Raw genomic sequence first — 72,089 nt, 5'->3', positions numbered from 1 at the left:
ACTGATGACATTCCACCACAAAAGAAGTGAAAATGGCCTGTTCCTGCCTTAACTGATGATGTTACCTTGTGAAATTCCTTTTCCTGGCTCCTGGCTCATTCTGGCTCAAAAGCTCTCCCACTGAGCACCTTGTGACCCCCCACCCCTGCTCACCAGAGAACAACCCCCTTTGAGTGTAATTTTCTTTTACCTACCTAAATCCTATAAAATGGCCCCACCCCTATCTCCCTTCGCTGACTCTCTTTTTGGACTCAGCCCATGTGCACCCAGGTGATTAAAAAGCTTTATTGCTCGCACAAAACCTGTTTGGTGGTTTCTTCACACGGACATGCATGACAGTTACCATAGTGGGCAATATCAACATAATCATGTTAATTCAAAGAAGCCTTCAGCTTCACACCCCAATGTACCTCTTCCTCAGTCATTTTGCCCTTGTTCAGTCGAGTTGATTTGCCTTGCCGATGTTCAATCAGGTTTTCCACGTCAGTCATGCATATCATGATTGTGAGTTCCTTAAGAGAGAGAACTACTATCCCTGTTGCTGGCCTCACAGTCAGCTTATCTCTGATGTTACCTTTGGGACAGTCAAGTGCTTCCTGCTGTCTCCCATGGCCTATGATCGCTATGTGGCCATCTGCTCCCACTTCTCTATTCCACATACATATTTCCCAGGGTCTGCATCATCTTAGTGGTTGCTTCCTATCTGGGTGTGTGTGTGAATGCGTTATCATTTACCAGTTGTTTATTGAGCGTGACTTTCTGCAGACCAAATCAAATCAACCATTTCTTCTGTGACCTCTGACCAGCTGTGAAGCTTTCTTGTCCCCACATTTACATTGCTGAAATATTTCCTGCCATCTCATCTGGGTCAATCATTATAATCCCACCGTTCATTATGGTTGTCTCATATCGATACATCCTGCATTTGATCATGAAGATGTACTCCACTGAAGGGAGGCACAAGGCTTTCTCTAACTTGCACCTCCCATCTCACTGCAGTCGCTTTTTTTATGGAGCAGTTACATTCTATTATGTTTTACTGCAGTCAAACCACTCAGCTGACCATATTAAAGTAATGTCTGTGTTCTACACAGTAGTAAATCCCATGCTGAACCCCCTCATCTACAGTCTGAAGAACAAGATGGTGAAAGAGGCCATGAGAATAAATTTCTAATTTTGAAAGAAATCCAATGTGAATCCAGAAACTGCATAAATAATAGTTTTGGGAACATATGTGATAGATATTTATATTGTCCATTAGCTTTATTTTATGTGAAGAACTATCTTAAATACACAATGCCAGTATGCTATTAATGTCCACTTTAAGTTATAATTTTCTAGAGTCACAAAAACAGTACATCATTTCCATGAAAGTATAATTGGTTCAAATCAAATGTGTCTATTTCAGAGTTAGGATACCTCGAGAATATAGTTTTACTTCTCTTTTTACTTCTCTTTTTTTACTTCTCTTTTTTTTCCATTATTTAAAGAGTCTATGATTAAAGGGTGTGTGTTTTTCTTCAATTAAGTAATATATATTTTTAATGTCATCTTATAAATTAGAATTCTGGAAAGCATCATGCACTCAGTGGAAATGCAATTGATATTAGTGTTGGCATCCCAGGTCACTTTCTCTGAAAGACTTGGCTTCTGTTTTATGTTATTATCATAATCTTTGGAAATAGAGATGCTGAAGTCTTGGGAATGTTTTATTCCCTTCTAATCTAATTGAGACAAAAATAATTTGTTTCAGTTTTGCCACCATGAGACTCATTCCAGATAACACAGAAGGAACTCTGAAGGCTTACCAGGCAAGCCTTTGAGCTGTAGGAAAAATTACTGGGTAACTGTGGTGAAGAGGGGCCTAGGGCACAGTGGAACTTTCCTTCAGCAAGCCAGTTGGTGTTTCCAGGGTATAACATTATTGACTGAAACACCCAGGTTGATGCAGGCCTGGAATACAACTGTCATTCTTCTTCGTAGTATGTGTTAAGAAGGTGTTCATGGTCACTACTTCTGTCACTGGTTTACTTTAGCTGTTTATGATTGAGTCTGGATACCAGTTTTTAGCCTCCTGAATGGCCTCCCCACCTCCAGAACCTCCTCTGTAATAATTTCTGATTAATCATTCTTAAAAATTAAAATGTGGTTTTCCAATTATTACAAAAGTGATGTGTGTCACATGAGTCCTAGAGCAAGAATGGATGATAATTTACCCTCAATTCAATGTTTATGGCATGTAAGTTGGTGGAAGCATAATGCTTTGCAAACAGTCGGGGATCTGAAGACAACCTATGGAAGGGACAAGTTTAAAGAAGTCCTGGTCACTCAGCACTCTGGACGATGAAATTATTTACCTATGGTTTTTGAAAAGGGTAACACCATTGAATCCAGGAACTGACACCAGTTTTTACAATGAAATAATCAGGCAGTGTTGACATTAATCACTTTGGACCTCTTATGTTGGACATTTAAATAAATATATTTATCAGCCATTTTTATATCCTCTTTTGTGTAGTGTCTTTTCAGGTCTTTTGCCAATTTTATTCTCACTTTTCTTTTTGATTTGTTCTTACACTCTATCATGAATCCTGTGTCAGATTTGTATATTTTCAAGGTATATTCCCATTGTGAAGTTTGCCATGTTGCTCTTATTTATATTTTTTGATGAAAAAAGTTTTTAATTTTAATGAAGTCTAATTTAATGATCTTTTCTTTAATGTTTAATGCTTTGGTGACAAGTTTGAGACATCTTTCCCTAATCTAAGGTCACAAAGATGTTCTCTCATGTTATCTTCTAGATGCTTTATACCTTTGAAATTCAGAGTTGGGCTATAATTTTATGGTTCTTTTTTATTTCATCTATAAATTCAACACAGGCAAGGCCCACAGATTCATTCACTGTGAAAATGTATGGAACTATGGGATTGCTCTCTTGTTACCAGCTCCTCCTCCACTGCTGCTTTCTAGGTAAATTTAAGGGTATTAGTGGGTGAAATGATTTATTTTTGCATTTGGATTTCTTCTAAATTTCTCTCTGTCCAGGAAGTCCACACTGTCACCCGAGGACTGACTGATTCCTTCTCGTCCCTTTAGTCTCAGTGTGTGGCGGGCCAGACTATGCACCTGCCTCAGGTATGCAACCTGCTACAGTTCTCCGCTCACCTGTGTGGAAATGTGTCCATTAGGCTTTCACGAATCCTTTATTCTTGGTTCATTGCATATACACATGTGATTTCCATGTTGTCTAGGTTTTTCTTGTTACCACGTGATCAAAGGTTTTTCACATCCTTCTACATCCTAATTCAGAGATGCAAGTTCCACTTTGATTATTTTATAAATGTTAAATCAATCTAGATTTCCTGGAAAAAGAAAATCCAACTTGAGTTGCTTTTTTATCCATTTTGTTATTACTGGAGTTGATTTGATATTTTATTTAGCATATTTTCACCTATGTTCATGAGAGAGTTTTGCCTGTGGTTTTTCACTCTTGAAATGAAATTTTCAGGTTGGGGTATCAAAATATAAGCATGATTTGGAAAAAGTTTCTTTGATGCCTTTTCTCAGAAGAATTTTTTACAGGATTGATGCTATTTATGTCCTAAATATTTGAAGGGAATCAACATTGCAGCCATCTGGGCCTTCCACTTTTGTGGAAAAGTTTTTCCCCACAAGGCTCATTTTCCTTAACAAATACTTAGTTTTTCAATTGCTTTCTAATGTCATTTTTGGTAAGGTGTTCTTCATAATAGTTTACCTGTTCATTTATGCTTTAAAGTTATATCTTTTTACTTCTTATGTTCTTTAAGATCAGCAATGTCACCTTTTCATTCCCAATGTTTGTAATTCCTATATTTTTATTAATGTCTTATTAGATGTTTATCAATACTATTAGCATTTTCAAGTAATGAAGTTTTTTACTTGTGTTTTTCTGTATTGTACATGAATTTTCTATTTCATACATTTTTATATGTCTTTATTATCTTCATCTTTATTTCTTTGGGTTTAATTTAGTGTTTGTTATCTAAACTCTTGAGAAAAAGACTTAGATCATTGTTTTCAGCCTCTATTTTGCAATATATCATGTAAAAGATGGCTATAAATTTCCTTCTCATCATTACCTTAGCTGATTTAATGTGCTATATTTTAGTTATTTAATTGGACATATCTGATTTTTATCATGATTTCTTGTTTAACTTTTGTATCATTAACAAATGTGTTGCTTATTTCCCAAAATGTTGGGACTGTTTAAGTTACACTTTTGCCAGAGAACGTGTTCTAAAAGATTTAAAGGCCTAAAAAAACCTGAAACTCGATTTGTGGCTCCATATACAATCAGTTTTTTAAAAATGTTTCATGTGTAATTATAACAAATGTATTATGCTGGTATTTGATGTAGTATTACATACATTCCAATGGGATTAAATTTAACTGCAGATTTCAAATCTTCTACATTCTTACTGAGTTTTGTCAGTTTCTGTCAGTTATGAGCTTTGTGAAAAGCCTACAATTATGTTTTTAAACAAAATGTTCCTTTAATTCCATCAGTTTTTATGATTTCTATATTTTGAAGCTTTGTTGCTTTGTACAAATAAATCTACATATGTTTCTCTGGATGATTAAATATTTTATCAATATAAATGCTCCCCTTCATCTCTATAACTATATATTGCCTTATAGGCCATTGGTATAACTACTCCAGCTTTTGGGGATTACAATTTACATTGCATATATTTTCTATCATTTTTATTTTTAATTTCCATATATTTTGTAAATATATATAAGCCAGATGACTTTAATGTTTATTTCTTACAAATAATTACCTAGAAATCGCATTCATATATATAATTCCACAAGAACTTTTATATACTTATACATTTAGATTTATTTTTTCAACTAGTCTTCATTCATTATTGTTTTTACATGTTTTCTATAGAAATAATTTCCTTCTGCCTGAATAACTTTCTTAAGTATTTTCTTTTAGTACAGTTATCCTGTCCACAAATTCTCCAAGGTTTGTCTGTCTCACAATGTTTTATTTTGGCATAATTTTAAAGGATATTTTTGCTGGGTATAGAATTCTAAGTTGGAAGGCTTTTTACTTTTAGCAACCTAACTATGTAATTATATTGTTTTCTGGTTTCTATGGATTCTATTCAGAAATCATTTGTTTTATTATTACTCTTTTGAAAGTGATATGTTTTTTCTCCTTGCTTTAAAGATTAAATTATTCTTTATCTTTCATTTTTAATAGTTTGACTGAAATGTAAATTTGGTTTTCTTTGTGTTCATCTTAACTGGTTTTAGTGGTGTTTTGTGAATCTATGAGTTGATTTATTTTAATGCCCCCAAATTTGTTTATTTCAAAATTCTAAATTTATATATTTTTCCCATTATTTCCTTTCCTTTCCTTTTGGAACTCTAATTCTATGTATATTAGAGTTTTGTACAAATTTTAACATACTGGCCAGGTGCGGTGACTCATGCCTGTAATCCCAGCACTTTAGGAGGCCAAGGTGGGTGGATCACAAGGTCAGGAGATCAAGACCATCCTGGCTAATGGTGAAACCTGGTCTCTACTAAAAATACAAAAAAAAAAAAACAATTAGCTGGGTGTGGTGGCAGGTGCCTGTAGTCCCAGCTACTCGGGAGGCTGAGGCAGGAGAATGGCGTGAACCTGGGAGGCAGAGCTTGCAGTGAACTGAGATTGTACCACTGCACTCCAGCCTGGGTGACAGAGCAAGACTCCATCTCAAAAAACAAGTTAATTAATTAATTAATTTTTAAAAACATGTCTTATGCTCTTTCCCTCACATTCTGTTTTCTCTTTACATTTCTAACTATATATTTTCCACTGACCTTTATTACAGTTCACTAATCCTCCCTTTATTGTGTGTCATCTGCTGTTCAATTCATTTACTGAGTCCTCAATTTCAGTTATTGCTTATTTCGTATTTTTTTTTATAGATTTAGCTTCTCTGCTGAACTGAGATTCTTTGAGGAATCCCAATGGAATGCTTGATGTTTTTACAAGGGTGTCTCTTTGACAGGCTCTGAAATTTAACTTTTATATTCTCAGCTACATAAGATTGCTTAAATCTCTAATTATCTATTTAGTTTCATACATGCTTTTTAAAATTTTCTTAAGCTTTCCCTTTGTGTAGCTTCAGAATCTGCAACTGCCTTCAGAACATAAAGGCTTACCTCGCTTTGATATTCATTTCTCTAGGGTATTAGTTTCTCCTCTTCTTCTAGCCATAGTATTATTAAACTAATTTTTATCTACTTTCTCCCATGAGCCTGCCAACTCAGAATCACTACTTTCTGCTTTGTCTCTCAGTCTCAGGCTGTGAGGAAATGTGACAGAGAATCTCAAGTTCACTGCAATCTGTTTTTCTCTTTTTCTAAGACTTTGGCTTCTCCAAAGCCTTGTTGCGTTGGTTGCTTTCTAATGCCTTAAAACAGTTTTTTATCTTTAGTTTTAGCAAGCACATATGTATTCTTGGCAGGAGTATCATTCTGATAAAAGCTACTCCATTATAGCATGTTTTGACAAATAGAAAAAGCTTGGCCAACATGATTAAAAAGAATGAGAGAAAACAAACTATGCAAATGACTTACATGACATAGAAGTAGATTAATTTTTATTTAATCTTATGCACAACTTTACAACAGTACATTTTTAAAACTATAGGAAATGTTTTATGTTTTACAGTAATGTAAATTAACAAACTTTATTTTAAAATAAATTAAAAATCTAAGACCTTGACAAATTTTTGGATGTGCATGTTTATTCTACACAGAGATTTATAAAGTAGAAATATATTGTCTCTGCATTTCTAACTAACCAATTGTAAATCTTGTGGAAGGAAAATAGTATTATAAATTTATTTCTCTTTCAGTGTTTTTCCTTTATAATTATGTAAATATTTTAAAATATACATCAGTTTTTGAAAGACTTCAGGTTTAAGAGGAAAGAGCACATGCAATAACCTTCAACACTACAACAAACCTAAGAATTTATATATAGTGTTGGAACATTATATAATCTTCTTATTTTGTGTATCAACATACACAAACTTAGAGCAAACTTAATTATAGAAACACATATATGTACATATACTATGCATATATATTTTAAAAATAGATATGTTTTAAATGATAAATAAGTGAGTTATATTCCCAGATCAATGAGAAATAAAACTCAGAGAAGTACAATCAGAAGAAAGAAAAATATATTCAGAATGTGTATGTGTGTCTATAAAAGAATAATGTCAAAAACCAGTGGGCCTAACACCAGGAAAGTTCACTAACCCTTCAGAAGCTGAAAGGACATCAGGGCAACCAACAAATGGTTTAGCTGTGGTGCTTCAGAGGGAGCAGCTAGACTGCTTTACCAAGCTCTGCCTTTATTTATTATTATTATATTTATTGTAGAAATGTGGTCTTGCTATGTTGCCCAGGCTGATCTTGAACTGCTGGCTTCAAGCTATCCTTCCTGTTTGTCCTCCCAAAGTGCTTACCAAGCTCTTATATCACATCTCCTCCTAATCACCAAGTATCAGTGACAGGATTATGTTACCCAAGCCTCATCAGCACTCTGGAGAAAAGGAGTCAAGCACAGAAGACCAGACAATAGCACACTTCCTGACTGTACGTCCTGCTTTTTTCCAACTTTAGCTAAAATCTATAAGAAAATTGATGCTTCTACATTTTCCCCTATAAGCAGAGGTTGTGGGCAATAAAGTAGAAAATATCAAGCAGCAAAGATGAGCTCAAAATTGATAGTTACACAACAGTTGAAAGACAGCAATTCATAAAAGGGAAACAAAATAGAACTTATACTCAAAGAAAAATTTATTCATAATATAAATTATAATTAAATTTTTAAAGAGATAATGAAGATTATTATGTTCATAAAAACAAATTTCATAAGACAAGAAAAGGCAGGCATTAAAGGGAAATAGTTAATGATTATGGAAGTTAAAATAAAAATTTTGAAATTATAGCAATTCACATATTTTACTATTGTTTAAAATAAAAATACATATTTTGCTGTTAAAAACAGCAGCCACGTTGTCCCTTAACAAAAATATTTATTAAACACATCATTTATACTTTCTGTAACTTGCTTTTTGTCTTAATATTTTGTGGAATACATGCAAATCAATTTCTTTTTTTTTAATAGTTTCATAGCATTACATACTTTGAAGGTAACATATTAAATTTAATGGACATTCAGGCACTTTCAAATGTTCACAGTAGTAAGATATGTAAAGAACATTCTTGCATAACTTTTTCACATACTTAGATATTTTAAAATAATTTTTTGTCATTTAAAAATATATACAAAAATATATAAAATCTATACCTCCACAAGTTCCTTTACTTAGCATTTGATTTCTTTGAGCAAACTTCAGACATATTATTTCTTCTATAAAATCTTAAAGATAAAAGCTTCCTTAAAAACAAATAATTTAAGGAAGATTTTAAAATATTATAGGACTTGTTCAAGTAATATGAATAAAATGCTACTGTGGGAAATGTTAGGAGCAATTTATTCTCCCTGATGGAATTTGGGCAATTTTTACTCATTAAAGTCTTTCTCTTGGATCATTCATTAGTCACAGTGAGGTTCTCAACAAGGTATATATAGATCTAAAATAATTTTTTAAGAACTGAAATGACAGCCAAAAGCAACAATTCCTTTTTGGAATAATGAAATGAAAGGATAAATGGAACCCCTGATAATTTAGAAAATACTTTAGACACACACTTTTACATAATTATGTATACATGCAATTTTCAGTTGCTATGAATTGTCAGTGTAATTTCCCCAGACAGATAATATACTTAAGGTGATATATCCCAAGTGTATCAAACTTTGCATAAGCATAATTTTATTGCACAGTGAAAATTGCCTAGATTCCATACCTACTGTTGAAGTATGCATCAATGGACAATATTTGTCCTGGGTCACAGATACAGAAATACTTGTCAGTTTCACCAAGGAAATTTTCAGTAGTTAAGCAACTGGGATTTAAGTCAGTTACATCAAATAAATTTTCAATTGCTAAGCAAAAACAGGGCTTGGTGTTTTTATATATAAGACAAAATTTAAAACAAGACAATTGTGAAGTGTATAGTAATATTCTCTTTGTAAAGTAATGGAACTAAAGATCCAAGATTGTATTTAAATTGCTTAAGGTTCTGCACCACAAGGGGCAGAGCTGGAAACTGACAAAAGTCCATATTTCCACATATCACTCTTCTTGACATGCTATGTGAGCACTTACGTACCTACTCTAATTTTATTTCTATCTTTCATGCATCTATGTTTTTTGAAATAGAAAGTTCATTTCTGATTTGGGTCTATGTCTAAGCAATAATCTTATTCATGTCCTATGCCTAGTTAAGATGTCAGAACTTGAGAATTCATACTCAATTCTAGTAAAATTTCATATGACAGTCCATTGAGATAATTCACATGTGGCATCAATGATGTATCTAAGGCTAAAATGTAATAGTGTGGTTGACTAAGAATATGGTTTTGATTATTGTATGTTCAACTCCTTACAGATTAACTATCTTGAAGAAGAAAAAATAAATTATTCTGAGAAATTACTTTATCCTCAAATTAAAGTAACTGCAAATGCTGATATGTCTAGGATATCTTCCCCTATCCTTGTATCATGTATTTCATTCATAGCCAGGGAACATTTTTTATAATGCTGATCCATTATTTAAATCTAATTTCCTAATTCACTCTACATGTTAGTCACTAAAATTTGTATCCCTAACTCTTCGGTTCATATCTAATTAATACCTACTCCCTAAAAATAATACCTGGTTTCTTATCGTTTCGAGCAGTCCTTTAGTATTGAAATGTGTGTGTGTGTGTGTGTGTGTGTGTGTGTAGAATATGTGTATTGGAGGGATCTGCAAAATATGCAAGATATTTATTCCACAAAAATAGCCACTTTTCCAGTTGCCTACTCCCATTATATATTTAGTCACCCTGGAACCCTCCATTTCAATTATTTTAAATAGGATGGGATCCTTTACCCCAGGAAAAGGAGCAAGTGTGAAAAAAAGGTATCAAGGATTATTCTGCATTTTATGGCCTGATTGAGTGAATAGAGATCTCATTTACTAAGAATGGAAACAAAGGGGCAGAAGTAGATATAACACAGTTGGACAAGAGAGAGTAAAAATCAAGAGATGTCTTCTGATGAGATATCTTTCAGTGCCATTATAAACATCCTTGTACTTATCTCCTTGAGTACATTGGAGAATAGCTTATTTTTAATTATTTAATTTTGGGGGTATATAGTAAGTGCATATATATTTATAGGCTACATGAGATGTTTTGATTCAGGCATGCAATGTGAAGTAATCATATCATGGAGAATGGGGTATCCATTCCCTCAAGCATTTATCTTTTGTGTTACAAATAATCCAGTTACACTTTGAGTTATCACTGACTATAGTCATCCTTTTGTGCTGTCAAATAGTATGTCTTATTCATTCTTTCTATTTTTTTTTTTTGTATGCATTAACCATCACCACCTCACCACCAGGCCTCCACCACTCCCCCAGCCTCTGGTAACCATCCTTCTACTCTCTATGTCCATGAGTTCAATTGTTTTGATTTTTAACTCCCACGTATAAGTGAGAACATGAAATGTTTCTCTTTCTGTGCCTGGATAATCTCACTTAACATGATGATCTCCAGCCCCATTCGTGTTGTTGCAAATGACAAGATCTCATTCTTTTTTATGGCTGAATAGTACTCCATTGTGTATGTGTACCTCATTTTCTTTTTTTGCCTTTTATGTAATTCAGTGGTACTTAGTTTATTCACACTTGTTCAATCATTGCCACTATGTAATTTAAGAACATTTGTATCACTCCAAAAAGCCCTGTATCTATTAACAGTCACTTCCCATCTTTCAACTCCAACCTCCTGCCAGCCCCTGGCAAACACAAATCTTCCCATGCCTATGAATTTTCCTATTCTAGCATTTTATATGAATGGGATCTTATAACATGTGGTCTTTTGTGACTGGCTTCTTTCACTTAACATAATGTTTTTAAGGTTCATCCATGTTGTAGCATGCATCAGAATTTCATTCTTTTAAAGGTTGAATAATATTCCATTGTATGGAATACACATTTTGTTAGTCAGATGTGGTGGTGCATACCTGTTGTCCCAGCTACTTGTGAAGCTGAAGCAGGAAGATCACTTGGACCCAGGAGGTCAAAGCTGCAGTGAGCTATGACCATACCACTGCACTCCAGCCTGGGTGACAGAGTGAGACTTTGCACCTATTAAAGCAAACATTGGGAGTCCACGGCAGGCAGATTGCTCGAGACCAGGAGTTTGAGACCTGTCTGGGCAACATGGTAAAACCTCATCTCTACAAAAAATTTAAAAATCATCCCAGTCTGGTAGTGCATACCTGTAGTCCCACCTACTCAGGAGACTGACATAGGAGGATCACTGGAAGTCAGGAGGTAGAGGCTGTAGTTAACTTTTCAGAAAACAAATTTTTCATTTCATTGATCTTTTGTATTGTTTTCTTCATTTCAATTTCATTTATTTCTGCTTTAATTATTATTATTTCTTTTCTTCTACTTTGCCATTTGGCTTTTGCTTTTGTAGTTCTTTAAGATTCATCACTACATTGTTTATTTGAAGCTTTTTCTCTTTTTTGATGTAGGCAGTTATAGCTATAAACTTCCCTCTTAGTAGTGCTTTTGCTATATCTCATAAATTTTGGTGGGTTGTGTTTCCATTATCATTTGTTTCAAGAAATTTCGGAATTTCTTAATTTCTTCATTGACCCACTGGTCATTCAGGAGCGTATTGTTTAATTTCTACGTATTTGGATCATTTCCAAAATTCCTCTTGCAATTAATTTCTAGTTTTATTCCACTGACCACAGTGGAATAAGTCTTCTCTGACCACAGTGGTCTACCCATTTCCACCTTGACATAGCACAAAGAGGCTGACCTATGTGGACTATACCAACAGACTCCCTTGCCTGTGGCTTCTGGGAGACACTGGCAGAGGAGACTGAGGCTTGGGTACTTCTCTGGCTCTTCCCCTTTTGGGTCACCTGAGTTGGCCGTGACCCTCCACCAAATGCCATATCTCCTGACAGGTGGTCCTCTCATCACAGCTCTCCAGGTTCTAGTAACTGCCCACATCTTTTGCCCCTCCAGGTTTTCAGCAGATCACTATCCCTGGAATATGGCATTACCTTTGAAGCTTTTCCTAAGTTCTGCTCACAATTTTATAGTCTCTTTATTACATTCCCTTTGATTATCCAGACTATTCAGCTATAACATGGTTTTTTTTTTTTTTTTTTTTTTTTTTTTTCTGGAAAGGGAAGGATAATTCAGAGGATAGAACCAAAAGCCCAGAGGGCAGAGCCAAGAGAGAAAGAACCTATTTAACAGGGACCAATGACTGGCCCCTGATCAAGAAAATGGCAATTTGTATCCAGCTGATTTTTGTAAATGTTATGGGACAGTGATTGCTCTGTGACTCCTGTATTCCCCATTTATAAACAAAAGTGTTTACTAAAGTTATCCTACCCCTGTATCAACAGTATCTGTTAGGTGTGTAGCAAGCAGATGACTTGTCTCTTTAGTTCATATGTCTTCAAGTCTAATTACAGCAGATAACTTCTTTCAAAAATTCTAACTTAAAAAGAATTTTCAGTAGATTGTGTATTTTTAAAATATAAACACATTTGACTTTTTTAAATTATAAATTTAACTTAATTTTGTAGAGGTAATTTACTCTGTGCCTCTGATTTACTATTTGATAGCTGAAAATCCACCCACTACTAACAAAAGCTCAATGCTGGTAATGATGTATGGCCAGCTATATTTCAGACATTCAATTTCTTTTCATTACTTTATTTATGGAATATTACTTTGTCAATCATTATAAAAAAGAACAGATATCACTAGAAAATATTTTTAAGCTCTCTCTTCAGAGCCCCTATAATCTCCTTGTTCCTGAGGCTGTAGATCAGGGGGTTCAACATGGGAATCACCACCACGTAGAACACAGACACCACCTTGTTCTGGTCAGTTGAGTAGCTGGACTTGGGCATCACATAAATGAATGTAATGGTCCCATAGAACAGAGCGACTGCAGTGAGGTGGGAGGTGCAGGAGGAGAAGGCCTTGTGGCGCCCCTCAGTGAAGCGCATCTTCAGGATGGTGATGAGGATGTAGATGTAGGAGAGGGCTATGACACACACAGTGACCACAATGATGGAGCCAGTAGAAAATGAGGGAATGACTGCAGGGATACTCGTATCGGAACAGGAGAGTTCAAGTAAAGGAGTAAAATCACAGAAAAAATGATTGACTTGATTTGGTCCACAAAAGAATAAAGACAGGAAGGAAAAGGTAGAGAAGGAAGAGTTAAGAAAACCACCTATATAAGCCACTAGGAGTAGCTGAACACAGACTTGTGTGGACATTTTGGTTGAATAAAGCAGTGGGCTGCAAATTGCCACAAAGCGATCATAGGCCATGGCAGCCAGAAGGAAGCATTCGACTGTGCCAAAGAAAAACACTGAACTAAGCTGGATGGCACATCCAAGGTAAGAGATTGTATTTCTCTCCATGAGGAAGTTCATAAGCATGTTGGGTGTGACAGAAGATGAATAGGCCATGTCAACAAAAGCCAAGTGACTCAGAAAAATATACATAAGATGATGAAGCTGAGAAGAGATTCTGATAAGAATGATTGTGCTGAGATTGCCAGATATGGTCACCAGGTAGATGCATAGGATAATCATGAAGAGGATGACTCCAAGGATTGGACTATCTGTTAAGCCCAGTAAGATGCACTCCATCACAGCAGTGTGATTCCCGTCTTCCAGGGAATCCATGAGACGAAGTGGCTGCTGACTAAATGAACCCATGATGAGAACAGCACATTAAAGCAGTAAAAACTTGTTGGTTTCATTTTCACTAGAAGTCATTTTGAAGACATTCAACATCAGTACATTTTTCACATCAAATGATGAGTTTATGTTTCTCTTTTTTTTTTTTTTGAGAGGGAGTCTTGCTCTGTCGTCCAGGCTGGAGTGCAGTGGCAAGATCTCCACTCACTGCAAACTCCGCCTTCCAGGTTCACACCATTCTCCTGCCTCAGCCTCCCGAGTAGCTGGAACTACAGGCACCCACCACCATGCCCGGCTAATCTTTTTGTATTTTTAGTAGAGATGGGGTTTCACCATGTTAGCCAGGATGGTCTCGATCTCCCAACCTTGTGATCGGCCTGCCTCGGCCTCCCAAAGTGCTGGGATTACAGGTGTGAGCCACCACACCCGGCCAAGTCTATGTTTTTAAAAAAGTTTTTTTTTTTTTTCAAATATTTTATTGAATATAATTCAATAAAGGATATATACTAATTATAATTTAAATCAGAAATTAACAATTTGTATTTCTTTTTGAGAAGCCCCAAATTACTTGTTTAATATTTGATATAGACATTTATATAGCAACAAGGTTATTGTGAAATAAAATGTCTTAAGATGAAGAGTCATGTTGAGGTTAACCATACTTGATAAGCATTTATTTTTTTAAAATTATTTTATTATACTTTAAGTTCTAGGGTACATGTGCACAACGTGCAGGTTTGTTACATATGTATACTTGTGCCATGTTGGTGTGCTGCATCCATCAACTCGTCAGCACCCATCAACTCATCATTTACATCAGGTATAACTCTCAATGCCATCCCTCCCCCCTCTCCCCTCGCCATAATAGGCCCTGGTGTGTGATGTTCCACTTCCAGAGTCCAAGTGATCTCATTGTTCAATTCCCACCTATGAGTGAGAACGTGCGGTGTTTGGTTTTCTGTTCTTGCAATAGTTTGCTGAGAATGATGGTTTCCAGCTGTATCCATGTCCCTACAAAGGACACAAACTCATCCTTTTTTGTGGCTGCATACTATTCCATGGTGTATATGTGCCACATTTTCTTCATCCAGTCTGTCACTGATGGACATTTGGGTTGATTCCAAGTCTTTGCTATTGTGAATAGTGCCGTAATAAACATACGTGTACATGTGTCTTTATAGCAGCATGATTTATAATCCTTTGGGTATATACCCAGTAATGGGATGACTGGGTCATATGGTATTTCTAGTTCTAGATCCTTGAGGAATTGCCATACTGTTTTCCACAATGGTTGAACCAATTTACAATCCCACCAACAGTGTAAAAGTGTTCCTATTTCTCCACATCCTCTCCAGCACCTGTTGTTTCCTGACTTTTTAATGATTGCCATTCTAACTGGTGTGAGATGGTATCTCATTGTGGTTTTGATTTGCATTTCTCTGACGGCCAGTGATGATGAGCATTTTTTCATGTGTCTGTTGGCTGTATGAATGTCTTCTTTTGAGAAATGTCTGTTCATATCCTTTGCCCATTTTTTGATGGGGTTATTTGTTTTTTTCTGGTAAATTTATTTGAGTTCTTTGTAGGTTCTGGATATTAGCCCTTTGTCTGATGAGTAGATTGCAAAAATTTTCTCCCATTCTGTAGGTTGCCTGTTCACTCTGATGGTAGTTTCTTTTGCTGTGCAGAAGCTCTTTAGTTTAATGAGATCCCATTTGTCAATTTTGGCTTTTGTTGCCATTGCTTTTGGTGTTTTAGACATGAAGTCCTTGCCCATGCCTATGTCCTGAATGGTATTACCTAGGTTTTCTTCTAGGGTTTTTATGGTTTCAGGTCTAACATTTAAGTCTCTAATCCATCTTGAATTAATTTTCGTATAAGGAGTAAGGAAAAGATCCAGTTTCAGCTGTCTATTTATGGCTAGCCAATTTTCCCAGCACCATTTATTAAATAGAGAATCCTTTCCCTATTTCTTGTTTTTCTCAGGTTTATCAAAGATCAGATGGCTGTAGATGTGTGGTATTATTTCTGAGGGCTCTGTTCTGTTCCATTGGTCTACATCTCTGTTTTGGTACCAGTACCATGCTGTTTTGGCTACTGTAGCCTTGTAGTATATTTTGAAGTCAGGTAGTGTGATGCCTCCAGCTTTGTTCTTTTGACTTAGGATTGTCTTGGCAATGCGGGCTCTTTTTTGGTTCCATATGAACTTTAAAGCAGTTTTTTCCAATTCTGTGAAGAAACTCATTGGTAGCTTGATGGGGATGGCATTGAATCTATAAATTACCTTGGGCAGTATGGCCATTTTCACGATGTTGATTCTTCCTATCCATGAGCATGGTATGTTCCTCCATTTGTTTGTGTCCTCTTTTCTTTCACTGAGCAGTGGTTTGTAGTTCTCCTTGAAGAGGTCCTTTACATCCCTTGTAAGTTGGATTCCTAGGTATTTTATTCTCTTTGAAGCAATTGTGAATGGAAGTTCATTCATGATTTGGCTCTCTGTTTGTCTGTTACTGGTGTATAAGAATGCTTGTGATTTTTGCACATTGATTTTGTATCCTGAGACTTTGCTGAAGTTGCTTATCAGCTTAAGGAGATTTTGGGCTGAGATGATGGGGTTTTCTAAATATACAATCATGTCATCTGCAAACAGGGATAATTTGACTTCTTCTTTTCCTAACTGAATACCCTTGATTTCTTTCTCTTGCCTGATTGCCTTAGCCAGAACTTGCAACACTATGTTGAATAGGAGTGGTGAGAGAGGGCATCCCTGTCTTGTGCCAGTTTTCAAAGGGAATGCTTCCAGTTTTTGCCCATTCAGTATGATATTGGCTATGGGTTTGTCATAAATAGTTCTGATTATTTTGAGATAAGTTCCATCAATACCTAGTTTATTGAGAGTTTTTAGCATGAAGGGCTGTTGAATTTTGTCAAAGGCCTTTTCTGCATCTATTGAGATAATCATGTGGTTTTTGTCTTTGGTGCTGTTTATATGCTGGATTACATTTATTGATTTGCGTATGTCGAACCAGCCTTGCATCCCAGGGATGAAGCCCACTTGATCATGGTGGATAAGCTTTTTGATGTGCTGCTGGATTCAGTTTGCCAGTATTTTATTGAAGATTTTTGCATCGATGTTCAACAGGGATATTGGTCTAAAATTCTCTTTTTTTGTTGTGTCTCTGCCAGGCTTTGGTATCAGGATGATGTTGGCCTCATAAAATGAGTGAGGGAGGATTCCTTCTTTTTCTATTGATTGGAATAGTTTCAGAAGGAATGGTACCATCTCCTCTTTGTACCTCCGGTAGAATTTGGCTGTGAATCCATCTGGTCCTGGACATTTTTTGGTTGGTAGGCTATTAATTATTGCCTCAATTTCAGAGCCTGCTATTGGTCTATTCAGGGATGCAACTTCTTCCTGGTTTAGTCTTGGGAGAGTGTATGTATCCAGGAAATTATCCATTTCTTCTAGGTTTTCTAGTTTATTTGCATAGAGGTGTTTATAGTATTCTCTGATGGTAGTTTGTATTTCTGTGGGGTCGGTGGTGATACCCCTTTATCATTTTTTATTGCATCTATTTGATTCTTCTCTCTTTTCTTCTTTATTAGTCTTGCTAGCGGTCTATCAATTTTCTTGATCTTTTCAAAAAACGAGCTCCTGGATTCATTGATTTTTTGGGGGGTTTTTTGTGTCTCTATCTCCTTCAGTTCTGCTCTGATCTTAGTTATTTCTTGCTTTCTGCTAGCTTTTGAATGTGTTTGCTCTTGCTTTTCTAGTTCTTTTAATTGTGATGTTAGGGCATCAAGTTTAGATCTTTCCAGCTTTCTCTTGTGGGCATTTAGTGCTATAAATTTCCCTCTACATACTGCTTTAAATGTGTCCCAGAGATTCTGGTATATTGTATCTTTGTTCTCATTGGTTTCAAAGAACATCTTTATTTCTGCCTTCATTTCGTTATGTACCCAGTAGTCATTCAGGAGCAGGTTATTCAGTTTCCATGTAGTTGAGCAGTTTTGATTGATTTTCTTAGTCCTGAGTTCTGGTTTGATTTCACTGTGGTCTGAGAGACAGTTTGTTACAATTTCTGTTCTTTTACGTTTGCTGAGGAGTACTTTACTTCCAACTATGTGGTCAATTTTGGAATAGGTGTGATGTGGTGCTGAGAAGAATGTATATTCTGTTGATTTGGGGTGGAGAGTTCTGTAGATGTCTATTAGGTCCGCTTGGTGCAGAGTTGAGTTCAATTCCTGGCTATCCTTGTTAACTTTCTGTCTCATTGATCTGTCTAATGTTGACAGTGGGGTGTTGCAGTCTCCCATAATTATTGTATGGGAGTCTAAGTCACTTTGTAAGTCTCTAAGGACTTGCTTTATGAATCTGGGTGCTCCTGTATTGGGCGCATATATATTTAGGGTAGTTAGCTCTTCCTGTTGAATTGAACCCTTTACCATTATGTAATGGCCTTCTTTGTCTCTTTTGATCTTTGATGGTTTAAAGTCTGTTTTATCAGAGACTAGGATTACAACCCCTGCTTTTTTTTTGTTCTCCATTTGCTTGGTAGGTCTTCCTCCATCCCTTTATTTTGAGCCTATGTGTGTCTCTGCATGTGAGATGGGTCTCCTGAATACAGCAAATTGATGGGTCTTGACTCTTTATCCAATTTGCCAGTCTGTGTCTTTTAATTGGACCGATTAGTCCATTTACATTTAAGGTTAATATTGTTATGTGTGAACTTGATCCTGTCATTGTGATAATAGCTGGTTATTTTGCTCATTAGTTGATGCAGTTTCTTCCTAACATCGATGGTCTTTACATTTTGGCATGGTTTTGCAATGACTGGTACTGGTTGTTCCTTTCCATATTTAGTGCTTCCTTCAGGATCTCTCGTAGGGCAGACCTGGTGGTGACAAAATCTCTAAGCATTTGCTTGTCTGTACAGGATTTTATTTCTCCTTCACTGATGAAACTTAGTTTGGCTGGATATGAAATTCTGGGTTGAAAATTCTTTTCTTTAAGAATGTTGAATATTGGCCCCCACTCTCTTCTGGCTTGTAGAGTTTCTGCCGAGAGATCTGCTGTTAGTCTGATGGGCTTCCCTTTGTGTGTAACCCGACCTTTCTCTCTGGCTGCTCTCTTAACATTTTTTCCTTCATTTCAACTTCGGTGAATCTGAAAATTATGTGTCTTGGAGTTGCTCTTCTCGAGGAGTATCTTTGTGGCGTTCTTTGTATTTCCTGAATTTGAACGTTGGCCTGCCTTACTAGGTTGGGGAAGTTCCCCTGGATGATATCCTGCACAGTGTTTTCCAACTTGGTTCCATTTTCCCCCTCACTTTCAGGCACACCAATCAGACGTAGATTTGGTCTTTTCACATAATCCCATATTTCTTGGAGGCTTTGTTCATTTCTTTTTCCTTTTTTTTCTCTAGACTTCTCTTCTCACTTCATTTCATTCATTTGATCTTCAATCATTGATACTCTTTCTTCCAGTTGATCGAGTCAGTTACTGAAGCTTGTGCATTTGTCATGTATTTCTCGTGTCATGGTTTTTGTCTCTGTCGGTTTGTTTATGGCCTTCTCTGCATTGATTATTCTAGTTATCCATTCTTCCATTCTTTTTTCAAAATTTTTAGTTTCTTTGCACTAGGTACATAGTTCCTCCTTTAGCTCTGAGAAGTTTGATTGACTGAAGCCTTCTCCTCTCAACTCGTCAAAGTCATTCTCCATCCAACTTTGATCCATAGCTGGTGATGAGCTGTGTTCCTTTGGAGGGGGAGATGCACTCTGATTTTTTGAATTTCCAGCTTTTCTGCCCTGCTTTTTCCCCATCTTTGTGGTTTTTATCTGCCTTTGGTCTTTGATGCTGGTGATGTACTGATGGGGTTTTGGTGTGGGTGTCCTTTCTGTTTGTTAGTTTTCCTTCTAACAGTCAGGACCCTCAGCTGTAAGTCTGTTGGAGATTGCTTGAGGTCCACTTCAGACCCTGTTTGCCTGGGTATCAGCAGCAGAGGCTGCAGAATATAGAATATTGCTAAACAGCAAGTGCTGCTGTCTGATTCTTGCTCTGGAAGCTTTGTCTCAGGGGTGTACCCTGCTGTGTGAGGTGTGAGGCATCAGTCTGCACCTAGTGGGGGATGTCTCCCAGTTAGGCTACTCAGGGGTCAGGGACCCACTTGAGCAGGCAGTCTGTCCATTCTCAGATCTCAGCCTCTGTGCTGGGAGATCCATGGCTCTCTTCAAAGCTGTCAGACAGCTGTCAGACTCCACCAAGAGGTGGAGTCTACAGAGACAGGCAGGCCTCCTTGAGCTACGGTGGGTTCCACCCAGTTGGAGCTTCCCAGAGGCTTTGTTTACCTACTTAAGCCTCAGAAATGGCGGGCGCCCCTCCCCCAGCCTTGCTGTGGCCTTGCAGTTAGATCTCAGACTGCTGTACTAGCAATGAGGGTGGTTCCCTGGGTGTGGGACTCTCCCAGCCAGGTGTGGGATATAATCTCCTGGTGTGCCGTTTGCTAAGACCCTTGGTAAAGCACAATATTAGAGTGGGAGTTACCCAATTTTCCAGGTGTTGTGTGTCTCAGTTTCCCTTGGCTAGGAAAAGGGATTCCCTTCCCCCTTGCACTTCCCAGGTGAGGCGATGCCTCGCCCTGCTTTAGCTTTCACTGGTCGGGCTGCACTAGCTGACCAGCACCGATTGTCCGGCACTCCCCAGTGAGATGAATCCAGTACCTCAGTTGAAAATGCAGAAATCACCCATCTTCTGTGTCGCTCACACTGGGAGCTGGAGGCTGGAGCTGTTCCTATTCGGCCATCTTTCTCCCCTCAAGAAGTTTTTTTTAGCACAAACACCAGAAAAGATCCTCCAAATAATGTCTTTTTCTTACTATGTCATATTGTTTCCAAAAATGCACTTAAAGTGGCTTTAAACCCAAAGGTTAAAAAATTTAAGATAGTTGAGAATAACAAAAGGGACTGGTATTTAAAAATATGTATACATATAGAGTTGTGTAATAAAGACTTGAGTAATAGCTAACATTTATTATATGTTTACTAAATGACAAGCAGAGGGCTAGGAATTTTGGTTCACTTTCCATAAAGTAATATTCATTTCATTATTATTTTATGGATGCATAAACTGAATTTGAAAGAGATTCTGTAACTTGTACAAGGTTACACACCAAATGGTGGAGTTAGAATATGAACTCTAGGAAGTACGACTGCCCATTCTTTTAGTAACTATACAATAAATAAACATAAATCATTCAATACTCCTAGCAATGAGTGGATAACATTTTATCGTTTATGTCTTCTTACAGCTAATATGTAAGGGAGACACTTGGTTAATTACATGTTTCACAACATGTATCAGCGAAATAAGCCAATTTTTTTTAAAAAGGAAAAGTCAATTTGTTTTTAACTCTTATCAGAAAGGAATTTCTAATTACGGTTATGAATTAGGTCACATAAATGTGTTAAATACTTTAAAAATATTAATAATTGAATATATTATATTATTGTTTTACTTTTAAAGTAGTTTGAATTATCAATATAATCACTATGCAAAAAGTATGATTGCTATTCAGTATATAAAACACATTTATTTGAACAAATCAAATATCTTTCACTGTAACAATGTTTTCTAATTGGAGTTGTGTAGAATAAAATAATATTATTTTCAACATAATATATAGTTGAATAAAGTATAACCTAAAAATTGAAGAAGGATCACCCAACTGGTGGCCAGGTTGACACTCATCTCCAAATTTTCTAACTTTATATCCCAAGTTTTGTCTAATATGTTATTGTCTTGAAGCTAACAGCATTCAGACCTATAAACAAAGTAAGTCTTTCTATACATATTGCTAATATCTTTACATTTTGAAATACTTAATTAAAATCTTTATAACTTTAAATACCAGTAAGTGCTGAAAGCATCTTGAAAGTACTGAGTTTATTAGCATATGGCATAGTGCAAAGTTTGAATAGTATTGAAAGACTGTAAGGGTTTCTGTCTCATGGGTAGATAAACAATGAATCCTGATAACTGGATTATTCCTGTTTATTCACATGAAAGTGATGGTGGAAACAGAGAAATTTTGTCAAAGTTGTTCACTAGCTTATTGCTTGATTATATCTGTCCTGTTTCTGCACTATGGCTTGTGAGTACAGATATAACTTTAGAGAATAAAGTGTTCTCAAATGGCAAATGAATATCAATACATCAGATTCATTAACAAAAGCTAAAGTCTTACCTCTTGAAATGAGAACTCATTTATCTTTGAGTAACAGATAAAAGCCATGGTGGCTATACAGCTATATTTTATTTTTGTTTTCCCTTGAGGAAAAGACTCTAGAGATTCAAATGTGAATTCAAAAGCCTCATGGAACATGATCATTTTCTGTAGCGGATATTGAGCAGTTCAATTCACACACATAAACAACTTATCTTTCAAGATTCCGTCAGTTCTCAAGTGGTCAATTTATTCTGTTGTCTCTAAGTGTTCATTTACAGTTCTATAACCTTTAATAATTATTAGAGGGTATAATATAACAAATTGCTTTTTAAATAAATGCTGGTTACAAGTTTACTATGATATTTATGATTAAGAAATATTCAATACTAAACTTCAGATGTAAAATACTAGCCTTAGCTTTACCTATTCAGTATGTGTTTATTGAAAAGAATTTTGTATTGATATCTATCTATAAGATGTACCATTAAGTAACTTAGGGGAATATGAGGTAGAACTTGATGTAAAGTTGAATGTTAAATAATAAAACATTTTAACACATATACACTAATTATCAGAGCAAAACTAAGAAAATAAATGCCTCAAAAATTTTATAAAGATGTACAAATTAAAAAGATGTAGGCTGGGCGCAGTGGCTTATGCCTGTAATCCCAGTACTTTGAGAGGCCAAAGCAGGCAGATCACCCATGGTCAGGAGTTTGAGACCAAACTTGCCAACGTGGTGAAGCCCTGTCTCTACTAAAAATACAAAAATTAGCTCGGCACGGTGGCAGGTGCCTGTAATCCCAGCTACTCAGGAGGCTGAGGCAGGAGAATAGCTTGAATCCAGGAGGTGGAGGCTGCAGCGAGCCGAGGTTGTGCCACTGCACTCCAGCCTGGGCAACAAGAGTGAAACTCTGTCTCAAAAAATAGATGTTTGGATGATTCCCAGATAAGAAATAATCTCTCACTATTGATATCTCAAAGAGTTGTCTCTTGAGTGGTTCCTTATGATATAGGGAGACAGTGGTAGAATACAGGTATTTTCAACCCAAATACTCAATTTTTCCCTAATTCTCTTGCTAATCCTAATTTTAGAATCTCCTATCTTAACCCCTGAAGCCCTTCTTTTGAGAAAGCAGGTTTGCCCTACCAAGATAATTAGAACCAGCATTCATTCAGAGGTCGCTTTATGCCAACAACTATGCTTAACAGTTTACACTCATTTAATCCTTACAACAATTTTATGAGGTATTTTTATTGCCCTTATTTTTTCAGATGAGAGAACTGAGACTGAGGAGTTCAAGCATCTTGTGCTGGGTGAATCCAATCCACATTGTCAGTTTCCTGCTTCCAGTGCTAACCACTAAAACACTCCACTTGAATGCTCCACGTCTTATCTGAAGCCTAAGACCTTTAGGAAACCATTAGAAGCCTGCTTAGTCCTCATGCAAGCACATCCTAGATGTGGTAGCCATAAATTCTCCTAAGGGCAACCCCAACCAATAATGGCTGGAATTCGATGCAAACACACTATGCCTTGATCTTTCAGATGGACAGTTCTGGAAGGCAATCTCTGGGCCTCTCATTTGTTCCTGTAGAATTAAGACACTGTTGTTATAGAAGTGACCTTGATCATACAACCAAGAAGCAGAACGTCAAGGGGAGAAAGGGAATCTCTTGTTTGTAGGAATGTATGAAAATAATCTAAAATGGTAAAAAGCTGGTTTAATATAAAGATGTATTATGTTTTTCTGGCTATCTATTGTACAGCATGGTGACTATATTTAATAAAATATACTTAAAAATTAAGAGAATAGATCTCAAATGTTTTGATCACAAAAATTTTATAAGTTTGTGAAGTGATGGATATGTTAATTTGCTTGATTTAATCATTTCATAATGTATGCATATGTCAAAATATTACATTGTACACCATAAATAGACACAATTTTTATGTGTTAATTATAGCTCAATAAAGCTAAGAAAAAACACCGTATTTCTCTTAATTCCTTTCAAATTCATATAAATCAGCAAATAAAAATTGTAATATTGCCTTGTGGGGTATTTATGTACAGAGATGTAAGACATATGACAACTATAACATAAAGGTGGCACGAAGAAAATAAGCATATAAGGTCTCAAAGTCTGTATATTTTATGTGAGTTAATTAACTCTAGGTAAACTCCAAAAATTTAGAAGCATATGTTATAATTCTGAAAGCAATCCTTTAAAAAGTAATGCAAAGAGGTATGCTAAAAATGCCAATGGAAAAGTGCAAATGGACTTTTTTAAAAGTTCAAATAATCCAAAAATGCAGGAAAGGGGAAGAGAGAGCAGTAACAACTATAGTGACAAAAAATGAGGAAGAGTATCTACAAAATCTTTCGACTAACATCATTCTTAGTGGTAAAATATTAAATGACTTCCATCCACATTTGGGTAAAAGGCAAGAAGGTCCAACCTCACTCCTTCTATTCAACATTATATTAGAAGTACCAGGTATTGAAAAAAGGCAATAAAAAGTAACAAAAAATATAAAGATTAAACAGGAAGAATTTAAACTCTCCTTTGTTTCCAATTCAAGCAGGAAATTCTCAGATATCTATAAAACAAACTACTACTAATTTAATAAGATCTCTATATACAAAGATAATATACAAAAGCAATATTATTTTATTTCCAGCTTTATTGAGGCATGATTGATAATAAAAAATTGTATCTAAGATGTACAACATGATTTTTTAAAAAATTTATTGACATGCAATAACAATAGAATCAAGCTAACATACCCATCACCTCATAGTTAGTGTGTGTGTATGTGTGGTGAGAACACTTAATATCTCTTGTCTTATCAAATTTCAAGTATACATCATTATTACCTATAGTTACTATGCCGTACATTATTTGCCAAGAACTTACTCATCTTATAACCAAAAGTTTGTACTCTTTGACCCAAATCCTCTCTTTTCTCGAACACCTTCAATCCCTGGCAACCATCTTTCCACTCTCTTTATGAGTTTGACCACTTAAATTTCATAAGTGAGATCATGCAATATTTCCATTTATGTGTCTGGCTTATTTAACTTAGAATAATGTTCTTGAGTTCCATTCACGTTTTAAAAAATGGCAGAATTTCTCCTTTTTATGGCTGAATAATATTCCATAGTATGTGTATGTGAGTACATATATCATATATAATAATATATGTTATATTATATAAAACATACTATGGACTCTTATAGAGTATATATATATACATATACTGCATATATACACACATACACATATATCATATACATATACGTATATATACATATATACGTATATGTTATACACACACACATCTCATTTTCTTTATCCACTCTTCCATCAATAAACATCTAGTTATTGCCATATCTTACTTACAGTGAATAATACTGCAATGAACATGGGAGTGGAGAAATCGTTTGAGAAACTGATTGCAATTCTTTTGGCTATATACTTACAAGTAGGATTGCTAGATTCTATGGTAGTTCTACTTTTAGTTTTTTGAGGAATTTTTACACTGTTTTCCATATTGGCCACACCAATTTACAACCCCACTAACAATGTATAAAGTTTGCCTATCCCCCACATCCTTGCCAATACCTGTTGATTTTTTTCATAATAGTTATCCTAATAGGTGTGAGGTGATAACTAATTGTGGTTTTAATTTAATTTACATTTCCCTGAAGATTAGTGATGTTGAACATTTTTTAATACACCCATTACCCATTTGTATGAGAAATGACTGTTTTATTTTATCTCATTTCTTTCTGTCTTTTTTTTTTTTTTTAGATGCCCAGGCTGGAGTGCTGTGGTGTGATCTTAGCTCACTGCAACCTCCGTCTCCCAAGTTCAAGCGATTCTCCTGCCTTAGCCTCCCAAGTAGCTGGGATTACAGGCTTGTGCCACCACACCCAACTAATTTGTGTATTTTTAGTAGAGACAGAGTTTCACCATGTTGGCCAGGCTGGTTTCAAACTCCTGATCTCAAGTGCTCTGCCCACCTCAGCCTCCCAAGGTGCTGGGACTACAGGAATGAGCCACTGTGCCCAGCCTTTTCTCCCATTTCATTAGTTGTCTCCTTATTCCATTGATTTTTCCCTTTGCCATGCTGAAACTTTTTAGTTTTATGTAATTTCATTTGTCTATTTTTGCTTTTGTTGTTTGTGCTTTGGGAGCCATATCCAAAAACTCATTGACCAGACCAATGTCATGGAGCTTTTATCCTATGTTTTAATCTAGTAGTTTTAGAGTTTTAGGTCTTATGTTTAAGTCTTTAATCCATTTGAGGTAATTTTTGTATACAGTGTGAGATGAGGGTCTCTCCCCAGATTTGGGAAGTTTTCAACCATAATTTCTTACAGTAAACTTTTTGCCCCATTCTCTCTCTCTTTTCCTTTTGGAACTCCCCTAATGCAAAGTTAGCTCTCTTGATAGTGTTCCACATAGCCCATAAACTTTCTTCATTTTTTTATTACTTTCCTTTTATCTCCTCTGATAATTTCAAATGACCTGTCTGATTTTACTGATTTTTTCTTCTTCTTGATTGAGTCTGCTGTTGAAGAACTCTATTGCATTTTTTAATTCAGTCATTGTATTTTTAGCTCAAAAGTTGTTTCTTTTAGTGTTTTCCTATCTCTTGAATTCTTATTTTTTTATTTTTGTCCTTATTTTGTTAAATTGTTTACCTGCATTCTTTTCTAGTCCCTGAATTTCATTAGAACAATTATTTCAAATTCTTTTTCAGTCAACTTGTGGATCTCCATTTTTTTAGGACAATTACTGGAAGTGTATTGTGTTCTTTTGGTGGCCTCATGTTTTCCTGATTCTCTGTGATTCTTGTAACTTTGTGTAGGTGTCTATGCATTTGAAGAAGCAGCCCTCCCCTTCAAAATTCATGAGCTGACTTTTAAAAGTAAAGACCTTCATCTGCAGGAGGCTAGACATACTGGAATACATGAGGTACCAAATGAAGGGGCATATGGTGACTGTGGGTCTCAGTGTGTATGGTGTCTGATTGACTCAGATAGCTGGGGTTGGCAACCTCGGTAACTGTGTGGTCCTTGGTGATGAGAACTGAAGAAGGGCCATGGTCACTGTGAGGTGTTCCTTCAAGTTGGTGAAGTTTCACTCTCTACCAAACATGAAAAAGACAAAAGTGGTAAAAAAAAAGGCCCAAAGTAGGAGTGTGAGATTGCAGAATACAAAACAGACAGTGGTTCAAGATGGGAAAAGGTAAGTACTGTTGATAGTAAATTATTTTGCTTTTGTTGTTGTTTTGTTTTGTTTTTCACTATCTTCAGTCACTAGATATACTCGATTATTTTTAAATTTTGAGTGTGTATAAAAAGGTATAAGCAGTCTTTATTCTCATGTATTTATTAAGACTCTGTCTTATCACAAGTTCTGCAAAAGCAGAACCTTACCAATTCAAATGCGTGTGATTTAGTAAAAGAGTGATCTCAGGAGAAAACAAAGAATGAGAGAGAAACAGAACAAGGCATGGGAATATGCCAGAGAAAGGTGTGGAGTCAGTTGAAAGTAGCTTCAGTCTGATTCCCCAGGAAGTACTGGAGCATGAATGGCACTTTGGAGTGGTTCTAGCTTGCAACAATAGGACATTTCTGCCATTGTTTTAAAGCCATCATATCATTCCGTTGTTGGCTATGGGGCACCCTGGGTATGAGGGTATGCACTCCCAGCTATTTTCAGTCACTTATCTTCCTTTTTGCTAAGAGCAATTCTCAAAAAAGAGGTTTATATATGTTAGAAGCTGGCTCTCGAAGAAGCTGGGGGATGTATTCACTGCTCTGGTAAGGGAGATCCAGGAAAGGCACTAAAATGTCTGCTTAGTTTCAAAAAGTCTTATTTATTATGTACAGCTATCTACACTGACTTACACTGACTCTGTTAGCATTGATGTTCTGGTACCCAATGCAAGTTATGCAAAGTAAATGCCTCCCCTTATAGAATTCCTTCTTAATGACAACAATTTCTGTCTCGATTTTTATACATTATGCAAGCTAGGAGTTTCTTGGATGATGTGGCATTTGTTCTGAACCTTGAAGAATGAGCAAGATTTTGGATGGGTGAAATCAAGAATAGAGATTTTTCAGACAGAAGGAACAGAAAACAGAATGAGGAAAATGCAGAATGTAATTTGAATATAGTGCATTGGTTTGCCTGAAGTATTGAGATGATGAGAACAGATATTGGAGACAAGACTTGATAATACATTAGGTAGAAGATTGTTATAAATGGCAAAGACATTGAGGGACAATCTGATGACAGGGGAAATTCGAAGCCACCTGTGGATATTACAGATAGCAGTGCAGTGACTGGAGGTTTGGGTAATAGTGGATATTCCTTTTCATCAAGGTCTTCTACAGCAAAGTTGCCCCATGAGAAAAAAAATCACAGTGATCATACTGTGTGTTTGTTTTCTTCTTACCTTCCTTCTTTTGTTTCCCCAGGCAATAGCTTCTAATGATGACCCATTCCCTTGCCCTATGAATAAGGTTGAAGAGACCTGAGAGACTTCGCAAATTTTCAGAATCATAAAATAAATGGTATTGTGCAGGAAGTAAAATATGCCCAAATGCATCCTCTACATTCTAAAGTATATTTTTAACAAGTTGAATTTCAATCATTTCTACTATTATTCAGAATAACAGGAGCAAACTTCATTGAAAAGCCCTTATGGTGTGTGAGGATTTAAGAAAACATATTTGTGAGCATCACATAGAGTGATATAGAGGTCAAGACTTCTGGTATCTAAATCAGTAGTTGCAAGATAGTGGTCTCAGTGGTCCCAGGACTCTCATTAAAATCTTCATGGTTCTGAGCTCCATCTCCAAGAAATGAAGATGACACTACCTTTTATGTATAGGTGACTCTAAATTCAGAGGGGACTGATCACAGGCATTCAAGGGGAAAAGTTGCTTTAACACTTACCCTTGAATGAAGAGATAAGTGAAGTGACAGGAAGAACTGAAGAAAGCCGCATCTGTGTTGTGAGACTGTACATTATTCCAGCTTAAGTACTTCATGATTTTAAGAAACTGGAAGGTAATTCTCCTTCTTTAGAAGGTAGGAATTTTAGAGTTTGGGTTTTTTGTTTTGTTTTGTTTTACTTCTTACAATGTACATCATTTCATTCTATATGTTCTAATAATCAAGTATCTGTGGGTGTTTATAGCCTGTTAGAAATTGAAGTATTTTGAATATTCTACTACTATTCTTCAGTAGTATTGAAGAAACTATGAGCACAGACAGATGAAAATTAAGAATGTTGTCTGTTTCTTATTCTTGGTAAAGAGAGAACCCAGAAAACTGCATGAGGAGGGCTTTGAAGAACAAAAAACAGAGACCAGGATGGCAAACTCAAGGCAAAAGCCAGGTATAGAAAGAGGGTAAGACTTGGGCAAACCAAACAGAAAGGCTGACACAATGTTAGGGGCATCTTGTTCACCAGAAGCTGCCAGGGTCATTGGGAAGGAAGCAGGTAATGTCATATGGACATACCTTTTGTCATTACTATACTTAAATAATGAGGAAAGCAGACTTTACCATCAACATATATGATAAGTATCACAAAAGTCAAATGCTCCCAACTGCCATCACTGAGAAAGATTGTGCAAACTATACATATCCTGATACCCTGGAGATTTTCTCCTTGAAGATATTTGCCAAGAACTTGTGGGGTATATGTAAGTGGAAATATATTCTTTGAAAAAGCTCTCCTAGTGACTCTAATATGACCATTTATAAGTCAAGCGTGATTTAATACTATAGTAAATAAGGGGAGTGTCTAGAATGTAAAAATAATAGTTTCTTTCTCCTAGGCTCTAAGAAACCATGGTTGAAGTTTTCAGAACTTGTTTGTTTGTTTTTGATGTTATTCAACAATCATAAGTGCAATTAAGCAAGCATTTAGAAAGCACCTATTGCATTCACATTGCTAGGCAACAAGATACTTAAAATTCACTTAGAAAGCAGCCAACTCTCTTTAGTGCATGTCTAAATAAAATAAATGCAAAAGAGCTCAAGCAATGTATTGGAGGAATTAATAAATGAATTGAAGTAATAATCACTGAATAATCATGGAAGGCTTTCTGGAGAATATGAGATCCTGTTTTATCCTATAGCCATCGAACTGACCTTAATCAAAGCCGACATTGTGCTCAGCTTAGGCTAAAAGTTGGGGGAGACAAAATTTTACACTGGTCTTTGTCCTGTCTAGTACAGAAGCCAAGCTTGTAAAAAATGTCTTATTACAATAAAATGGTATCTAAATCTAAAAGGTGAATAACATAGCTAGGCAAATTTAGAGAGTCTTCTGAGAAGTGATAAATTGTCATTTTGAGAAAGCTATGTTTTTAGGAGGCAGAGAAGGGCAGGAAATACATTGCAACTTAGAGAAAATAACATGGATATAGTAGAAGAGCCCCAAAAGGACATGCTATATTTGAGAAATAGTGGGATGCTTCTTTTGTAGGAGAACTTGGCTGTAGGAAATGAGGATGGACAGGTAAGATCTTGAAGCCATGCTAGGTGGAATTCCCCTCAGAATCAGCTAGCTAAACATATAGTTCTCTAGACTCTCACTGCCTTGCTGTAAATACGCCATGCACATACATTTACCACGTATCTCACTTTTGGCAAATCAGGTACCTCTCTAAGCCACAATTTCCTAATTGCAAATAAGATCATTGTAATAGTACTTATATCTTAGGGTAGCTATGAGTATATACAAGACTATGAAACCAAAACATATAATAAAGAGTATAAGTTATTAGTATTATCTAGCTTGTAAGCAAAAGGGGTCCAAAAGACATCTATAATGAGGAGACATAGCGTGGTCACAGGTGTGACATAAATAAGCTGGCAGGTGAAGGATAGAACTGGGAGAAGGAGATACCATATTCACCCTATGGGACAGATATAGGGCAACTGCAGAGGGACTAAAAAAGAAGGTTAAGATGTTGGAAAACAGATATCTAGAATTTTGGAAGTAACTCATTGGGGTGAAAGATGTGGAAGGAATAAGAAATGCAGCCTAATGGTAACTCTACAATGTCTGTAAATAACTCAGAGAGGAAACACAGGAAGGAAACCCGATATGTAAGGGAATATGGCCAATTTTGCTCTAAACATCTGTATTCAATACTTGGAGGACATTCTGGAATTGGAGATGTCCCAGAAGAAATTGGAGATCCTTTTTTGATAGAGGCTGAAATTGGAGAGTCATACAAAGTGGGTGGTTCTGAAACAATAGAAATGGAAAGACTTTCCTTTAGAGGTAAATCATCTGAGAAACCTTCAGAGGAAAGAGTCTATTGGGGAGTAGACTAAAAAATAAATGATATGAGTCTTGATTGAAGAATGCTTGGGTATATTTGTTTTCTACCTAAGGATCTTTGTGTTATCTGTACCTTGTACCTGCAGTATTCTCCCCCTGATCATCACATAGTTTACATATTGTCATTCTATTCTCCATTTAAGTGCATCACCTCCTCAGAGAGGGCTTTCAAATTCCACAAACGACAGTACTTATGCACTCTCACATCACAGAGATCCTACATGTCTGGTGCCATGTTGTGCTTCCTATGCATACAATTGCTGGACACATCATTGGCATCTAGTCAGTATATATGGAATAAATTCATGGACTTTGATAGTCGTGTTACCACTCCATACCTTACTTTCACATTTTGTAAAATAAAAATAAAAATTCTACACATAGCCTTGTAAGAATTACATGAGACAGTTCTGTCTAATCCCAGCATATTGTATAATACATTATTGGTATTGAGTAGGTGCTGGTTACCTGCTCTGACTCTTCTTGTATTCTTTACCTATAAATGCAATGCACATAGAAGACAGTAACTCCTCAACTAACAATATAATTGTTTTGTCTTTTGTCTTATTTTGTCATTAGTCTTGATGAATCTTTCAAAATAATTTCAGCCAGTATTTCTTTTTTCTCTCCCAACCCTTCATTCTCATACCTGCTTCCTCATTTCTTTCCCTCCACATTTACCCATGACTGAAATTAAAATGAAAATTCTGTGAAGAGTCTTCATATCATTTTTCTGCCCTCATGTCCTAAGCAGATTGTATGTTGAACAATCAAAATAGAAATATTACTGGCAAAATTTATCTGAGGAACTTGATTTAATTCTTTTCAGGCTTGTTGCAAAGCAAACTACCTAAGTACATTAGCTGGCAGGTGTTCTGGAGGTTCTGCTAAAAACACTAAAATTGATCAGAATACACCATTCCGGAATGAGCCAGCATCTTCAAAATTATATTAAATTTAAGTTAGTCCACTTTATTATATTAGACACTTCAAAAAGATGTTCAAAGAACTTCAAAGAGACAATAAGAACTTAAAAATTAATGATATGTCTTAAGAACTATTGTAATAAGAAAAATTGATGTTGTATGTCTCAACCTTTAATTATTACCACATATAGAAAGCCAGAATATACAACATGTTAAATTGATTTGTCTGCTCTAGTTGTTGACACAAATGTCACCCTCAGAACCACTACTCTGTGGAGAGCACTGATGAAGATAGGATTGCATTGAAAGAAATGTGAATGTTATTTTGGAAATATTCGCTGATCTCTCAGAATTTTCTAAGTGTTTTAGTAATTTTAAATGATGGAATTATTTTATTCATTCAATCAACAGTTTATTTTAAGCACCCCTGAGTGCTAGGGTACCACTAAATCACAAAAAGCATTTGACAAATATAACATCTCAAAATCCAGTAAGTGAGATCAAAAAACTTTCATTCATTATTTTGTGTCTTCCTTGCAGATCCAGAATGGAGAAAAGAGAGATAAACAGTGCTTTTGGGGTAAAATCTAGGTATAGGTATTTGGGCCCACTCATCTACACAGATTATCATATTAGAATCATTCTTCTCTTAACTCAGGCTCCTGACCTTGACCTCTTTCCAAGTGCATTTAACTCCCTTTCCTCAGGTTCTCTAAGAGTTGCCTGACACTTGCTCAGGTCCCCTGAATAAAATAAAGGTAAATCAGTGCATAAGGAGCTTTATACAGTGATCTCAGACTTGTGACCAACAGCCCCTCTGCACCATTGATAGACAGTGGTCGTGCCCACCAGGAGGATGGGCAATCACACTGCAGTGAGCATATTCATTCTGTGAGGATTTTCCAGTTTTTCAGACCTGCAGAGTCTACTTTTTGTGGTGATTCTCTTCTCCCATATGACCATCCTAACTGCAAATGTGTCCATAATGGGGGCCATCAAGTTCAGCCACAACCTTCACACTCCCATGTACTTTTTCCTCTGTGGCCTGTCTTTTTCAGAAACCTGTACCACTGTGGTAGTCATGCCTCGCATGTTGGTGGACTTGCTGTCAGAGAGCAAGACCATTTCTCTTCCTGAGTGTGCCACACAGATGTTTTTCTTTCTGGGCTTTGCATCCAACAACTGTTTCATCATGGCCGCTATGTCCTATGTCCGCTACACGGCCATCCACAACCCACTGCAGTACCACCCCCTTATGACAAGAAAGATCTGCTTGCAGAAGATGATGGCTTCTTGGATGGTTAGGTTCCTGCTTTCTCTGTGCATCACCATCACTGTATTCAACTTGTCTTTTTGCGACTTGAACACTATCCGGCAGTATTTCTCACCAGTGGTCTCCCTTGCTTGTAATTACACTTCCGATTATGAAATGGCTATTTTTGCACTCTCTGCCTGTGTGTTGATGGGCAGCTTTATTTTAATTATGATTTCCTATGTCTTCATTGTGTTCATAGTCACAAAGATGCCCTCTGCAAAGAGGAGGTTTAAGGCCTTCTCAACTTGCTCCTCCCACCTCACTGTTGTGTCCATACACTATGGATTTGCTTGCTTTGTCTATTTGAGGCCCAAGAACAGCAACTCCTTCCATGAAGACATGCTGACGGCCATGACATACACAATACTGACGCCTCTGCTTAACCCCATCGTGTACGGTCTGAGAAACAAAGAAATGCAGATAGCCCTAAGAAAAACACTAGGCAACGTAATTGGGGTTTTCCCTCAGAAGACAAAAAATGAGCCCTGACCATTTAAAAAAATTACATAGCCTTGATAAATAAAGGTGGGAAAAGTGGAGTACTTCCAATTAATATCACTTTGTGCACAAACTGGTTAAAGTATTGTCTAACTGCCTAATATGTCTTGGTCTCACCGTTTTCCTACTACAGAGAGGGTGCAGTTTTAAAATATTTTTAAATGTTGTGTGTGTTTGTGTGTGTGTGAGTGTGTGTGTATGTACACATATTCATTCAGGGAACATATTGCTTTGGAACACTGTATTTTAATGATAGCAGTTGCTTTTTGGGAAGAAAAAAATTATGATACTAAAGAAAGAAGGACAGCAAGGAAGAAAGAAAGAATGTAAGGAAGGGAGGGAGGAAGGGAGGAAGGAAGGGAGGAGGGGAGGAAGGGAGGAAAGGAGGAAGGGAGGAAGAAAAAGAAAAAAATGGCGTCGACTAGTATAACTAATCCAAAAAAAGGAAGAAAGTACAAACACGAAAAGTTGAAATTGAAAATAGGATGTGATTAAAATAGAGAAAATTTAAAGCAATTTAAGAGAATACTTGGTTCAAATTTAATCAAACAAATTTGAAAATTAGAAAAAAAATCATGAATGCATTTATGGAAAAAATAAGCTTATAAAGTGACCCCAAAAGCAATAGACATTTTTTGACATACCAATTTCCATGGAAATTTTTGAGAAATCTGTCAAAGAGATGTTTTCCTATTCTCTCCCACAAAGCATTAGAGCAGATAGTTTAATAATTAATTTGTTTAAATTCTCAAGGAACAAATAATTCAAATGTTATTTAAATTGATTTAGAGCATAAAAATACACAGCTTCTAATTTATGAACCTCACAGTGGTGGGAAGTGTTATTACTGCTGACAGATCATGGCCCTGGTAGGGAAGTTCTGAAGTGGAGTGTGGAAGATTAGATGATGTATGCTGGTGAAGGAATTTTGAGGTTACATTGTTCACATGGTTATAGGGAGTGTGAAGTAAAATGTTATTCTTGATTTGAATTATATTTTCCTAATGACAAATGACATCAAGGATCTTTTAAATACTTATTAATCACTTATATGTCTAATTCAGAGAAATATTCAAATTCTCTGTCCACTTTTAATTGGGGTATTTGTATTGAATTTAGATTGTTTAAATGATTCTAGATAACATCCTTGATCAGACATACTATGTGCAAATATTTCCTTCCATTCTGTAGGTTGTTTCTTCCCTTTCTTTATAGTTTCCTTTGAAGCAAAACAGTTTTTAACTCTAATGTGGCGGAATTTATCTTTCTTTCTTTTTTTTTTTTTTTTTTTTTTTTTGATCATGCTTTTGATGTCATAGCTAAGAATCCATTGCTTAATCCAAGATCATGAAGACTTTCTCCTCTTTCTTCTAAGAGTTTTGTAGTATTAAATCTTACATTTAGGTCTTCAGTCCGTTTGAATTAACTTTTGTATGTGGGTTAAGATAAGGGTCCAACTTTATTCTTTTACATGTGGATATTCAAATGACCCAGCACCATTTATTGAAAGGATTATTCATTACCCCACTGAATATTCTTGGCACCCTTATAGACAATCTGTTAACCATAGACACATGGGTTTATTTCTGACCTCAATGCTATTCCATTGATCTATATGTCTTTCCTTTTGCCAGTAAACACTGTCTTGATTGGTGTTGTTTGTTGTTGCTGTGTGTTTTTGAAACAGGGTCTCACTCCATTGCCCAGACTGGAGTGCAGTGGCACAATGAGTCACTGCAACATCTGCCTCTCGGGTTCAAACAATTCTCCTGCCACAGCCTCCTGAGTAGCTGGGATTACAGGCACCCGCTACGACGCCCGGCTAATTTTTGTGTTTTTAGTCAAGATGGGGTTTCACTATGTTGGCCAGGCTGGTCTTGAACTCCTGATCTCAAGTGAAACACTCACCTTGGCCTCCCAAAGGGCTGGGATTACAGGCATGAGCCACCATGCCTGGCCTTGATTAGTATTGCTTTATACTAATTGGGAAGTGTGAATTCTCCAAGTTTGTTCTTGTTTTTCAAGATTCTTTTGGCTATTTTGGGTCACTTGCATTTCTATATACATTTTATAATCTTGTCAATTTCTATAAAGAAACCATCTGGGACTTTGATAGGGATTTTGTCTAATCTGCAGATAAATTTGGGGAGTATTTCCATCTTAATAATATTAAGACTTCCAATTAATGAGCATAAGCCTTTTTCACTCATTAGGTTTTATTTCATTCCTATCAGCATTAAAAAATTGATATTACTGTAAATGGAATTGTGTTCTTAATTTCATTTTTATATTTTGCATTACTAATGCAAGGAAATACCACTGACTTGTTATATTTATCCTATATCCTACAAGTTGTCTGGACTCATTTATTCATCCCTATAATTTTAATGGGTTTCTATATTTTTATATATGTTTATGTTTTCTATATATTTATGTTTTCTATGAAATCATGTCATCTGCAAATACAGTTTTACTTCTACTTTTTCAATCTGGATGCCTTTTATTTCTTGTTATTGCTAATTGCCTTGCTTCCTCCACTGCAATGTTGACTAGAAGTGGCAAGAACAGACATTCTTGTCTTGTTCCTCATACCTGGGAAAAGCATCTAGTCTTTGGCCATTAAGTATGAAATTAGCTATGGGTCTGTTCAGGATTTTGTCAGGTTTAAACTATCTCTGTTTACTGATTACATGATCTTATACATAGAAAACCCTAAAGATTCCTCCAAAAGACCCTAGACTTGATAAACAACTTCAGTAAAGTTTCAATACAAACTGATGTACAAAAATCAGTTGAATTTCTATATACCAATGACACTCAAGCTTAGAACAAAATCAAGAACTCAATCTCATTTACAACAGCCACAAAAGATTAAAATACCTAACAATACACCTAACCAAGGAGGTAAAAGACCTCTACAAGGAGAACTACAAAACACCGATGAAGGAAATTGTAGGTGACACAAACAAATAAAAAAAAAAATCCCATACTCATGGATTGGAAGAACCAACATCATTAAAATGACCATGTTGCCCAAAGCAATCCTCAGGTTCAATATAATTTTTACAAAATTGTCAGTGTGGTATTTCACAGAATTAGAAAAAAACAATGCTAAAATTCATATGAGACAAAAAAAAAAAAAGCCCAAATAGCCAAAGCAATCCTAAGCAAAGTAGTAATATAGCTGGAAGTATCCCATTACCTCACTTCAAAGTATACTACAAGGCTATAATAACCAAATCATCATGGTACAAAAATAGACCCATAGATCAATGAAACAAAATAGAGAACCCAGAAATAAAATCACACACATACAACCACCTGATCTTCGACAAAGTCAACAAAAATTAACAATGGGAAAAGTATACCTTAATTAATAAATGGTGCTGGGAAAAATGGCCAGCCATCTGCAGAAAGATGAAACTAGACCCCTATTTCTCACCATATACAAAAATTAACTCAAGATGGATTAATACTTAAATGTAAGACATGAAGCTATAAAATCTCTAGAAGAAAACCTAGGAAAAACTCTTCTGGATATTGGCCTTGGCAAATAATTTGTAACTAAGACCACAAAAGCAAATGCAACAAAAACAAAAATAGACAAATGGGACTTAATTAAAGGGCTTCTGTACAGCAAAATAAATAATCAACAGGCTAAACAGACAACCTCGGGAAAATATTTGCGAACTATGCATCTAACAAAGGACAAATATCCAGAATCTGTAAGGAACTCAAATCAACAACAAAAAAACAGGTAGCCTCATTGAAAAGTGGGTGAAGGACATGAGCAGACATTTCTAAAAAGAAGACACGCACATGGCCAACAAGCATATGAAAAAATGCTCGACATCATTAATCATTAAAGAAATGCAAATCAAAAATACAATGAGATACCATCTCACTCCAGTTAGAATGACTGTAATTAAAAAGTCAAAACATAACAGATGTTGATGAGGATGCAGAGAAAAAGAGAATGCTTATATACCATTGATGAGAATGTAAGTTATACAACTGCTAAGGGAAACAGTAGGGAGATTTCTCAAAGAAATAAAAACAGGATTACCATTTGGCCCAGCAATCCCATGACTGAGCATCTACCTAAAGGAAAAGAAATCATTATAACAAAAGACCACTGAGCTTGTTTGTTTATTGGAGCACTATTCACAATAGCAAAGTCATGGAATTAACCCAAGTGTCTATCAATAGTTGATTGGATAAAGAAAATGTGATATATATATATTATATATATATTATATATATATAATTTATATATATATTATATATATATAATTTATATATATACACACACACAGCATAGAATACTACCCAGCCATAAAATATATGAAAGCACGTCTTTTGCAGCAACAAGGATGAAGCTGGAGGACATTATTTTAAGTGAAATACCTCAGAAATAGAAAATCAAATAATGCATATCCTTATTTATAAGTAGGAGCTAAACAATGGGTACATATAGGCATAAACATGGAAATAACAGATACTGGGGACTCCAAAAGGTATTAGGTCTAAAAAAATTATCTATTGGATACAGTGTTCACTGTCGGGTGATGGGTTCCCTAGAAGCCCAAACTTCACCATTATGCAATATACCTAGGTAATAAACCTGCACATGTACCCCATGAATCTAAAATAAATTGAAAAATTTTTTAAAAAGAGAGCAGGGTTGACCATACTTATATCGGACTTTGGGTCAGAAACTGTTACAAGAGTCAAAGGAGGTCCTTATATAATAATAAAAGGTCCAATGTATCAGGAAGATATAACAATTTTAAATACATGCACACAATATCAGAGCACCTAAAATATAAATTAATAAAATAATAGTAGAAGAAGACTTTAACGGGCACCTTCAATAATGGATAGAATACCTAGACAGAAAATCAATAAGGAGACAGGAGGCTTGAACAACACTATAGAGCAAATTTTCCTAACAGACATACAGAACATTCCAAACAACAGCATCAAAAATTCATATTTTTCTCAAGTGCACATGAAACATACTACAGAATTTATTTCATGTTTGGTCACAAAATAAGTTTTAACAGAGTTTTAAAGATTGATATCTTAACAAGTATCTTTTTGGATTATAATCAGATAAAACTAGAAATTGATAACAGAAGGAAAACTAAAAAATCTACAAATATATGGAGATTAAATAGTACACTCTTGAATAACCAGTGGATCAAAGGAGAAATCAAAAAGACAAATAAAAATATCTTGAGACAAATGAAAACAAAACAGAATGTACAAAATCTTATAGGATGCAGCCAAAACAGTACTAAAAGGGAATTTTATAGTGACAACTGCCTAAATTAAATGAGAAGATCGGGATTAACTTAGCTTTACAACTCAAGGAAGTAGAAAAAGAAAAACAAATTAAGCCCATAGTTAGCAAAAGGAAGAAAATGACAAAGATTGGAGCAGAAATCTATGAAATAGAAAAAAGGAAAAAAATCAACAAAATTAATAGTTGGTTTTTAAAAAGGTAGACAAAACTGACAAACCTTTGGCTAGACTAAGAAAAGAATGAAGGAAGTTTTTGTTTGTTTTGTTTTGTTTTGTTTTATACTTAATTTTTTTATTATACTTTAAGTTCTAGGGTACATGTGCACAATGTGCAGGTTTGTTACATATGTATACACGTGCCATGTTGGTTTGCTGCACCCATTAACTCGTCATTTACATTAGGTATCTCTCCTAATGCTATCCCTCCCCCCACCCACCCCATGGCCGGCCCCGGTGTATGATGTTCCCCGCCCTGTGTCCAAATGTTCTCATTGTTCAATTCCCACCTATGAGTGAGAACATGTGGTGTTTGGTTTTCTGTCCTTGTGATAGCTCTCTCATAATGATGGTTTCCAGCTTCATCCATGTCCCTACAAAGGACATGAACTAGACGAGTTGATGGGTGCTGACGAGTTGATGGGTGCAGCACACCAACATGGAACAAGTATACATATGTAACAAACCTGCACGTTATGCACATGTACCCTAGAACTTAAAGTATAATAAAAAATAATAATAAAAAAATAAAAATTAAGTATAAAACCACCGTGGAATACTATGCAGCCATAAAAAAGGAAGTTTCAAATGAGTAAGATTAGAAATAAGGAGAAAATATTATAACTGATTCCACAGAAATAAAAGAGATCCTAAGAGACTACTTTTAACAGTCATACACCAACAATATACAATTTGCCCAAACTGAATATAAATAAGCAGAAAATCTGAATGAGCCAATAAGTAAGGAGATTAAACAGTAATCAGAAACTTCCCAGCCAATAGAGTACCTGAACTTCACTGGTGCATTCTACCAAATATTTAGAGAAGAATTAACACCAATCCTTCTCAAACTCTTCTGAAAATTGAAGAGTGAATACTTCCAAATTCATTTTATGAGGTCAGCATTATCCTGATTCCAAAGCCAGACAAAAACACTGCAAGAAAATATAACTACATTCCAATGTCCCTGATGAACATAGATGCAAAAATTCTCAACAAATTCCTAGCAAACTAAATTCAAAAGCACATTAAAAAAAAAAAAAAAAAAAAAGAAAGGAAAGAAAAAAAGAATTCTGGCCAGGCACAGTGACTCATGCCTGTAATCCCAGCACTTTGGAAGGCCGAGGCAGGCAGGTCATTTGAGATCAGGAGTTCCAGACAAGCCTGGCCAATATGGTGAAACCCTGTCTCTACTAAAAATACAAAAATTAGCTGGGCATGGTGGCGGACACCTGTAATCCCAGCTGCTTGGGAGGCTGAGGCGGGAGAATCACTTGAACCTGGGAGGCAGGGTTGAAGTGAGCTGAGATCATGCCACTGCATTCTGGCCTGGGCAACAACAGCGAAACTCTGTCTAAAAAATAAATAAATAAATAAAATAATTCTATGCCATAAACAAATAGAATTTATCTCTGGCATGCAAGTGCAAGGTTGATTTAACATATACAAATTGATCAATGTGATACACCAATGTGATACAGAATAAAGCATTAAAAAAACCAAGTTGGGCATGGTGGCTCACACCTATAATCCCAGCACTTTGAGAACCTGAGGCAGGCAGATTGCTTGAGTTCAGAATTCAAGACCAGCCTGGGCAACATAGTGAGACGCCCCCATCTCTAGAAAAAACAAAAAATTTGTCTGGCATGGTGGCACATGCCTGTAGTCCCAGTAACTTGGGAGGCTAAGGTGGGAGGATTGCTTGAGCCTAGGAGGTAGAGGCTGCAGTGAGCAGTGATGGCGCCATTGCACTCAGCCCTGGGGGAGAGAGTGAGACCCTGCCTCAAAAAAAAAAAAAAAAAGAATAAAAAAGAATCATCTCAATAAATGCAGAAAAATCATTTGACAAAATTCAACACACTTTCATGAGAAAAACTCTCAACAAATTAGCTATGGAAATAATTTACTTCAACATAGTGAAGGCCATATACTATAAAGTCACAATTAATATCATACTAAACGGTGAAAAACTAAAAGCATTTTCTCTAAGATTAGGAACAAGGCAAGGATGTCCATTTTTACCAGTTTTACTCAACATAGTACTGGAAACATTGAGGAATGAAGCAAGAAAAGAAATAAAGCCATTAAAATATAAAAGGAAGGAGTAAAATTATCTCTGTAAGCCTACAACACGATCTTGTATGTAGAAGACCATTAAGATTCAACAAAAAAAAAAACCATCAGAACTAATAAATGAATTCATTAAATTTGCAGAACACAAAATCATCACATAAATTCAACTGCTTTTCTAGACACTAACAATGAACTATCAGAAAAAGAAATCAGGAAAATAATCCCATTTCCAAAGACATCAAAAAGAGTGAAACACATAGGTTTAAATTTAACTAAGAAAGTGAAACTTGTAGACTGAAAATACAAAACACTGATGAATGAAATTTTAGAAGACAAAAACAAATGAAAAGACATCTTGTGTTCATGAATTGGAAGTCTTAATATTGTTAAAAATGTCCATCCTACACAAAATGATTTACATATTTAAGGCAATCCCTATCAAAATCCCAATGGAATTCTTCACAGAAATTGAAAAATTTATCCTGAAGTTCATATGGAACCATAAAAGACCCCAAACAGCCAAAACAATCTTCAGAAAGAAGAACAAAGCTGGAGGCATCACACTTCAGATTTCAAAATACAAAGCTACAGTAATTAAAATAGTATGATACTGGCATAAAGACAGATGGAAAACAGAAGGATAGACAGGAACTCCAGATATAAACTCAGGCATATATGCTCAAATGATCTTTGTGCAGGGTGCCATGACTAGCCAATGGGGCGGGGTGGGGACAACTCTTCAACAAATGATGCTGATAAAACTGAAAAGCCACATGCAAAATAAGGAAATTGGATCCATATATGTTTGAGCAGTTAGGTCCTCTTGATGTGGAGGGGCTGACCTACGGGCTCTTCAAGGACAAGACCAAAGGAACTTGGCCTTCAACCTAGAGAATGTTCTGTTATGTAGCCATAGTTTAGGAACACCATGAGAGTCAGTTGTGCCATGGCAACCTGCCAGTCAATATGGCAACTGTATGTGACAAAGTCACAAAAAATTTTAGTGTAGGCACCATTGTTCTATTGGAATGCATACATATTAGTGGATTAGTGTGGGCAATGAGGAGAGGTGAGGTGAGAGAAATATGAGGAGAGGTGAGAGAAATATGTACCACCACCAAGTATCAAGTGTCCTAGAACAAGAAAGAAAATATAAGATGTGGAATGCACATCTTATAAATGTAAGATGTGGAATGCACATCTTATAAATGTAAGATGTGGAATGCGCAAATAATTATTTAAAAGTGTATGCTACTCATCATGCTGAAAATAATATTGCAATTCTATTCTATACATGTTTGTAAACTAAACTGGCAAACCAAGGTGATTTCTAAACCTAAGTGACATTAAAACTTCGGCCACTGAATATAGCCACATTTCAGAAGTGCCACAAATTGCTGCAACCATATTAATCATGTTGATCTGAAGCTCAACTTCAGTAATAGTAAAATGTTATAATTTCTTTTTTTCAAATCACTGAATTTAAAAATGCATGGAATCCTTGGGTGTGTAGAAAATACTGCATTCATAAGCCTTTATATGATCACGTGGACAGGTTATCTCGCTGTCCCAATAGATGTGTACATATAATTTCTTTGTCCCAATGGATTCTCAATGTAATTTTCCAAAACAAGTGAAGTGATTAATTTGTAATTACAATTGAAGTAAATAATGTCCCAGATGACCCAAACCTCACTTAAATATGGCCTTGATGTATGATAACAATTCCTTTGAATCTATCTCCAGTGTTACAATAAATGTATCACGAGTTTATACTTATATTTTAGGATTAAGGAACATTTGATTATTTTATTCATACCAGAAACAGGTTGATTATTTCAAGCAAATGTTTAGCAATTGAGCATCTACTTATTGTGTAAACAGTGCTTGGTGTTTTCCTACATTGTATATTTTAACACAAGAATCATATGAAGTATGTATTATTATCTTCTTTTTATAGGTAAGGAAACAGAAGATCAGAAAGTTTTTGTAACCTGCCTGTGATTCCAGACTGTGAGAGGCAGAACTAAAAACTCTGATCCCAGGTTTGCATGGCTGCAAAGTCCATGGTGTCTCTGCTGGTCACTTTGTCTTCCATGCTGGCAACTATATTCAACTTTGAAAACGTTTGTGTCTTTTATGTATTTATTTTCTTTAAAAATATTAAATTCACATCTGGTTTGGATGCTTGTACATATAAAAAAAGCCAGAATTTAATAATTCAGGCACACAATCCTAGTATTATTTACACTAGAGCATACTGTTGTCATGGTTCTCATGTAATTTAGATTGAATGAAATTTGATAGAATGTGTTTGGGTAAGAGCATGGTTGCTGATAATTATGTATGTACGTTTCCTTAATTATTCTTCACGTAGGCTTTCTTGAAGACAAAGCAAATTATTCTAAAGAATATGTTGATCTTTAGATCAGAGTCATGGGAAAGAATGAATACAACTTATCTATTCTCCCCTTTCCTTGATCATGTGCTGTATTTTGAACACAGGGACCATCATTTTGAAATGCCAATTAATCTTTTTTTCAATATAACTTCCTACCTTTTCTATCTGGCTACTTCTTTCCCTACTTGTTTAACTTGCCAGCACCCATCAAATACTCTCATACTTCTTGTTTCTCTATAGCTGCTTGTTAGAACTGGTGAAACTAAAATGTACCTAAATAGATTCCCAAATAGTTCTATTCACTTTCCATTTAATCCTAGTTCATAATGATACCTAGGTTTTTCTTATTGCTTCACACAATCCCACATGTATGACAAGGTATGGTATAGGAGATAAGTCTTGGGATATTTTGCAAAATATCTAGGATGTTTAACTTTCAACAATAATAAAAATTGTTTGACCTCTTCATCTTAAATGTAGACATCATCTAGCTCTTGTTGTCAATTATTATAATTAAGGATGTGGTTATTTTCACTCTATGAAAAGGAGCAAGTCAGAAAGAAAGAGATGTCAAAGTCAATTTTCAGGCCCAATTAATTGTATAACTCGAGGCAGCATTTACTGAGATAGAGTGCACTGGGAAAGACACATTTGGGATGGGCATGGAAAATTAAGAGTTGACTTTTTTTTTTTTTTGAGATGGTAATTTCACTCTGTCTCCCCAGGCTGGAGTGCGATGTCATGATCTCAGCTCACTGCAATCTCCGCTTCCTGGGTTCAAGCGATTCTCCTGCCTCAGCCATCCAAGTAGCTGGGATTACAGGTGCCCACCACCACCCCTGGATATTTTTGTATTTTTAGTAGAGGTGGGGTTTCACCATATTGGCCAGGCTGGTCTCGAACTCCTGACCTTAAATGATCCACCCACCTCAGCCTCCCAAAGTGCTGGAATTATAGGCATGAGCCACTATGCCTGGCCTAGAGTTGACTTTTCTATGAACATTTATTAATATGTTAACAGTTTATGTTATCTTAATAAATGTTGTTGTAAACATCCATTTATGTATCTCTTGTGCACATGGTGATTAGACTTACTCTAAAGTATACAAATAGGGGTAAAATAGCTGGATCCCAAGATGAGTCTTCAGTTTTATTTTATGGAATCTGAAAGGAAAATTTGTCTGCACAAAATATTTTATAAGGCAAAGTTACCATATTAAAAATTGAATAAGATCACATTTAGGCATATACACTAACTGTGGGGTCATTTCAACCAACTTAATTTCCTCTGGTCTGATTTTAATAGGCACTGTTAAATGGATAGATGGAGACAGAAAACAATACAACAGGGACAGAGTTCATTATTTTGGGATTAACAGACAATCCTATGCTATGTGCCATTTTCTTCATGGTTTTTCTAACAGTTTATATAGTTACCATAGTGGGAAATATTAGCATAATCCTCTTAATCCAAAGCAGCCCAAAGCTTCACACCCCAATGTACCTTTTTCTCAGCCATTTGGCTTCGTGAACATTGGGTATTCCACATCGGTTACACCAATCATGCTCATCAGTTTCTTAAGAGAGAAAACAACTATTCCTGTCACGGGCTGTATAGCACAGCTTGCTCTGATGTCATGTTTGGAACCACAGAGTGCTTCCTACTGGCCACTATGGCCTACGATCGCTATGTAGCTATCTGCTTTCCCCTGCTTTACTCCATCCAAATGCCCCCAGTCATTTGCCTCCTCCTACTGGGAGCCTCCTACCTGGGTGGATTCATGAACGCTTTGTCCTTTACAGGCTGTTCGATGAACCTGTCCTTCTCTGGTCCAAATAAAATCAACCATTTTTTTCTGTGACCTCTTCCCACACTTGAAGCTTTCTTGTGGCCATGTTTACATTGCTGAAATATCCCCTGCCATCTCCTCTGCATCTGTCCTTTTCAGCACGCTGTTTACCATAATCATGTCCTACATCTACATCTCTGCTCCATCCTGAAGATGCGCTCTACTGAGGGAAGGAAGAACGTTTTCTCCACCTGCGCTTCCCACCTCACTGCAGTCACTTTGTTCTATGTGACCATTTTGTTTGTTTATGTGATGCCCAAGTCAAGCTATTCAGCGGATCAGGTCAAGGTGGCATCTGTGATCTACACGGTGATGATTCCCATGCTGAACCCCCTCATCTACAGTCTTAGGAATAAGGAGGTGAAAGAGGCCATGAGAAAATTGATGGCAAGAACACATTGGTTTTCCTGAATTAAATCAGGTATAATCCATAAATAACAAAACCAATGATTTGGGAGACATTTGCGCTTAATATTCTATTTATATTTGTCATTGACTATATCACTTATATAGTGAAGAGCTTGTATAAATATAGAAAGCCAATGCTTACTTCCATGTACAAAGGTAATTGTGTAATTTATATGGACATCTGCTGGAGTTTTTTTTTTTTTTTTTTTTTTTTTGAGATGGAGTCTCATCCTGTCACCCAGGCTGGAGTGTAGTGGCGCAATCTCTTCTCGGCTCATTGTAACCTCCTCCTCCCAGTTTCAAGCGATTCTCCTGCCTCAGCCTCCTGAGTAGCTGGGACTACAGGTGCGCACCACCACATCTGGCTAATTTTTGTATTTCTGGTAGAGACGGGGTTTCAACCTGTTGGGCAGGCTGGTCTTGAACTCCTGAGCTCAAGCAATTCGCCCACCTTGGGCTTCCCAAAGCGCTAGGATCACAGCATGAGCCACTGCTCCCAGCCTGGAATCAAATTAAACGTGGATTTCTCAAGGTAAGAATACCTCAGAAAACAGCTTCTAATGAGATGTTCCCCATTCACCAATTACAGAGTTCTAATTAAATAGAGACACAAAGAGACATATTTCAAAGATCAACTTTTTCTAAATCCCATCTTATAAAACAACATCTGGGAAAGGAATTTCCAATAGATGTGTAATCAATGGTAATGTTAACAAGTCAGGCAGTCCAGGTTACTTTCTTTAAATGTCCTACTCTGCTGTGGTCCATGGATGTTTAAACTTTTGAAAATGGCAATCTGAGAGTCAAAAAGCTTCTATTTTTTTTCTTTTATTTAAGCCAGAGCAAAAATTATGATTCCTGTATTTGGCCATTAAGAGATACAACCCACACAGCACAGAAGAAACTCTGAATAAATCTCAGCTAACTCTTTTTATAAATGAAGTCTTAACAGATGAGCACTAGAGTTGGATTCTGAAAGCAGATGTTTCTTTAGATAGTGAGACTTTCTTTGACCAACAGCTTATAGATAGGAGACATGAAATTATGATCCAGGCAAAACATATATCTGCCACACATTTTTACAGTGTCTCTCAAAAAAGTTCCCATCATCACTGCTTCTTCAACTTTCCTTTTTGTAGGGGCTTGTGACCCAGTCTGATTAAGGCAATTGTCTCTACATTGATTCCCTCCAGTGCTTCTTCCACAACAATTTCTGATTAACATTTTAGTTAATATATTTGCATTATTAGTATAGTAATGATGTCATACAGATCCCAAGACAGTAGGGAGCGACCATTCATTTTACAGTCCAACCTCCCATTCCTGGGTTCTTCACTGACCAGATCAAGGAAATCTTCTCTTCTTCTGTCTGGAAGTCATATTGTGCAATTTCTCTGGTCCTGTTTCCCTGTTTATACCTCTTTACTTGCATTAATTATGGGCCTATAATCCCCCCAATGCAATAATTCTGGGGTTAATGTTAGCACAGACGTGGCCCTTTCCAAAGAGAGGGCACCCAAAGGTGTAACTTCAGTTGAGAAAGAGCCATCTTAGCATCATGGTGAGAACACTGAACTCTGGTGGTTGAAGGTTTTCATGGACTCTTTCTGTCAGCCTCTTCTTCATCTCACCCTCCACACTTCACTCTTGACCAGGGTACATCCTCAGATCTCTGTCCTTATCCCCATTCCCCATGGAACCCAAGGGAGACCTCATTTTCTCCAGTGGGGTCAGCTGTCCCCTATGTGGTTAACAGTATTCCTATCTCCAAATACAACCTTCCTTGGAGGACAGATAGACTTCATTGACCTTTTCCCTAGGACCCTCACACTCAGCGTGCTGTGACCGGATTTATCATATTTCTCCCCAAACTGTTTCTCCTCTGTTTCTTTTCTTAATATGGTCACCTCACAAATGTCACCTCTTGTGAGGACTAGTACTCCAACAGACTTGGCGTGGCCCTCACTGTGTACCTGTCTAAATGGTCAGCCTCCCTCCCTCCTTTTCCTTCTCTCAAAAGAAAGATATGTCATATATTAATCTATCCTCATCTAAGTCTCTTTTGTCTGGAGAATTAAGTGCTTCCAAATTGATTATGATAAGTCCATGCAGAAATCTGTCCTCTGTTCTTCAATTCTAAGGGGCTCAATTAATTCAATCACACAGATGTAGAGAGTACGGCTGCATCTGGCACTGTTACAGTCCTTTTGGGAGAGGATTTATATTTAAACTCATTTTCCCCTCCCAAGTTCTGAATCAACTGAAGAATGAAAAAAAGAGAAGGTATGTGTGACAGCAAAATATTGTCTGTAGAAAAGAAAGAGTTGATATTAGAGAATGTGGTTTATGTTCGTGGACACATGTTTTTGTGTTCTGAATCCCAGAATTTGACACTCTTTCTTTCTGAGTCTCCTGGCCTTCGTCTTTCTCCCATGGTGGATGCTTCCTGCCTTCAAACATCAAACTCCAAGTGCTTCAGCTTTTGGACTCTTTGACTTATACTCATGGTTTGCCAAGGGCTCTTGGGCTTTTGGCCACAGACTGAAGGCTGTACTGTGGGCTTCCCTCATTTTGAGGGTTTGGGACGCGGGCTGATCCACCACTGGCTTCATTGCTCCTCAACTTGCAGGTGGCCTATTGTAGGACTTAACCTTGTGATCGTGTGAATCAATTCTCCTTAATGAACTCCCTTTCACTGATGCAAAAATGCTCAATAAAATACTGGCAAACCGAATTCAGCAACACATCAAGGCTGGTCTTATTTCCAGGTAAGGTGCAGCACTTTACGAGCCTCACATGAAAGCTTGGAGTATTCTCAGTCCCCTCCATCTTAAATGGTATTTTTATCAAACTCTATCATATCAGCATTTCAGAAGGTTGAAATCTGCTCAGATCTTCAGCCTCCCACAGGCTGCTTCCTGCTTAGTGTTTTGATATTCTGCCAGCCCAGTGCAGCTTAGGAGTAGTTAAATTTCTTAATGGGAAGTTACACATCACATTTCAGACTAAATTATCTGCAGTTTATTCCTCTGCAGGATCTTGGTCTGTCAAGTCTTAGCTGCCTTGACATCTTTGACCCCCAACCTCTGTGTGCCCATACTGCTACACTGTCAAAAGCCCCAGCCTCTGGCTTTTTTTTCTCAGCCCTAATTCTTCATGATATCTTTTGTGAGGATCAAGGAAAATTTCACTTGCAAAATTTAAACTGAGACATAAAGAAGATAAGAGTTAACAGGCCACTGGGAGTTGGAAGTACAGTTGTACAAACTTTGGTGGGTGGGCAAAATAGTGATGTGGGAGGCTGGCCTAATTATCCTCAGCTCAAAGCACAGTGTCTGGTACAGAGCGAGCACTCAACAAATATTTATTTGTTAAATATTAACTCTAATTCAACAAATATTTATGTAATATCTTTCATATTCCTAGCACTAGGCTATGAACTAAAGAAATGAAGTTGTATGCGTCATGTACTTTTCTTTTAAGAAGTTCACAATAATGAAATAAATGTTCCAACCAGAAATACCATTTGACCCAGCAATCCCATTACTGGGTATAAACCCAAAGGATTATAAATAAATCTACTATGAAGTCATATGCATGTGTATGTTTATTGCAGCACTATTTACAATAGCAAAGACTTGGAACCAACCCAAACGCCCATGAATGATAGACTGGATAAAGAAAATGTGGCACATATACCCCATGGAATACTACACAGCCATAAAAAAAGAATGAATTCGTGTCCTTTGCAGGGACATGGATGAAGCTGGAAGTCATCATTCTCAGCAAACTAACACAGGAGCAGAAAACAAAACACTGCATGTTTTTGCTCATAAGTGGGAGGTGAACAATGAGAAAATATGGACATTTTTCTCATTGATCATCTCATGTGATGGAGGGGAGCATCACACACCAGGGCCTGTCGGGGGATGGGAGGCAAGGGGAGATAGAGCATTAACACAAATACCTAATGCATGTTAGGTAGGGCTTTAAACCTAGATGATTGGTTGATAGGTGCAGCAAACCACCGTGGCACATGTGTACCTATGTAACAAATCCGCACATTCTGCACATGTATCACAGAACCTAAACTAAAATTTAAAAAAAAATACAGTGGTTTCTATTCAAATGGTATGAACAAAGTGTTACATGTTATGTTTCTTAACAGTAGTTTCCTTGACATTTGGGCAAGAAAATGCTTTATTGTGTGTGTGTGTGTGTGACTGTGTATTGCAAACATGTAGCATTCTTGGCTCCTGCCCATTCTAGGCTGATTGTCTTCTCCAGTCCCAGTAAACAAAAATCTACCATTTCCAAACAAACCCCTAGGTGGGTTTAATCTCAAATTTGGAATGACTGGTAGGGGAATATACAGGAGAGGACAACTTATTCTACCTGATAAAATCTGGGGAAGTCTTATAGGCCTTTTGGAGAATTAATATACATCTATTTGAATGTTTAATTGGTCAGATCTTGGCTTAATCATAAGCTCAAAAATTGTGTTCCTCTCAGGCCAGAAGATAGGGTAAATCAGCAGGTATGGGCAGTAGAGACCAGGCCTAGCAGACCGCACCTTATGCAAGGTACAAGTCAGGAAAGACAACCAAGAGTTCTGTTGACCCTTTAAGCGCCAGATACCTTCATCCATGTAACTCTCAATAGCAAAGATTTTTACTAAGATGTACTTCTTTGTCTAGAGAAAATGAAAATAGCAGGCTTATGACCCTCAATTGTATAGCAGATTCTCTTTGTTTTATGATTCTCCAGTGGGGCAGGCTTCTCCCTTACCAAGAGTCTGGAATTGTTTTTATATTCTGGGTTTAGTTTCTTGTTTTCTTTTGTGCCAGTTTCCTCCATTGTCTCTAAGAATGTCAACCTTTATGTTAAGCTAATGGTAAAAGAAGTTTCATTCTTACCTTCCTCTAAAACAGGAAGACCATTGGCCAGGCGCGGTGGCTCACTCCTGTAATCCCAGCACTTTGGGAGGCTGAGGCGGGCAGATCACAAGGTCAGGAGATTGAGACCATCCTGGCTAACATGTTGAAACCCCGTCTTTACTAAAAATACAAAAAATTAGCCGGGTGTGGTGGCACGCGGCTGTAGTAGGGAGGTTGAAGCAGGAGAATGGCGTGAACCCGGGAGGTGGAGGTTGCAGTGAGCTAAGATCGTACCACTACACTCCAACTTGGGCAACAGAGTGAGACGCTGTCTCAAAAAACAAAACAAAACAAAAACAAAAAAACAAAAACAGGAAAACCATCATATGGGGTATGTACCCACAAGACCGTATGCTTCCCACATGGCCATGTCTTGGTGGCCACTAGTCTTGTCCCATTCCTGGTCTGCAGCAATCTCTAAACACTTGGGCCTTGTCTAGAGGCACATTCACTTGTCAGAATCCCCTAGATGTGTACCATTCAGGCCTAAAAGCAGCAGTCCTAGTGGTCCCGACAAAAGCAGGACACAAAATAATATCCATCTTAGCCCTGGCTTCTTGGTACAAAGAGTCTTTTACCACCTGCCTCATGTTCTTGGGTGCTACTATCATAATTTTTACATTTGAAGTTATGTATTGAAGCTGAAATGTTGAATTCACATACGACTTTATGTACAGTCATGCAGCACATAACAGTGTTTTGATCAACAATAGACCACATATATAACAGTTTCATAAAATTAAATGGGACTAAAAAATTCCTATCACCTAGTAATACCATAGCCATCATAATGTAGAGCAGTGTGTTACCCACATGTTTGTAGTGATGCTGGTCTAAATAAACCTATTGTGCTGCCAATCATATAAAAGTATAGCACATACAATTACATCCAATACATATACTTGATAATGATAATAAATGACTATATTACTGATTTATATATCTACTCTACTTTTTGATTGTTATTTTCGAATATACTCGCTTTACATGAAAAAACTTAACTGTAAAACAGCCTTGGGCAGGTCCTTCAAGAGATACTCCAGAAGAAGTCATTGTATCATAAGAGTTGACAACTCCATTCGTGTTATTGCCCCTGAACACCTTCCAGTGGGACAAGATGTGGAGGTGGAAGACAGTGACTTTGCTGATCATAACTGTATAGGTCTAGGCTAGTGTGTGCGTTTAGGTCTTGGTTTCTAACAAAATAGTTTAAAATTTAAAAAATTAAAAATAGAAAAAGTTTATAGAATAAAGATACAAAGAAAGAAAATATTTTTTAAACCATTGTTCGATGTATTTGTGTTTTAAGCTAAGTGTTATTACAAAAGAGTCAAAAAGGCCAGGCACAGTGGCTCACACTTGTAATCCTAGCACTTTGGGAGGCCAAGATGGAAGGATCACTTGAGCCCAGGAGTTTGAGTCAAGACTCAGCAACATGGTGAAACTGACTCTACAAAAAAATACAACAAAAATTAGCCAGGCATGGTGACATATGCCTGTAGTCCTAGTTAGTCAGGAGGCTGAGGTAGGAGGATCACCTGAGACTGGGAAGTCAAGGATGCAGTGAGTCACGATCGTGCCCCTGCACTGTAGCCTAGGTAACAGACAGAAAAATTAAAATTAAAATTTAGAGTCAGAAAGGTTTTAAAAATTTGATTTATAAAGTAAAAATGTTACAGTAAGCTAAGGTGTATTAGTGTAGTCTATTACACAGGAATGTCCTAGGCCTCCGTATTCACTTACCACTCACTTACTGATTCACCCAGAGCAACTCCCATTCCTGCAAGCTCCATTCATAAGTGCCCTATACAAGTGTACCATTTATAATTTTCTATGCCATATTTTTCCTTGACTTTTTCTATGTTGAGAAATGTTTAGATACACAAATACTTACCATTTTGTTGCAATTGCCTACAGTTTTCAGTATACCAACATGCAGTACAGGTTTGTAGCCTAGAAGTAATAAGCTATATTATGTGGCCTGTATGTGTGATAGGCTATAACATCTAGGTTTGGGTAAGTATACCCTATGATGTTAGCACAATGATGAAATTGCCTAACAACTCATTTCTCAGAACATATCCCCATTGTTAATACTATGCATGACTGTGTTACAAAGTATTATGTATCATACATATCAAAATATACACTTATAGATTACAAAAGAAATTAAGTTATATATTCACACCAATGTTTAGATTTCTTTACTAACATACTTTAAGACAGAAGTTCTTGGGCAATTATTCTTTAGACTCAGCATAAAAATAATATGCTGAAGACATGGAGGGATGTGTATAGATAAGCTTTCATTTTGACCTATTCGTTTTTATCTATATACTTTATCACAAAAATTTTGAATGAGCAGACATTTCTAGGGCCTTTTAGTTTCACCCACTTTCTTCATAGATGTTTCCACTTTATTAGAAAATATTTCCTCTTAAAATGTGCAGATGATAGTAACGATGGACAATGTTTTTAAAGAACCCAAGTATGAAATGGAATCCTCTTAGAACGGCTGAGGTGTCACTGCAGCACACTCTATATTCTTTCACCTAGTCTCACAAACAACTTACACATTGGTTTACAGATTTGCACAGGTGGATTTTTAATTATACCTGATTTCTCAATATACATATATATTTCCATATATATATATATATACATATATATATATATCTGATTTGATCATCAATAAATTATCAACACCAGATGGGACTTAATGCATTCAAGTTCAGGTCTAAATTTTTAGTCACTTTTATTTACTTTTAGCCACCTTGCTCACATTCATAAATGTTTAGTCAGATTTTAAAGAATTCCTCAGTATAACCATACTAGTTTTTCAGCGTTATAATTCCCTATTCTCCTCCACTAACTCAATGACCCTGCAAAAGTGAGTTACTCACTATTCCTGAAATATCCTCCCCACTTCTGGCCTCACGGCCTACCCTTTTGCTGAAATTATTTTCACCTATCAGTTCCATCTCAACTACATTCCCACCTGGCTTCAATCCACTCTGAAACTGCTCTTGCTAAATTACCTACACTCACCCCTCTGCCAAACCTCAGAAGTATTAAACAAGTACCCGCCCTCTCCCATCTTGAATCGCTTTCTTTTTTGTATTCTGCAATCTCACATTCCCAATTTGGGTTTTTCCTTACCTTTCTTGTCCATTTGTCTTCATCTTTCCTGAAGATTGCAACTCTGTCAGACCTTTAAATGTTAGACTACCTTATAACTTATGATATACATCCTTACATTTATAGCCACTTATTGATCTCATGCAATTTTATGATTTTTAAGACAATACCACTTGTCTTAGTCCATTTTGTGCTGCTATAACAGCATACCACAGACTGGGTAATTTATTTAAAATATGAATTTTTTTCTCACAATTCTGAAGGCTGGAAGTCCAATATCAAGGCCCTGGCATTTGGTGACTAGTGAGGGCTGCACCCTCTGGAAGTAAAGAATACTGCAGTGTTACATGGGGAAAGTGAGAAGGGCAAGAAGAGGTGGCCTCCTTCTGTCAAGCCTTTTAAAAGGGATACTTAATTCTATTTATGAGAGATGAACATTTGTGGCCCAATCAGCTTTTAAAGGCTCCGCCTCTCAGTATTATCACATTAGCAAACCTGAATTTTGAAGGACATACATTCAAACCATAGCACCACTTAAACATTGTTTACTCCAAAATTTATATATGCAACCTCAATTTCTCTATGACCTAACATGTTTCTACATTCAACAGTAATAGATGGTAATGGTTGGAAAAATAGTAAGGAAAATATTTTTAAGAGCTGATAAAAAACACATTTGCTGAGTAGTGATGGAAAGTTTGATAATATTGCCACCTGTGACAAATTGGAAAAGAGAAAGGATATCTAATATACTCTCAGATTTGTCTGGGAAGGTTTCCAGGAAGAGTGTAGAAAGCATTACCTGGCTTCTTATAGTTGCCTATGATAAACTATAACGAGAGATCTGTGAACTCAAGAAAGATTTTTTTCAAAGAAACATTTAGAAAAAATATAAGAAAGCTAGATCTTGCTGGCTTTGAAAATAAGGCTATTTTTCATTCCTGATATCTTCCAGAAGGAGTCTCATGGTAGGAAACGACTTCAGGTCAAAGATCAAATTCAGGTTGGGGCTGTAAGATCCTCTGTTGCGACCTCAGAAAGATCTAAGGCCTCTCTGACCCTTTAAGCTAATCTATGTCCTTCTAAGAATCTTAATGGCATGCTTTAAAGACCCTCGTTTTTATTTCTAAATAACAAAGTTTTTTTGTTTGTTTGTTTTTGTTTTTGTTTTTTTGAGACAGAGTCTGGCTCTGTCGCCCAGGCTGGAGCCCAGGCTGGAGTGCAGTGGTGCCTTCTCGGCTCATTGCAAGCTCCGCCTCCCGGGTTCACGCGGTTCTCCTGCCTCAGCCTCCCGAGTAGCTGGGACTACAGGCGCCCGACACCACACCCGGCTAATTTTTTTTTTTTTTTTTTAGTAGAGACGGGGTTTCACCGTGTTAGCCAGGATGATCTGGATCTCCTGACCTCGTGATCAGCCTGCCTCGGCCTCCCAAAGTGCTGGGCGTGAGTCACCGCACCTGGCCAAAAACAAAGCTTTTAAAATCACAAGGTTTCTGGCAGAAACCACATAAACCTCCAGAGACAGAGTTAACTGGAAGAGATTTATGAGTATGAATTTTGTCTAATTCAGTAGTTTATAATTTGATACAAAGAAAGACCACGTTGTTTTTAACAACTTCAATGAGATATAGTTCACATACCATACAAATTAGTTTTAAAGTGTATAATTTAATGTTCTTAGCATATACACAGATGTTTTCAAGACTCACCATAGTCAATTTTAGAAAGTTTTAATCATCTCAAAAAGAAACCCTGTATCCTTTAGTATCACCTTACATATTCCTATCCCCCCAGCCATAAGAAACCACCAGTCTACCTTCTGTGTCTATATGGACATTTCATATGTATGGCCTTAGATAATATGTGGTCTCTTGTGACTAGTCTCTTTTACTTAGTGTAGTGTTGTCAAGGTTCATTCATGTTGAGACATATATCAGTTCTTCATTCTTTCCAATGGCTAAATAATATTCCATTATATGGATATACTACATTTTCCTTATTCACTTGTAAGTTAATGGATCCATGCATTGCTTCTACCTTTTGGTTTTGTAAATAATGCTACTATAAACATTCATGCATGAGTTTTGTGTGGACATATGCTTTTATCTCTCTTTGGCATATATCTAGAATTTCTGGATCATAGGGTATTTCTGTTTAATAGTTTGAGTAACTGGAAGATTATTTTCCAAAATGATCCCACCGTTTTAAATACCTACCAGTATATGAGGGTTTCAATTTTTCCACATCCTCACCAACACTTTTTATTATCATACTTTTAAATTCTAGCCATCCTAGTGGGTGAAGAGTAGAATCTCCTTGATATTTCATTTGTATTTTCATGATGACTCCCACTGTGTGTTTAAAGAAATTATACCAGCTTAGACTGAAAGGGACAGGGATGGTGCAAAGTGAAAAGAAGTTTTGGACTCTTGACCTAAAATAATTAGGAAATAGGCCAAGAAAACTACTCAGCTATAACATAGGCTATTTTTTTTTTTCTGGAAAAGGAACAATGATTCAGAGGATGGAACCAAAAACTCAGAAGGCAGAGCCAAGAGACACAGAGATTTATTAACAAGGAGCAGGATTGGGCCTTGATCAAGAAAATGGCAATATCTGTGTAGTTGGGTTTTGGAATTGCAATGGGCCAGTGATTGCTACATGACTCCTGTATTCCCCCCTTATGAATGGGAGTGTTCACTGCAGTTTTTCTACCCCTGCATCAACAGTGCCTGTTGGGTATATATGAGGCAGATGACTTGTCTCTTTAGTTGGCATGTCTTTCAATCAAGAGTGACTGTATTTCAGAAGCTGTGCCCAAGGAAACTCACCCATGTCTGAACTTGGTTTAAATCCCATGATGATGGACTTAATTGTGATGCTGTAATTGTATGATATTTTAGAGGATTGTGGGATGTATAAATGTAATTTGACATGTAGGAAATATATAAATAATTGTGGCCAGAGGGATTGTGGTAGGCTGGAGATGGCTATAACATCATTGCTACCTCTTTTACTGACAGGTGCAATCTAATTTCCCTTCTCTTGAATCTGGACTGAAATTACTAATTTGCTTTACCAGTAGACAAAGGTAGACAAGATGTCTAGGTCTCCTGAGGCTAGGTGATAGTAAATACTGCAGATTTCTTTTAATCTCTTGGAACACTTGCTATTAAAGTCTTGGGCCACTAGTGAGAAATCCAACTAAACTGCTAGTGAGACCATATAGAATGATCCTATGACTACATGGAGAGGAAGAGGCTTTCAAACCATCCCTGTGAAGATGCTGGGCATTTGAATGATGCCATCTTTGATTCTGTAGACATGCAAAGATGCCATCTGTATATCACTAAGTGATCCTCATTAATGCTATGTAGAGTAAAATTGCCAAGCTAAACCCAATCTTAATTTCTGACTCATGAAATAGTGTAATATAATAAAATGTGTTTTTATAGTCAATTTTTACATACAACAATAGAGGTATTCTTTAAAAGTGTGAATTGCAATTAGGCTACACCCATTTAGAAAACATTTGGTGCTTCCCATTCGTTTTAGCATAAAATCCAAACACTTTTCCATGGCATGTGATGCTCCCCACGCATGATCTAACCCTTTTGGTATACCTCTCTTCATCTGGTTTACCATTGTCTTCTTTTTATTTTTTGAGAATATCAGGATCTTTGCATATCTTGTTTCTTGTCTGGCAGCTTCCCCGACTCCACTCTCCTTCTATGGGTCTTTCTGATCATTCCATCTTCTACTCAAATATCACCTGCCCCACGTGGCCTTCCTTGTCACTTTACCTATAGTACCACTTATATCACCACATTTACCCTTAACAGTCATCTTAACCTTATTGATTTGTTTCTTCCACATCACTTACCATATTCTGTATTTATAATGTTGATTTATTTTCTAGTGTTTTTGCCGAAATCTAAATTTCATGCAAAGTCTTTTCTTTTCATGAATATACCTTCAGTGCTTACTCAGTTCTCGACTATGATAAATTCTCAACAAATATTTTTGAAATAAATGGATAAATGATTATCCTATATCTACATGTCAAGCAATTTTAAGGCATTGATCAAATATCCCTCATTGGCTTGGAGATCACAATGGCAGGAAATTATCAATGTTTGTGGTCAGTCCTCTACTTTCTCCCTGAATTATTCATAAACATGCCAACAAGGATATACAAATCTTAACAGATCAGAAAGTTCTTGTTTATCACTGGCCTTTGACTTGAATTAATTGACAATTATGAAGGCTTAAATGATAACTGGCATAAAATACAGGAGACCTGTGAACACTCTAAACTTTGAGACATGAATCCAAAATATCCAAAGGAGGCTAATCTTTATATTCAGGACCGCAGAGTTTGCATAACTAATGCTACAAGATGTCATGGGAATCAGGATACACCTGAAATTTTTACAGGACTATTGGAGATGTTGTTTATCAAAAGATAAGGACCAGGGTTAGGACCTCAGGAAAAAGACAAAAAGCTGCCTACTTACAAATGTTCATTCTTATGGTGAAAAAGCAGGGCAGACAGGATCAAGGGGTCAGGGCATTTAGAGTTGAATTCAGAAATTGGAGAAGACTGGTCTATGTGAGATTAAGAAACTTTAATCCTTAAAGCTGGCCTTTGAGTCTCACAACATCTGCTCTTCTAATCGCAGTGTGTGTACAGATTTTACAGAATTTACAGATTTTACAGACACTACTCTCTTTCCTACTCTAACCTGGGACTTTAAATGGGAGACTGGTGTCAGTAAGAGCACTCCTTCACCTAAGTTGGGACCATAGGAGTTATCCAAATTATTCCTTCTATCTAATCCCCCATCCAACAATCAACAATTTCTACTAATTATCTCCCCTAAATCTTTCTCAAGGTTGTTCTCTCCTTGTTTCGTATTTTTCTATTACTGATATTCAAATCTTTATCCTTTGTCTACTGGAGTACTGTAGATTGTTACCTAACCAGGCATCCTCAAAGATATGCTTTACTTTGTTGTCAGAATGACCTAAACATATCTAACCATTTTACAAAAGGCTTTCAATAGTTCATTATTGCATAAAATATACTTTCACATCAAATGTAAGGCTTTTTATGACCTGTTTCATATAGACATCACGTATTTCCACTTCTTTTCACCCCATACTGAAAGCTTCATAAATGTAGAATGACTTGTAATTTCCCAAACACCTGCTATTTTATTCCTGTGTGCCATTGATTATGCAACTTCTAATACCTGGAACACCTTTCCACTGCCTTACCTTATTAATCTAGTCATGTTGTGAGACCAAGTTTTAGTGCTTTATTCTCCAGAAAGTGTTATTCTACAATAGTGGTTAGGAAAAGTGTCCTTTCTTTAGGCATACTCCTCATTGCACTTACCATGTTGTGAGTACCAAATTACTTCTAGACAAGTAAATATAGATGTGTTTTATTTTTTGGTATTGTTGTTGTTTGTTTGCTTGCTGTCTTGTAAGCTGGTAGAGTTAGCTGTGACTTTATTTTGGAAAAAAATAATTAATAAATTAAATTAAATTGATTTTTAGTTGGGGGCATAAGCAAGAGGGGGTACCTAAGGCAGAACTCCTCACAAGGGTGGGCTGAGGGCTAGGGCTTGGCCTTAGATAGGTCTCCTGTTCTCTATTCTTCTCTGCACAGCTGCCTCCCTCATAAGCTCTGGAACAGCCACAGGAAGGGGTAGGATTGGAGGGACTACAGAGGCCATTCACTTGGGTGGGACATCAGAGGACTCAGACACCAGCTTCCCATCTCAGGTCTTGATATTCATCACAACCAAGATCCTGGAGGAGCTGGTGTGGCTGAAGGAGCTGGAGACCCTCCAGAGCCAAAGTTGGACTGGAAGGAGCCCAGGCCATAGCTGAGGCAAGAGCTTGCCAGCTCAGCCCACCTGAGTAGCCTCCAATGGTCTTCATGTGGATACTCGTGTTCCGCATTCCAGATTCCAGCCGGCTCTCCTTGCCCTCTCCCAGCCTACTGTAGGTGTTGATCTCACTGTCCAGGACCAGCCAGACCTTCATCAGCTCCTTGCAGCTGTAGGGCAAGGCCTTCCTGGCTCAGAGGGCCTCCAGCTCCACCAGTTTGGCACTGGCATCCTTAACCAGTAGCTCCCCACGCTGCAAGCCATCCATGATGGTGGCTTCCAGGGAAGCCCCCTGGCCTCTGAGCCCCTGAGTCTCAGCCTAGAGCCGACTGATGTTCTAGTTTGTCTTGGAGATCTCCTGCAAGTGCCACAGGTCATCCTGATGCTTCCCCACCAGCGTCTGCATCTCCTCACACTTGATCCTGTGCAAGTTCTCAGCCTCACCCGACTGTGGCTGGTCATCTCCGCGACTAAGTGCGGACTTGGAGATGATGCCGTCCATGTCCAGGGAGCTGCTGTTGTCCATGGACAGGATGACAGATGTGTCTAAAGTCCAGTGCTGCAGCTCAAAGATCTCCTCTTCACACAGCTGCCTGAGGAAGTTGATCTCGTCAGTCAACCCTTCCAGGTGAGACTCCAGCTCTACTTTTTTCATGTAAGTTTCATCCACATCTTTTTCGATGAGAAGAAATTCATTTTCCATTTCTGTCTATGTGTTGATCTCATCCTTACATTTACTCGAAGTCCTCCACCAGCCCCTGCATATTACCAAACTCTACCTCCAGCTTCAGCTTTTCCTAGCCCTGTGGGGTCCACCTCCAGCTTATGGGGCTCAGCAGGCTCTGGCTCACCGTGACAGCGGTTGTGCCCCCATATTATCCGACCAGCATAGCCTCCACCCAAACCCATCCTGGGGCCCTGTAGCCCCAGAAGCTGCTGCTGCTGCTGCCCACCGAAGCTCAAGGGGCTGATGTGGGCTCTGGGCCCACTCTTGTAGGAGCCCCTGCTAAAAGTCCCGGACCAGGGGTGGACACTTTGTAGGACTTCTGGGTCACCCTGATGGAGTGATGGAAGCTGGAGTAAAGGCAGATGGGCCAAATTCAACAGAGATTCGAGAAGGAATGGAGAAGCTACTTCTAGGCGGGGACACATATGTTTTATACAATATAGTAAGTATTTAGAGATCAGACAATGGCTTTTTTTTTTAAATCAGCACAATACCTGACATTAAATAAGTGCTCAGGAAATCATAATGTTGAACTGAACTGTCTCCAACAACATTAAGAAAAGAGTACCTTAGATTCTGCATCCCTCTAATGTGCAAGATGCATGACTAAAGGGTTGGAAGACCCTGCCAAGGTCACAGGGATTTACAATGTGGCTACAATTCTACTGTCCATAAATGTGAAGGAGAATATACTCTCCCAATACTCAAAGGGGAAATTCAGGCAGCTATGTTCCACCTGTATTCAAAATATCCACATGGTTTTGAGTGCCTAGTATGTGTCAAGTCTTTTGCATATACTATTAAACTTTCTCTACTTTTAATGTTTTTTTATTATAAAGTATTAAAACAAGAGAAACTCAAAATGGAATGTGTCTAAAACCCCATTATTTATTCATTTCCTGTGTTTTAGTTTTTCCTTGTTACCTTTCACTCCTTGTTCTGTATTTTCTATTTAAAAATTTGCCAGAATATTATAGATACTCTATATTTTCACTGAACAGCATATTTTAAATACTTTTCATTTTGTTAAAAAAATTTCCTATGTTTCCCAACCCTCATTTCTCTCTCTCCATTACACTGAGGTAAAAAGGACACCTGGATTCTAAGTCTTCCTCCCAGATGCCAGAAACAGTTGTTTCGATATTTGCTTGGAATTGGTAGTTTCTGTATTCCAGCAGACCTCTCCTCATCCTTTCTAGTCTTATGGTGATAATGTAAATGAAAATAAATCATTCTCCAAGAAAAACATTTAGTTAATGTGATATGCAACATTTCTGTTTGTTTGTTTTTTTAAACATGTTCTAATTTCTGTATCAATTCAGACCTATGGAACTACTATTGTTGTTAACACATTAATTGCAATGCTTAGAATTAAAGGACACTGTTTTTAATTCTCCATGTCTACTAAAACAATACAAAAAATTAGCCAGCTTGGTGGTGGGCATCTGTAGTTCCAGTTACTCGGGAGGCTGAGGCAGGAGAATGGCATGAATCCAAGAGGCGGAGCTTGCAGTGAGCCAAGATCATGCCACTGCACTCCAGCCTGGGCCACACAGAGCAAGACTCCGTCTCAAAAAAAAAAAAAAAAAAAAAAAAAAGAATTAAAGGACACTGCTTTTAATTGCTACAAATAAATATTACATTATATTTAAGGAGACTATTTGTTTTTAATGTGCTTTAAAATATGGATAAACTACTAGCTAAATCATGTGGTCTTGGTGTTAAGATCTGATCTCCTAAAAGATGACAACCAATCCAGCTTTCAAATTTTCACCCTCATTCAGAGCCTACACAACCTAGACCATCTAGTGGTAGGGTTTGTTCAAAAAATTGATACAAAGTTCCAGCTTAAGCTGGATTGTCCTGCCCAAATCCTCTAGCTCAGTAGCAATGTTGATGTCATTAGGCCGATGGTCATGGTTTGATATAGGTTAAGTGCATGGATCCTGGAAACAGAGGACTTAAGTTTACATCTATCTGTAAAAACTACTGTATCTTTCAATACAGTTTTCTCCACTGTAAATTATGGGAAATTTATTCCTGCATCATAGGATTGCTGAGAAAATTAAATGAAGAAAAATAATGGTTTGGAATCAAACTTTCTTGATTCAAATACTTACTGGTCCCATATTTAACGTCATGACTTTGGACATTCCACTTAATGTCTCTATGCCCAGATGATTTATTTGTGAAATACAAATAGTGGCATCACTTCATAGGGTTGTTGTGAGGAATCAATGAGTTAACATATGTAACACGCTTAGAATAGGGCCTGGCACACAGTAAGTAAAAGCTATTGTTTGCAAAATAAATAAAGGAAAAATGCTTGGCATCTATAAGAGTTTAATAATAATAATAAATATTACTATCATTATTACTGATATCTAGGTGTCTCCCAATTGGTCTACAAGTATTTAAAAGTGAAAATTAGAACAAATAAATATAATTTTATTTTAAGCAGTCAGTTAAGCAGTATTTGGTAGGTCCTAAGTGTGATACCGATAATGAAAACTTTATAGGTTGTCTGAAATGCTGTGAATTAATCCTAAGAATATATTCTGACAGTTGCCTTTCTTAGTGCCTCCTTTACATCTCTGTTCCTCAGACTATAGATAAAGGGGTTCGTTATGGGGATTACCACTGTGTAGGACAGAGATATCAATGTGTTCTGGCTAGTTGAGTAGCTGGACTTGGGCATCACATAAATGAAGGTAATCGTTCCATAGTAGAGAGTAACCGCTGTGAGGTGGGAGGTGCAGGTGGAGAAAGCCTTGTGGCGCCCCTCGTTGGAGCGCATCTTCAGGATGGTGATGAGGATGTAGATGTAGGAGATGGCTATAACAAATACTGTGACCACAATGATAGATCCAGAAGAGATGGAAGGTATCATTTCAGGAATGGAGATATCTGAGCAGGAAAGTTTCAACAAAGGAGAGAAATCACAGAAAAAATGATCTATATGATTTGGTCCACAGAAAGACAGACTCAATAAACAACTAGTAAATGTTGAGGCATTCACACATCCACCCAGGTAGCAAGCCACCACTAAGAGGATGCAGACTCTGGGGGACAAGTAGGTGGAGTACACCAGGGGTGAGCAGATGGCCACATAGCGATCATAGGCCATGGTCGCCAGTAGGAAGCATTCAGACATCCCAAACATGACTACAGAATAGAGCTGGGCTTCACAGCTAGTAACAGGGAGGGCCACTCCATGTCTTAGGAATCCCATAAGCATTATAGGTGTGACTACTGTGGACAGCCCTATGTCCACAAAAGCCAAGTGGCTGAGGAACAGGTACATGGGAGTGTGAAGCTGGGAACAGCTTCTTATTAAAGTGATTATGCCGATATTGCCTATTAAGGTGACAATGTAGATTCCTAGAAATATCACAAAGAAGATGTCACGAAGTGTAGGATCCTCAGTTAACCCCAAAATAATAAACTCTGTCACTGTGGTATGGTTTCCGATCCCCATCTTCTCTGTGAATTGTTCCTGTTGAAAGAAATGTGAATATTAATTTGTTAGAGGATTTTATATCACACATTCCCAGCTTTCTTTGGTTGTTCCTCAGACTCATTCACAGTGACTTCATATATTGATGTCCTACAGGATTGTTTTTGTTTTTATGTGTCTTCTGCATAAAAAGAGAATGGTTCAACTTAACTCTCTGGGAAATTACTTACATTCTTTTCTATATATAATGAGCATGTTAAAATGCCTCTCATACCTAGACTTATAGACAGATCTCTCAGAAGACATCTAGACCACAATTCAATGAGTCTTCAGTTGGAAATTCCACAAGTACCTCAAACCCAGCCTTCCCCATAACAAATTCATTCATTCTTTTCTTTGGCATTCTTTCCTTCCAAACTGTATATCTGGGGAGTGACACCATCATCCACCCAGTCTCTTGTGTCTGCAACTTGTGAGCCCTCCTAGTCTTCTTCCTCTTATTTTATCACAACTAATAAAATCTTATTGAGCCTATCTACAATTTAACTCCCAATTTTATCTCTTTATCTCCTTTTTACTATTCTCAGCATCCCTACTTTAGTCAAGGACCTAGCCATTTTTCCTTTCTATTTTATTGACCTATTTACTTTACTGCCTTCATTCTTGTTCACAACACATTTGTGTAAGCGATATCTTGGTAAATAAAAAGCAGATGATCCCAAAGAGATTCGTTTCAGTCTTTCAGTACTCTCTCAAGCCTTCACAATGAAACCTAACTTGTTAGCAAAGCATACAATATCCTTTATGTTCCAGCCTACGACTCTGTCTCTCAGGATGTCTCCATTCACCACTCACACTGACTCAAACTTCTTGAACTATTTAGAGTCTTCTTGATGTACTCTAATTTCTCTGGCCTTTGCTCCACTTTTTCTCCTGTGTAGACAGCTACCACCTCCCACCGTCATTATCCTGGGTGACTTCTACACATCTTTCAAGATTAATTTCCCTCCGAAGGCTTTTCTGACTCCCAGGGGTGAATCAGGCAACCTTCATTTGTATTATAGACATCAACTTTCACGCATGTCTAGATTGTCTTCACTTATACTGGGTTATGATTTTTGTTGTTATTTGTTTTTTTACTGTTCATTCTCCTCAATGAATACATTATCTTCCATAACTGCATCCTATCCCTGTATTACAAATATCGACTTCTTGTACATAACATGCTGAAAAAAAAACTTGTCCAATGAATGAATGCATGATTACAATAATAAATAGGCTCTGCGAAATAAAAAGATAAATAAAGTTTAGGTTCTCTGTCCAGAGAAAGCCGGCCTCATAGAGAAGGAAAAAGTGAAGATACTAGTTCATGGAAAGCACTGTAATAATAGTATAAGTAAAGAAAGGGCTTATTTTATTTCTAAATAAAAAAAATTATATAAGCAGTCTGGGAAACACTTGAAAATCCAAAAGAAACATTTCTCTCAAATCTGGCTACCATCACGCACATCAACTATTAGAAATGTGGCACATGTGTTACCAGGAATTTATCTCCTATATATATATTTTTATATGCTTTGTATCACATTGTAAATAAATTTCTTTTTAAGTTTTATTTTTAGTTGATAAATAATTGCATATATTATGGAATACAATGTGAGGCTTCAATGGAATGATCATAGTGCAGATAATGTGGGCAAGGCCAGAAATTTACCAATTGATTGCTATTTTGCCTGCTTCTAGGGAGGGAAGCCAAACATGGTACTGCAAGACAAGCCTGAAGTCCATGGTGGGCTTCCTAATAGGGCAAATGGGAGAAAATATGGTGGTAATGTTCAAGTAATGGATATACCCACAAGGGTCCCTACTAAACACCTGTGTTTTCGCTAATAGCTATTGTTCCTGCTACCCATGGCAGCTGGTAATGTCTTTCTATGCTGGGCTGTGACTACAGCAGCTGTCAGCAACAAGTCTGATTGTTAAGTATACAAAGAGCTCCCTCTATCAAATGATAATGGCACACCTTAGAATATTCTGCATTTCTCCTGACAGAACTGGAGTGATCAGTTCAACAGCACTGATAATGCAACTCCAGTTGACTGGTGATTGTCTCCACCTGGAGGCCCAATTGCCAACATATTGGAGACCTAAAAACATGTGCCCTTATAGACATTACCTGTTGCACCTGTATGCCAGATGAAGTGAATAATGTCACAGACGTTTTACATTATTTTTTGGTCCAGATCCATGATACAACCCAATTAGATTTCTTTGACTTATTCCAAATTAGTTACACACCCTACCTACACATTGAAGTATGTTTTGCTAATAGGCATTATAATTGTAGTTAGCTTCTGCTTTTTATGCTGTTGTGTATACGGTGTGTGCTTTTTATGCTATTGTGGATATGGCCTGTATGCAAAAGCCATGGCTATATATTATATATTAATATATTTCTTCCCCTCTTACCCCACTCAGGGACTTTTGTGCAAGATTGCAGAAAGAATGTAAAAGCCGGGGGACAGGACAGGGTGGGCTGTAATGTGACAGGTCCCCAGTCAGGTTACTTAAAGGTGTATGCCGGCTGGTTGCCAAAAGTGCCAAGGAAAATCAATTATATTTCAACAAATTGTGCTGAGACAATTGAACATCCATATGTGAAAGGAAGAGTTTATACAATTACCTCGTGACACACAAAACAATTAATTCAAGATAAATATAGACATAAATGCAATAGCTAGAACTACAAATTGTTTGAAAGAAAACACAGAAGAATGTGTCTGTGATCTTAGATATGAAAGCTAAGTTTTTTTTTTTAACTATAATACCAAAAGCACAATACATACATGAAAAATCAAAAATTGGACTTCTCAAAATTTAAAACTTTTGCTTTTCAAAAGACCCCACCAAGAAAACGCAATGAAGCCAGACTTGTAGAAAATTTTTGAAAACACCGTATTGGATAAAAAGATGTATACATGAAACAGAGAAAGGTTCTTACAATTCAGGAATGAGAAGAAAAATAACCTAATTTTAAAATGTGCAAATATTTGAATAGTCATTTCACCAAAGAAGATGTATGAATGGCCGTGTTCAGGTAACCCACAGGAAGGCAGGGAAAGAAAGAAAAAAAGAAACAAATGAGAGAACAAATAGAAAACAAAAAACAAAAGGGCAAACAAACCATAATATATCAGTAATTACTTTAAACTCAAATGTTTCAACATCATTAGACATTAGGCATTTACAAATTAAAATTAAAATTTTACAAATTAATTTTAAGACTAAAGTTAATTTTTACAAATTAATTTGTAACTTTAAAAAATTAATTTTTGAAAACAAAAATAAACTGCAAACAAGTCACAATATATCAGTAATTACTTTAAATACAAGTGTCTCAACATCATTAAACATTTACAAATTAAAATTAAAATCTCACAAATTCATTTATAAAATTTACAAATTAAAACTATAATGAGATACCACCACACATTTATTAGAATGGTTACATTAAAAAAATATTGGCAAGACCAAATGGTGGCAAGGAGATGAAGCACCTACGGTTTTATTCATCGCAGATGGGAATGCAAACTGGTATAGTCACATTCGAAAATAATTTGGTAGTTTCTCATTAAGTTAAAAATACGTTTACTATATGATCTGGCAACATTACTCCAAGGTATTTATTCTAGGGAAATGAAAACTTATGTTCACACAAATACCTGGACAGGAATGTTTATAACATCTCTATTCATAATTATCAAATACTGGAAGCAACCAAAATATCATTCAAGTGAATGATAAACCATAATACATTCACGCAATGGAATACTACTAAGCAAAAAAAGGGAATGAACACACACATACAGATAAATTTGCAAGTCATTGTGCTGAATAAAAGAAGCTAGTCTCCAAAGTTATCTAATGCATGATTTAATGAATATGACATTCTCTAAAAGACAATAATATACAGATGGAGAACAAATTAGTGTTTGCCCAGGGTTTGGAATGGACGGAGGTGAAGTTACAAAGGGGTAGTACAAAGGAGTCTTTTGGATTGATGCAGCTATTCTGTATCCTAATTGTGATGGTGGTTACACAAATCTATACCTGCATTAAAATTTGTGGAGATGTTCACTAAAAGAGTCGTTTTTACTGTATATTAATTTAAAAATAAAATAAGGGGGAAAATGATCTAGTAACCCTACAAACTGGATCAGGCATAAGGTGGAAATCATGTCAAAATATGATACATTTTAAAATATTCCCATTACTAGGTATTTCTCTTAAGGCAATAAGTAAAAAGAAGTAGATTCTGTGCTCCAAGGTAAGAAAATCCCTATGATTTGCAATAATGAAAATACTAAACCAAAGTGCTCCCTCTTGATCATTGTTTTGTTGCATTCTTGCCTACATTTTCATTAAGGAGCTTATTGCTTTATTCAGATGTTTTTGCCACTGTGCTGTGGCAAAGGCAAAGCTTCTGTGTTTGGAGGTAATCATAACAAAGCAGAATTAATAAATAATACAAAAAAACAGATAAATTTCTGTAGTTCAATGTAATAATTTCAGGGCATACTAAAGGTTCAGTGAAAATTAGAAAAAAGCGTATTCATCAGAATGAGAAAATAGAAGTGAGGAAATAATTTATATTAAAGCATATAGCATTTGACAGAGTCAATGTCTTTACTCGCCATTAACTTCAGCTAAACAGCAATCGCTATAGGTAAATTCTATAGATTTACAAATTCTTTTTGCATATGTTTTATTTTAATGTTTTGCATATTTAACAACTAAAGAATCACTTACAAATCCTTAACTTTAATAGTGCCTCACAATCCATTTTGATTTATTTTGACTTTGAGGCATATGTAAGTAGTGTTCACATATTTGTAATCATGTATATATTTAACATATATTCCATTTTTAAATTTACATCTCTACTTAGTATTATCAATAAAATATTTCCCATTTTCCGGAACAATCCTTATAACTGAAATACTGATGGAATCTATGTCAAACTTTTTAGCACGATATCCATGGAGCTTCAAAATCTATCTTCAGTTACTTTTCTAAATGTGTCTCCCTATTACATATCCTTCCTTGCAACTTTTGTAGTTTTAAAGAGTCATATTAACATGACATTGAGATTTTCTGCTCAATATCATTGGTTATACTATTCATAAAAACACAATTTTCTACTAACAATGTTATTGCTTTTCTTAAGGTTTGAAACATTTATCTAAATAATAAATATTAGTACCAAATGTCTTCAAATTCCTAGCAATTATTATTTTTACTTTGGAATAAGAATTAATTTTCTCTGACAGTGGAACTGAATTCTTTGACTATGTGAATTCTGAGGGATAATAAATCAATAGTTGAGAACCTGTAGCTCACTAAAGAATGTGATCCAGGGGCGGAGCAAGATGGCCGAATAGGAACAGCTCCAGTCTCCAACTCCCAGCGCGAGCGACACAGAAGACCGGTGATTTCTGCATTTTCAACTGAGGTACTGGGTTCATCTCACTGGGGAGTGCCAGACGATCGGTGCTGGTCAGCTGCTGCAGCCCGACCAGCCAGAGCTGAAGCAGGGCGAGGCATCGCCTCACCTGGGAAGCGCAAGGGGGAAGGGAATCCCTTTTCCTAGCCAGGGGAACTGAGACACACAACACCTGGAAAATCGGGTAACTCCCACCCCAATATTGCGCTTTAAGCAAACAGGCACACCAGGAGATCATATCCCACACCTGGCCGGGAGGGTCCCACGCCCACGGAGCCTCCCTCATTGCTAGCACAGCAGTCTGTGATCTACCGGCAAGGCAGCAGCGAGGCTGGGGGAGGGGCGCCCGACATTGCTGAGGCTTAAGTAGGTAAACAAAGCTGCTGGGAAGCTCCAACTGGGTGGAGCTCACAGCAGCTCAAGGAAACCTGCCTGTCTCTGTAGACTCCACCTCTGGGGACAGCCCACAGCTACACAACAACAACAACAACAACAACAACAAAAAGCAGCAGAAACCTCTGCAGACGCAAACGACTCTGTCTGACAGCTTTGAAGAGAGCAGTGGATCTCCCAACACGGAGGTTGAGATCTGAGAAGGGACAGACTCCCTGCTCAAGTGGGTCCCTGACCCCTGAGTAGCCTAACTGGGAGACATCCCCCACTAGGGGCAGTCTGACACCCCACACCTCACAGGGTGGAGTACACCCCTGAGAGGAAGCTTCCAAAGCAAGAATCAGACAGGTACACTCGCTGTTCAGAAATATTCTATCTTCTGCAGCCTCTGCTGCTGATACCCAGGCAAACAGGGTCTGGAGTGGACCTCAAGCAATCTCCAACAGACCTACAGCTGAGGGTCCTGACTGTTAGAAGGAAAACTATCAAACAGGAAGGACACCTACACCAAAACCCCATCAGTACATCACCATCATCAAAGACCAGAGGCAGATAAAACCACAAAGATGGGGAAAAAGCAGGGCAGAAACGCTGGAAATTCAAAAAATAAGAGCGCATCTCCCCCGGCAAAGGAGCGCAGCTCATCGCCAGCAACGGATCAAAGCTGGACGGAGAATGACTTTGACGAGATGAGAGAAGAAGGCTTCAGTCCATCAAATTTCTCAGAGCTAAAGGAGGAATTACGTACCCAGCGCAAAGAAACTAAAAATCTTGAAAAAAAAGTGGAAGAATTGACGGCTAGAGTAATTAATGCAGAGAAGGTCATAAACGAAATGAAAGAGATGAAAACCATGACACGAGAAATACGTGACAAATGCACAAGCTTCAGTAACCGACTCGATCAACTGGAAGAAAGAGTATCAGCGATTGAAGATCAAATGAATGAAATGAAGCGAGAAGAGAAACCAAAAGAAAAAAGAAGAAAAAGAAATGAACAAAGCCTGCAAGAAGTATGGGATTATGTAAAAAGACCAAATCTACGTCTGATTGGGGTGCCTGAAAGTGAGGGGGAAAATGGAACCAAGTTGGAAAACACTCTTCAGGATATCATCCAGGAGAACTTCCCCAACCTAGTAGGGCAGGCCAACATTCAAATCCAGGAAATACAGAGAACGCCACAAAGATACTCCTCGAGAAGAGCAACTCCAAGACACATAATTGCCAGATTCACCAAAGTTGAAATGAAGGAAAAAATCTTAAGGGCAGCCAGAGAGAAAGGTCGGGTTACCCACAAAGGGAAGCCCATCAGACTCACAGCAGATCTCTCGGCAGAAACTCTACAAGCCAGAAGAGAGTGGGGGCCAATATTCAACATTCTTAAAGAAAAGAATTTTCAACCCAGAATTTCATATCCAGCCAAACTAAGTTTCATAAGTGAAGGAGAAATAAAATCCTTTACAGATAAGCAAATGCTTAGAGATTTTGTCACCACT

The 72,089-nt window shown here is 36.9% G+C and overlaps 3 protein-coding genes across 3 annotated transcripts; 1 reads left to right on the top strand and 2 right to left on the bottom strand.

Moving 5' to 3' along the window:
* Nucleotides 1-12,980: 12,980 nt before the first annotated feature.
* On the bottom strand, nt 12,981-13,919 carry LOC112607293 (olfactory receptor 502-like). The gene has a single exon (XM_025358403.1). The coding sequence runs from the start codon at nt 13,917-13,919 to the stop codon at nt 12,981-12,983; it is 939 nt and encodes a 312-aa protein (XP_025214188.1).
* Nucleotides 13,920-33,020: 19,101 nt separating this feature from the next.
* LOC112605593 (olfactory receptor 10T2-like) lies at nt 33,021-34,323 on the top strand. Its single transcript, XM_025355210.1, has 2 exons — nt 33,021-33,160; nt 33,443-34,323. Exons 1-2 carry the CDS (start codon nt 33,021-33,023, stop codon nt 34,275-34,277), a joined length of 975 nt encoding a protein of 324 aa, XP_025210995.1. The 3' UTR covers nt 34,278-34,323.
* Nucleotides 34,324-63,788: 29,465 nt separating this feature from the next.
* On the bottom strand, nt 63,789-64,721 carry LOC112607405 (olfactory receptor 491-like). Its single transcript, XM_025358531.1, has one exon. It carries the CDS (start codon nt 64,719-64,721, stop codon nt 63,789-63,791), a length of 933 nt encoding a protein of 310 aa, XP_025214316.1.
* Between the last annotated feature and the right edge of the window lie 7,368 nt (nt 64,722-72,089).

Source organism: Theropithecus gelada, chromosome 14, assembly GCF_003255815.1.
Source record: "Theropithecus gelada isolate Dixy chromosome 14, Tgel_1.0, whole genome shotgun sequence".
NCBI classification, from domain to species: Eukaryota; Metazoa; Chordata; class Mammalia; order Primates; family Cercopithecidae; genus Theropithecus; species Theropithecus gelada.
This window is presented reverse-complemented; position numbering and strand designations above follow the sequence as displayed.

Coding starts and splice junctions, on each gene's coding strand:
- LOC112605593 (XM_025355210.1), top strand. CDS start 33,021: ATGGAGAAAAGAGAGATAAACAGTGCTTTTGGGGTAAAATCTAGGTAT. Junction 33,161..33,442: donor CTTGACCTCTTTCCAAGTGC/ATTTAACTCCCT, acceptor GACCATCCTAAC/TGCAAATGTGTCCATAATGG.
- LOC112607293 (XM_025358403.1), bottom strand. CDS start 13,919: ATGGATTCCCTGGAAGACGGGAATCACACTGCTGTGATGGAGTGCATC.
- LOC112607405 (XM_025358531.1), bottom strand. CDS start 64,721: ATGGGGATCGGAAACCATACCACAGTGACAGAGTTTATTATTTTGGGG.